Source organism: Ictalurus punctatus, chromosome 20, assembly GCF_001660625.3.
Source record: "Ictalurus punctatus breed USDA103 chromosome 20, Coco_2.0, whole genome shotgun sequence".
Taxonomy (NCBI): Eukaryota; Metazoa; Chordata; class Actinopteri; order Siluriformes; family Ictaluridae; genus Ictalurus; species Ictalurus punctatus.
The window spans coordinates 16,205,959-16,278,047 of record NC_030435.2 but is presented as its reverse complement, the minus strand read 5'-3'; the positions used below and the strand labels follow the sequence as shown (position 1 = coordinate 16,278,047).

General features: G+C 39.5%; 2 protein-coding genes across 7 annotated transcripts in view; one reads left to right on the top strand and one right to left on the bottom strand.

The window, feature by feature from the left end:
- LOC108280188 (calcium-binding mitochondrial carrier protein SCaMC-1) overlaps positions 1-15,747 on the bottom strand; it is a 15,769-nt gene extending 22 nt beyond the window's left edge. The window contains exons 1-10 of one of the 2 annotated variants that reach the window (XM_017495010.3): positions 15,310-15,738; positions 12,973-13,099; positions 12,505-12,592; positions 9,141-9,252; positions 8,104-8,262; positions 7,671-7,823; positions 4,508-4,615; positions 4,067-4,234; positions 1,439-1,589; positions 1-1,058 (exon numbers count right to left, since the gene is read on the bottom strand). The exon at positions 1-1,058 is cut by the window's left edge and continues 22 nt beyond it. In XM_017495010.3, the coding sequence (XP_017350499.1) occupies positions 877-1,058; positions 1,439-1,589; positions 4,067-4,234; positions 4,508-4,615; positions 7,671-7,823; positions 8,104-8,262; positions 9,141-9,252; positions 12,505-12,592; positions 12,973-13,099; positions 15,310-15,492 (1,431 nt within the window). In that variant the 5' untranslated portion in view covers positions 15,493-15,738 and the 3' untranslated portion in view covers positions 1-876. Of the gene's footprint in view, positions 1,059-1,438; positions 1,590-3,575; positions 3,879-4,066; positions 4,235-4,507; positions 4,616-7,670; positions 7,824-8,103; positions 8,263-9,140; positions 9,253-12,504; positions 12,593-12,972; positions 13,100-15,309 lie in introns of those variants that run through there. The other variant, XM_053673719.1, reaches the window with a different exon arrangement.
- An 11,754-nt stretch (positions 15,748-27,501) lies between these two features.
- Positions 27,502-62,752, top strand: kcnj9 (potassium inwardly rectifying channel subfamily J member 9). 5 transcript variants are annotated; one of them, XM_017496326.3, is made up of 10 exons: positions 27,502-27,855; positions 28,034-28,097; positions 28,496-28,660; positions 35,209-35,666; positions 36,196-36,412; positions 42,186-42,387; positions 54,069-54,261; positions 55,710-55,907; positions 56,721-56,851; positions 57,282-62,752. In XM_017496326.3, exons 4-10 carry the CDS (start codon positions 35,372-35,374, stop codon positions 57,561-57,563), a joined length of 1,518 nt encoding a protein of 505 aa, XP_017351815.1. In that variant the 5' UTR covers positions 27,502-27,855; positions 28,034-28,097; positions 28,496-28,660; positions 35,209-35,371; the 3' UTR covers positions 57,564-62,752. The 5 variants fall into 5 exon arrangements, with proteins under 5 accessions (XP_017351815.1, XP_017351820.1, XP_017351814.1 ...); XM_017496331.3 differs by having other exon boundaries at positions 28,034-28,169; positions 36,199-36,412; XM_017496325.3 differs by having other exon boundaries at positions 28,034-28,169.
- Positions 62,753-72,089: the final 9,337 nt, after the last annotated feature.

Here is a 72,089-nt window from a genome sequence, read left to right as displayed (position 1 = left end):
CAATAGTTGTTTTTTTTTTAAATATCCTGTATTTTATTGGTTCTGTTTACATTTATAAACAGCTTTATCCACAATTTATGCTGTTTTGAAACCACAGACTGCGATGCCATCTGGACAAATTCTGGTTAACTCAATCCCTCAGACTGTAAAAAGGCCAACAAGGCCCTTACGATGGCGATGGAAATTCCTCCCATTTGGAGTTTGGGAGGGCAAGTCAATAAGGGCACAGATTTTGGAACAGATTTTTCATTATTTATAATTTGGATTAACTACCCATTTTAGTACCTTTCTCAGTGGTGCACTGGCGTTATCTGGTGGGTTATGTGGTGGTATTTTGGGGTCTACATTGTATAAATGTGTAATAAAATATAAAAAATAATGTAATAGAAATAAAACCAATGTTCACAGACATCAGGCACTCACGTGCCTAGACACACAATAAAGAGGTCGTAGCATGTCATAAGGCCAATCTTATTCGCCATATTATTCAGTGCAGTGACCGGCCTTTCCTATTGCTACAAATTTAAATAAACAAACGACAAATACCCATATAACTAAATCATGGAGTTAAATCTACAGTAAATGAGTCCATCCCACTGCTTCATCCTTGTATGTAAGACACTACCGATGCACTACTGTGGCTTTGAAAAGTCTAATTCAGTGGTGTTTAGTCCAGACGATACATTCATGAAGGAAAGTACTGTAAAACGACAACATCAGCCTGGACTCAAGAAGCTTTTTAACACAGGAATGCTGAGCTGGGACCAGATTGTGGCTGCTCCACATGACTAATACATTTTTCCTGTGTCTAAGAAGATAAATGGATCCAGGAACAGCACTCCTATGCTGCGATTTGGGAACACGGCCCAGTGACATTCACTTTGAGATACCCAGCGATGATTTTGTGTACTCGTACACTACATAGCTGATGCTGACGGCTGGAATGACCTTCATGAAGTTGGGTAGGATCCCCCGATAGAGACCGAAAAATCCTTCCTTCGCCACAATGCTCTTAATCAGTGACCGCATAGAGGGCTGCTCCGAGTTTTCGAGTGACGCTGAAACCACAACACAGATTATGCAATTATTACCACATTATTTTATAATGCTGTATTGAATTGAATTGGATTTACTAAAAGCACTTTGCAAAAAAATGTGCTTGGTTCTCGTGGTTTCTATACACGAATGTGAACACAGTCCTACATGAGGCTTAATTATTTCTAACCCTTAAGCCATCAAGGACTTTTGTAACCAATGTGCCCCTTTGCTTACTGGCAAGTACCAGCTCTCTAAATGCCTCCTAAAATGCCAGCCATCTCTGTATTCTCTTCAGCTCTCCCTTACGCACAAACAGCATGGTGACACATCTGTCGTCCATCAAGCATTCAAGAGTGGCTCTCTGAGCTCTTTGGGGCTTTTAAATGCAAACAGTACCTACCTTGTGCCTGCATACGAGTGCGTACCAGGGCCAGAGGGTAGCTGGCCAGCTGCCCACATGTGCTGGAGACAGTACCACAGCCAAGCAGGATCAGAACACCGGGGTTGGCTGTGTCTCTGGCATAATGTGCAAGCCAGGCATTCTTTAGGCTCTAGAAGTGACAGAACGCAAGAACATTATAAATATATGTAAATTAAAAAAAGCTTAAAGCTACAGGATGCATGATTTTGGAATTTCCTAAGCCACATAATAAGTAGTAATGTAGTAATCAATAGTGTTATAGTGTTGTTTGTGACTCTGAGGATATAATTAAATGCTGCCATTTCAGTATTATAGAAGCATTATTAAAATAAAAACAAAATAGATCATAGTTAGTGAGTACCAGGTTAAAGAGTAAAACCTCTTCGTAATCTCACAGTGCACTGCTGTGCTAGCTTGTGTCTATCTGCAACAAAGATGGCTCCGTGTGTGACAAGACCGATGGACTCGTGCTGATGCATCTGCAAGACTGACTAGCCTACTAACTCTTGACAGCTAGATTAAATACCATGAATGTAATAATCTGAGGATTTGTGTAGAACATATTTCATATTTTAAACAAATGTGTAAATCGGCTATCACGGTCATTTGCCTGTAACTGACGTACTTCTCTACATTGACATCATTTGCAAATTAAAGTTAGATTTACCCTAGATTATAAGCAAGGTTTGTCACATATTGAATGGAGGCTACTAAAGACTAAGTATCATATCATAGCAGATTCAGTACTGTCATCCAATAATGATTCGATGGCTTATAAATTGAAACTGTATTATATCATATTATAGCAGCTTCAGTGGTACTGTCAAATATCGAATTGCCTTAAGAATCGAAAACGTATCATATCATGGGGAAACCTGAGGTTTGTACACCTATTAAATGCACTGCAGAGTTCAAACCTATAACTTCTGTTCGCTTGTGTGTCTTTTCTCTGTATTTTACTATACAATCTCTGTATTTTGTTCTCCAGTCTGTCAAAAATAGTAGTCATGTTTTCCATACCTCAAGCATGGGAATGAGGTTGTGTATGTCTGTTTCCCAGAATATTGTTTCGTATATCATATCATGAGTTTAAAATATGGTATGTTGGACATCATGAATTTAATTTGTACCATTGTACTGCTATAGAATTAAAAGAGGTGGCCTTAGTCAATGGGACATACATACTAATTGTCGTGTGTACAGTATCTGGAGCTTGCCTTCACTTCCCAGTAGTCATTGCGCACCACGAGAGCACGTCTTCTGGTTCATCAGCACTAATTATTAAGTTACGTTTTGCACCGCTCATGCTTGTCTTGCTTTTGTCATGCTTTGCTTTCGTTTCGTTGTCTTGTTTATGTTTTCCTCTATGCTTCATATTCATAGCTCATGTGTTTGGTATTTCTGGTGTTTATTTCTTTTTATTAAAGTTTATCTGCACTTGCTTCCATGTCCTCATACTTGACCTGACACTAAGTAGTGAACGTAATAGGATGTGTGTAACACACACCCACGACATTACACATCCATGCCAGCAGAGGTCCCTCTCCCCTAAGGACTTTTCTTCCACACTCACAACTTCCTGCAAGCTTCCAAGTCTAGCTCTTTGTGAATTCTTGCCAGCTACCTAGTTCTTGGACTTGTTTTTTTTTTTTTTTTTTTTACTTTTTTTTGCTTTACTGTGCCCTTGACCTTTGCCTGTGTATTTAGATTATTATTTGGATTACAGTTTTAACCTTGTTGCATTGAATGAAGGTTTGTCTTGGACTCTTGACTGTTTTTTGACTTTGGATTGCATTTTGGAATTGTTAATAAACCTCATGGATTTGGATCATCAGCATGCTCCCAAGTCCTGTCAATTACAATATGGCATTCTTGAAATTTATTTTCAAAAAGTTATGAAAACAAACAGTGCAAAGAATATATATATTTTTTACAATCTGAATCACATCTGGAGTGAAGCATTTGCAAAAAAAAGTCAATTAAAAGATACTTGTATTTTAATTGTTATTACTACAAACCTTTAATTTAGCGATTTTGTCAACATGAAATTAAATATGTTACAGGCTAGATTAGACCTTACAGGGTTCTGTGACACTGCTTTATCCATCCATCCATCCATCTTCTATACCGCTTATCCTTCCTTCAGGGTCACGGGGAACCTGGAGCCTATACCAGGGAGCATCGGGCACAAGGCGGGGTACACCCTGGACAGGGTGCCAATCCATCGCAGGGCACACAATCATACACATTCACACACCCATTCATACACTACGGACACTTTGGACATGCCAATCAGCCTACCATGCATGTCTTTGGACTGGGGGAGGAAACCAGAGTACCCGGAGGAAACCCCCACAGCATGTGGAGAACATGCAAACTCCACACACACAGGGCCACGGTGGGAATCGAACCCCTGACCCTGGAGGTGTGAGGCGACACTCTGCTTCAGTGCATATAATTGAAATGATAAACAAACAGCACAAGTACAGGACATAACATCCTGAAATCGATTATCAGAGTGTTCCAAGAATAAAATAACAATCCTACTGTATTCAAAGTTAATACACTCTAAAATGGCAATCAGTGTGTGGCTGTAACAGCTTGTACCTCATAAACAGCGAGGTCGATGCCAGCGTAAGGGATGATGCCCAGCATGTTGGGGACATAACCTTTATAGAAAGCCTTGATGCCCTCTCTTTTCAGAATTGACCTGGCACAGTCGATCATCCCGGAATACTGTCCGGTACTCCTCAGGGTCAATCTAGTCTTCACTACCTGGTGAAAAAGAAAATAGTATATATTTCTATATTTCTACATACTAATTTGTGATTACTGTGCAGAAATTATGCGAACAATAGTGAATATAGTTCAGGAAGGCCCGAGTCCAATGTGATCTTTTAGGAAACTACTAACTAAACTATGGTATAGTTATTGCTCAAGAAACTAAAAATAAATTAACTGACGAGGTCATCAACGTCATTACATCCTGAGATGTATGCCTCAAAGTGGAAAAAGTACAGAAGATCAATAAACATTTGAAATGCTCACCTCCATAGGGTAAATGGAAGTCTGTGCTGTGGCACCAGCTAAAGAACCAGCCATAAATCTCTGTGCCGTCTCTATTTTATCACCATCGGATGACAGATACTTCTTATACTGAAAGGAAAATTTATTGTCAATGAGCACGGATGGAGGGTACACAGAATAAACAAGTGGTTGCCGTAAAAGTTCAATTGCACAGTGAATAAAGATATTCCACGATCCTGGCTCATAGTCTTTCAGTCATGTAATCATGGAAAATACAAAACCTTCAATACAGCAATTTAACATAAACCGTGTCCACATATGGCAAAGATTTTCATATAAAAATACGGCTACTGTTATAATTATACAACATTTTACTTAACTGATAGAGTGTTAATCATAACTTACTCCACGTTCAGAATTCTTAGTTTGAAATTCATGCTGGACAGGATTTTAGTTGGTTTGAAAGGAATAAGACTTTGTGTTTTATATTTCTTCATTCTGCCACCTAGGAGCATGACGACCTTTTATGGCTTATTTAACGGGCTTGCTTATTTAAAATATGGTGCATAGCACAGTTCTACTTCCTTTTGTTCTGGACAGAGTGGTTCCTTCTGAACTGGTATTGCCGTTTGCTCATTTCCGTGCTGAATACCAATAGAAAAGGCTTTACCTTGTACCCATGACTCCAGTTGAGCCTATAAAAGGTCCCTACTACATCACATTCATCCTCTTTTGCGTTCGCATTTAGTCGAGGAAGTGGATTAAAGATGCTGAGTATAGCACTCTAAAAGTGTGAATTTTTGTTAGTCTTACCATGGGAGAAGGTTGTGCTAATGTTACGATTTTCACCATTATCGACTGTATTGCTGAACACAATGGGCTATTGTTTCAGTCAGCATGTAATAGCTTGGGCACTTCTTGTGAAGCTCTTTTGTATGTCAGGGCAAGATGGTGAGTTGTTTGTTCTGCCAGACCCAGAGGGAATTGGATTTGATCAATGCCTAATTTGTTTGGGATCTGAACATGTAGAATATGAAGTGCAACAAGCACTTACAGAGCCCTGCCCAAACTGCAGCATAATGCTGTTAGTGACGCAGGAAGCAAGCCTCCCAGGTTATGGGAATACTGCCTCACTTACTGCTGTGCACAGCAGTGAAGAGAACAGCAGATTAACTACAGAGCCTCTTGCATTCACTGAACTGACTCAAAAAAACCAAAAACCAAGTTGTTAGCAAATATCTAGCCATCCCACTACTATGCATATCAGATGTAATGTGAGTGGTGAACAAACATGATTATTTGCGACTATTGATATGAAAAGTTCACATTTCCACATTTCAGGTGCTGTGGGATACAGGAAATTTCTCCACTTCACACAGGCGAACGTTTAGCTATGTCACCCACTGTGTTCAAGTGTATGTGAGCCAGACAAAACTGTCTCAACAGCATGTGTTCAGCCAGACAAATGTCCTCGCATGTGGATGCACTAGTACTAAGAATCAGTCACCAAGTGTCACTTAAATCCTTCTCAATCTGCTCAGTGGCATGAAGCTAGACTCATCTCATATGCAAGTCTTCTTGACAGAGGGTAGAGGTGTCTCAGTTATTGATGTAGTCATGAAATTGAAGGGCCATATATCACCCATATGCAGACTTTCTTTGTCCAACTGTGATGCTATTACTGGCAAATCCAGTATTGAAACTGGGTATGTTGTGGATGAAAACTGAATGGAAAAACTTGAAGATGAGGGAAAGGTGTAAAAAAAAAAAACGAGTCTCAATGTCAGCATATTAACCTCCTCAAAATGAAATCTATGTTCCTTTCAGAAACCCCTAATTGGGTCACATATACTAGTACTACATGTTTTACATCAACCACCAAGGGAACAAGGAATTAATCCATATTGAGCAAGCCGGTGGTGATGGTGACAAGGGAAAACTCCCTAAGATGGTACATAGAAGCACTGTCCACATAATGGTGGAAACACAGATTGCTTGCCACTGGGAGTGCAGAAAGTAGTCAAAATTTCCCCGAGGTGCACAATATCTCTGATGTTCATGCAAAACTATGACCCCACAGTGGGAACTGGCCTTGGTGCAAATCAGTTTGTGCAGCTTGATCTGGCAAAAGATAATATACCCAAGGCAGCCTTGTGTCAAATGAGGGCTCAAGTCAAAGTTATAACAGTGTCCTGACTTGAAACCCATAGAAAACCTGTGGGATGAACTGAATAGGAGAGACCACCAGCATGGACCTCGAAATTTGAAATATCTGGAGAGATTCTGTATGGAGGAATGGATTCGGATCCCTTGCCATCTATTCTCCAACCTCATCAGGCATTATAGGAGAAGACTCAGAGCTGTTATCCTAGCAAAGGGAGGTTGGACAAAGTATTGACTAAAAGGGTGCCAATAATTGTTGCACACCTATATTTAACAAAGATTTTTTTTTGATAAACCTGTGTTTTGTTTGCAATTGCTTGATATCCATGAGAGCAGAGTGTTTTTGTGATTTTTTTGTCTGGGGAGATGCGCCATCAGGATGTGTTATGAACCTCACAAAGACTATGATTCCTGACTTTCACAGAAAGAAGAGTTGATGAGAATGGGCAGAGGCAAGTTGTGGGGACCATTTATAGTCTACCCACATAAAGTCACGAAGGTAAACCTTATGATCCTGAGATGACGATTTATTGCTATTGGTATTCAGCATGGAAACAAGTGAATGGGACAACACCACTAGTTTGGAAGAACCTGCCCTGGCAGCCTCCACTCAGTCATAGAACCAAAACTGTTATGATGTCTAGATGGCATATTCAGTCTATACAATACAGCACTGGTATGTTTTTACTTCATATACTGAATTAAAACATGAACACACACCTGATGCAAACATTGTTATTTGCAAATGGTAGTTAGCATAATTTTAAAAACATTGAAGTAATGGTATGAGCCACTGGCCACTGAAAGAAGAGAAAGTAAGGCCACTTAAACAAAGAAAGTTGAATTGGAAGACAATGTAATACAAAGTACCAATAGGCATTATTATATAAATTGATAAAATTCACAAAGTTTTTTTTTTTCCATTCCCAGATAATTAATCTCATGAAGAACTATGTAATTAGCTAAGGAGTTTAATTGGGTAGTGTAGTGCTTGGGAAATACAGGGTCAAAGACAGCCAACCTGTTCATAGGCCATGAATTTGATAGCGGTCTCAGGGGCCATTTTTAACACATTGAGGCCATTTCCCCTCCATAGAGATGCCACTCCTCCTTCATTAAGCATCCGTTTGAACCCTCCCACCAGACTGATCTGGTTTGACATGGATGCATGAACCTAAAACAAGAAACACCAAGACATGACTCATAGCAATATATTGGTATCTACCGTACTCTTCTAGAATGAACTCCTACAGTGTTATTTTTTTGACTACTCTGTACATTGTGAGTGGTAAAAGAATAAAAAAAAAGCAATATTAAAATGTTCAATCTTGCTAATTTTCTATACAGAAAGTACATGTTCAGGAAATACTGAAAATCCATTATCATTTAGTTTGATTTGATACATTAAAACTGCATAATGTAAACTACATATGAAAAAATTGAACTGTGCATACCTGCATAAAAACCTTTATTCTATCCAAAGGTGCAGTGCCTGTTCGAGAAACTGCCCCTGCTGTTGCCCCGGCAACTAGCTGTCTCCACCAAACACCGGAGATCTTCTCCTCATTGGTGAACTCATAGGAATTGACATGATTATCACCAATGTCCAGCTGCTAACTTGAAGAGGCATAGAGTATAATGCTAATAATATGATAACTGGCATTTGGGTTACCTTTTTAGGGAAAAGGGGAGGCGTTGGTGGAGACTATTTAAGGATTGGATGCCTGAACTTAAAAGACTAGTAAGATTTAGTGCATGGTAGTATTGTGAATCAAGTTTTTAAAACCTTTAGCTGTCATATACTCAATGCTCGAAATCCTGTGGGAGTAAAATGTGGCATATGGGACAACACAACAGAGTCATAGTTATACAATCATGGAAAATTAAAAGAAAGGAGGATCCCATGATATTGCTATTCGTGCTATTCTTTTACTACTTGCAGGATCTACTGTATGGTACGACAAAAATGGTCCATATTGTAAAACTATATACTATGAATATATCAGGAAAGGTCATTTGATTAGCACTTCTTTTCATGCTCCATTTGAAAATGTATGCTATAAATGAATTTATGGTGCCAAGTAACTAAATAATTCTGAAAAAAGGTGATAACTTAAAAAAAAAAAAAAAAAAAAAAAAAAAAAAAAAGACTTCTTATTAAAGATGTGGCACACAGCACCATAAAACCAAGCAAGAAATTGATATTGCCTAGAGAAATGGTCTATGTAAAATCTACCAGTATTGCTGAGTGGGCTATTTCTGCTGCTGATGCACCAGCTTCAGCTCATACTATTAACGTAACGATAACAATCTCTACACAAAGAAAAAAAAAACATTTTAAATGAAGATAAATCACTTGAAAGCAATTCAGTTACTTTTAACTTTCACTTACAACCGAACAACTTTCCTCTGGTCCCTATTAAAATTGTTTCAGTGTACTTTAACACTACAACAGCACAGAAAGTGAATTTGCACTAGAACAATATCTGACCGAGGAGTGTTTCCAGTATCTAATTATTTCTTCCAGGTCAGTTGTAGGCTTGAACATGAAGTGCTCCTTCCACTCGTTCCAGTCCACGGTCATGGTGCCGTCAATGTCAATGCTGCAGAACATATCCAAATCGTATAAGGATCATATTCTCAAATATTTACTATATAACAAACAAAGAAAGAGCCTGGATCCAGAACGTGATTCGCAACACACGTGATTCGTGAAGACTGCTTTGTGTAGTTTTAGTATTTTCACTGTTCTAAGACACCTAAATAATCAAAAGCTAGTGTAATAGTACACTGGAGATCTTTAGTGTATCAGATACTTGATTAATGAAGAGCTAGAAAGTTACACATATAGACCATTAACTGATTACTTGCATCCACCCATCTAATGGATGTTATATACAGATGCCATGTACTGTATTGTTTCACCTTTATTTAAATAATCAGTCTGTACAGGATTTCACAGAGTTTCTTTGTGATTGTTGCTGCCAAAAATGCTTGAGTTTGCAGAATTTTTTAAAATGTGCAATGCAAAGTGCAGAGTTTTTTGTGCTTTTTTTGCAGAAAACTTCTTGGATTAGTGAAATTGCAATTGCATGAAATTGTTTTGTCTTTCACAGTGATGCTTTTTGGTAAATGAGGCCTTTTAGTAGTACACATGTTCAGCGCACGTGAATCGAAGATTCAGCTTTGGCTGAACGCGCGTTGTGACGACGTCACATGACACGTCTTGGCCAAAATCTGTGGAAAATCTACTGTAATTTCTGCAATCGTAAAATCACAAAATCCTGGAGGGACTGAATAATAAGATTGTGTATTTTGGGTGTGTGTATAGGGCAACTATTTGATGGGCAAAATATCAGCGTTATGCATGGCCATTTTTAGATTTGCAGTGTTAAACATACTAATCAATTAAGATACCCATGCAATTATGGAGGTACAATATAACAACACAGCAGTAACTTGTAATTTACACACATAATTATAATGTAGTTATAATGGGTTGCGTGATATGATGATAATATTGATATTGTGATAAACTGCACCAGATTTACTTTGCAGAGTATTGTGGTTACAAAATTACTTTAATAAATTCATTGTTACTTACTGACTAATTGGATGTTAAATCAAATTTTGCACTGAATGGTTCTTTGTAACTTCTTTTTCCTGTTAAATATCATGTAACTCTTTGTTTTCTTAGCTTCATCTCAAATTCAGCATCACAGTTTTTGGCATTTTGTTAAACATGCCTAGAAAAAAAATGTAATCTAGAATCATTAAAAGTGTATTGTTTTGTAAACAAATACATGCGCTATGAATAACCCTACCAAAGAGTGCTTCCATTTCAAAGGGGAGGTCAAGTAAACTCTTTTAGATAACAAAGAATGCTCTAAACTATCCGAAGAACCCTTAAGGAAACCTTTTTATTACGAGGGAATGTTGCTTCAAGTAACATCATGCCATTTTTACCATCTTGCACCCCTATAGTTATGTGATGAAAGCACATCAATATGGCATAAAGTGTGCCTTCTATATAATATACAGTGAGGGAAAAAAGTATTTGATCCCCTGCTGATTTTGTATGTTTGCCCACTGACAAAGAAATGATCAGTCTATAATTTTAATGGTAGATTTATTTGAACAGTGAGAGACAGAATAACAACAAGAAAATCCAGAAAAACGCATGTAAAAAATGTTATAAATTGTTTTGCATTTTAATGAGGGAAATAAGTATTTGACCCCCTCTCAATCAGAAAGATTTCTGGCTCCCAGGTGTCTTTTATACAGGTAACGAGCTGAGATTAGGAGCACACTCTTAAAGGGAGTGCTCCTAATCTCAGCTCGTTACCTGTATAAAAGACACCTGTCCACAGAAGCAATCAATCAATCAGATTCCAAACTCTCCACCATGGCCAAGACCAAAGAGCTCTCCAAGGATGTCAGGGACAAGATTGTAGACCTACACAAGTCTGGAATGGGCTACAAGACCATTGCCAAGCAGCTTGGTGAGAAGGTGACAACAGTTGGTGCGATTATTCGCAAATGGAAGAAACACAAAAGAACTGTCAATCTCCCTCAGCCTAGGGCTCCATGCAAGATCTCACCTCGTGGAGTTGCAATGATCATGAGAACAGTGAGGAATCAGCCCAGAACTACACGGGAGGATCTTGTCAATGATCTCAAGGCAGCTGGGACCATAGTCACCAAGAAAACAATTGGTAACACACTACACCGTGAAGGACTGAAATCCTGCAGCGCCCGCAAGATCCCCTGCTCAAGAAAGCACATATACATGCCCATCTGAAGTTTGCCAATGAACTTCTGAATGATTCAGAGGACAACTGGGTGAAAGTGTTGTGGTCAGATGAGACCAAAATGGAGCTCTTTGGCATGAACTCAACTCGCCGTGTTTGGAGGAGGAGGAATGCTGCCTATGACCCCAAGAACACCATCCCCACCGTCAAACATGGAGGTGGAAACATTATGCTTTGGGGGTGTTTTTCTGCTAAGGGGACAGGACAATTTCACCGCATCAAAGGGACGATGGACGGGGCCATGTACCGTCAAATCTTGCGTGAGAACCTCCTTCCCTCAGCCAGTGCATTGAAAATGGGTTGTGGATGGGTATTCCAGCATGACAATGACCCAAAACAAACGGCCAAGGCAAGAAAGGAGTGGCTCAAGAAGAAGCATATTAAGGTCCTGGAGTGGCCTAGCCAGTCTCCAGACCTTAATCCCATAGAAAATCTGTGGAGGGAGCTGAAGGTTCGAGTTGCCAAACGTCAGCCTCGAAACCTTAATGACTTTGAGAAGATCTGCAAAGAGGAGGGGGACAAAATCCCTCCTGAGATGTGTGCAAACCTGGTGGCCAACTACAAGAAATGTCTGACCTCTGTGATTGCCAACAAGGGTTTTGCCACCAAGTACTAAGTCATTTTTTGCAGAGGGGTCAAATACTTATTTCCCCTCATTAAAATGCAAATCAATTGATAACATTTTTAACATGCGTTTTTCTGGATTTTCTTGTTGTTATTCTGTCTCTCACTGTTCAAATAAATCTACCATTAAAATTGTAGAATGATCATTTCTTTGTCAGTGAGCAAACGTACAAAATCAGCAGGGGATCAAATACTTTTTTCCCTCAATGTAGATATACAATGCACTTTACTATGATAAACATCATTTACTGGCAAAAATAGAAAGGCTTTGTTTATTATATGTTTAAAACACTATACAGCCAGGGTTTTCATTTTGTTCTCATTTTGCAGAGAAAAAACCGACCACTAAATGTGTTCCCAGAGAATACACGTAACATCTTCACGTATTTATTACAATACTAGAGAGCTTGAATATCTGACCTCTGTAGGATTTTCAGTGCTGCCTCTGTGGATATATCCATTCCCAGTTCAGCCAGAGACTGTTTGATTTCACAGGCATCCAGTCGACCTTACGGCAGATAAAGAGAATTACACCAGCTCCAAACCCTTCAGTAATGCACTCTAATTAAGAGTTGCAGGGCCTAATGCAATAAAACACTGTAGAGCAATAAACACATGGGCCTAATCCAACTATGACTTCATCTATCTGTTATATTATTGTTTGTAAACACAGATACTGTGTGGTTGCAGTCTGATGTCATTTGTACTGTACCAAGTTTCTGTGTATTTTATTACCAATTCATTGGTCAGTAAATAGGCAACAATGAGCATATATAATATAATTTGATTTGTGTCATTCCGATGACACCAAGGTGCTGCATTAACTCTCTATTATGACCATGCATTATTTAGCATTACTGTAAGCATGAGCAATGTCAAACCTATTACCATCATTATTCTTGTCCAAGCTCTTGAACGTGAGCCACAGTTTCTTCTCGTGCTCTTTGAGATATCTGGCAAACTCTGGGAAGTCAAGCACACCGTCCCTGTTCTTGTCACCGGTGGCCACTATTTTCTGTCAAGACATGCAGATGGTTAAAGCCACACACTGGGTGAAGGACAGTTGTCAAGCATGGGACATAAAATCATAACTGGCCTTATATGCCATTGGAAACACTTTAAAACAGCCATGATCGATTAAACATGGTTCTAAAATGCCTAGATATTGTTAGACACTAAACAGAATATCTTGTATAGCCTAGCAAACAGCAGGCTAAGAGCTGAAACAATATTTTTCCAACAGGCAGTGCAGGGAGCAAGGCCAGTACCAATAGGCCCTACTAGCCCTACTGCAAAGGCATTAGTGAGAGAAGCCACATAACGCCAAGGGTAACTCTGAAGAAAGATCCACATCTCAGATGGGAGAAGCTGTTCATAGGACAACCATAATCCAGACAGTCCACAAAGCTGGGCTTTATGGAAGAGTGCAAGCCATATGGGATCTTTTTTAGACATGTTGGAGACAAACATGGTTAATTTTATTTTTTTTTTTAAATTACAGAAGCTTTATTGCTCTGAATACACCAAAATGGAACTTTTTTTGGCCTTGGTGAAAAGCAATACCCAACGTATTGGGTAAAATTGGGTGTAAATCCAACATCACCCTGAAAACAACATTCCCACAGTGAAGCTTGATGGTGGTAGTAGTGGGTAGAGAGTTACTCTTGGCCTATTGGTTGCTTCTGAGTAATCCCCTCTTTACATAATTACTGAGTTTGATAGACAGTCTTCTCTAGGCAAAGTTTGGTTGTGTCATATGTTTTCCTTTTTTTAAAAAAAAAAAAAAATAATGGATTGAATTGTGTTCTGCTGTATGTTCACAAATTGGGATAATTATTTTATAACCAAACCATGATGGAAAGTTTTAGAACTTAGTTTCAGACTGTTTTGATAGATCCTTGGTCTTCATGATGCTGTTTGTTTATGTATGTTCTCCAACCTCCAGGACCAGGAGTATTTATAGTGACATCACGTGCACACAGGTGGACTCCATTCAGTTAATTAAGAGTTGAGGCTGACCTGCCCGTGACTAATTATTTGAATAATTTAGGGGTTTCACACCAACAGTGTGAATACTTATGCAATCACATTTTTTTAATTGCATTTTTTTTTACAGCCAATATTATGGGCTATGTGCTCTTTTGTGTAGATTCATGACATATAATCCCAATTCAGTCAATTGCAGTTGCAGGTTCTAAAGGCGTAAAATGTGGAAAAGTTCATGGGTTGTGAATACTTATGCAAGCCAATGTATGCTTGTGCTCTTAAATATGTTTACTGCATTGATTATTAACTTTGAGAATGTAAAACATTCACTTATCTGTGCATACATTACACAAAGTTACCACTGATCAATAAACAAAAATTCTCACTATTAATTATTACATTCAAGTGCACTAAGGTATGAAATTATGGTTTCTACACCCTACACAGTTTACTATATGTCAAGAATGCAGGCTTTTGGGATTAATCTATCATTAACAGGTATGGCTTGAATGAGGTTTTAAAAATGCACCCTGCATAAAATGAAGTAAAATCGATTTTATAATAATAATTAATATATAACATATTTTTAATATGAACAAAGGAAAACATAGTGTTTGTTTTATTAATAAATACTACTAAAAATATCTTTGCACACCAAAATATTTATCAAAACCTTGACTGACAGTTTTATGTCCTACTGGTGGGAGGGAGGAATCTCTGACCACGCCCACCCGCATACGCATCCACAACCGCATACTAAGCCAAAATGGTTTCTATATACAGTGGGCATTTTATGGAGATGGAAAGACTGGAATCCATTAAACCACCCATCAAACGGTAGCAGGCTCTGCGGACGATGGTAGACTCATGCGGTTTGCAGCAGATTTAAGAATAAAATTGAGAATATGATCATCTAGGTCACACGAAGCATAAAATCATGGTGTCTTCACGATTCCAAAGCTGCACAAACGTTCCCGACTTTTGATATATTAGTCGTTTTAAATGTGAATAGTACGCAGTTTTGTTTTTTTTTCTATTATAAAACACTGAATGATAGGCAGATACCGTGATATTATATATATTAGCTATGCACTTCAACGCATCTGCGTACATCCGAGGAGCACGTGAAGGCAGCATCACACTATATTCTAGCGGGAGGTTGGTTATCACAGCTAGGATTACAGCGGCTCAGGCGGTAATGCATTTTGGGTGTTATTTATTATTATTTTTTTTATCTACCTGAGCTTCTCCAGTACGTAAGGCTATCCCCATCGCTATGAGACCTGCCCGAAGCTCCGCCACGTCAACTTTCCCATCATTATTGGCGTCTAGTTTTTCAAACAGCTCCTCGTAGTTTTTGCTGCTGGCCGCATCCCAGCACCGGCAGTCCTTCATGACACATCCTCGCAGAAGCGCAAGCATCCCTGCTGTCTGCTCGACAGTTTCTGCAAAGCCTGGTCAGGTTTAACGAGGGTATGGACATGTATTTACAAAAGTAATGAGCACAGCGCCGTTTCTAAAATACAACGAGCAATAAAACGGTTAGCAATACAACCATTTGACGCCAGGGACGTAAATACGAAGGCAGAGTGGGACCACTATGCGTATGGGCGGGGCGACGAGTTAACCACGCCCACTTCATGCATACCAATATAGAGTAGTGATGGGAAGTTCGGTTCATTTTACTCACTCGGTTCTTTGAATCTCGTTCAGCAATATGAACGAATCTTTTTACGAGATTCATTTCGTTCATTTCAGCAGAATATAATTAAATTTTTACATGTTAAATTCCCCCACACATATAGTACTTACGCAAAAACTAAGCCATAGGCTAATGCAGCCAAGGCCAAATGAACAGAAATGATTAATTAATAGCTTAGCTGGGTCTTCAGGTTTTGCGGTCTGTTAGTTCATCTCACATCCCGATCCGAGTCACGTCACGTCAGTCACGTCTGTTCCCCGGAAGCAGAAATAATTTTTTGCGTTCGAGTCATTCGTTCATTCCGTGACCGCCCCATTGACTGCATGCAGTGTGGCTGTAACGTGATGAACGAACGACTCGTGCCCGAACACTCGAGAGATGAAATAATCATTTCTGTTTCGGGTACTGCATGGTGCATTGCCTATGGGGCGGTCACTGGAAGAACGAACAACTCGAACCCGAACCCTCAAGAGATGAACTAATTGTTTCTGTTTCCAGTATTGCATGGTGCACTGTCTATGGAGCGGTGCACGGTCAAAAATGAACGAACTCGTTCAAAAATGAGACAACTTGTTGTTTTTGTGTCATATTAAAGATTTGTTCAAAATTATCAAATCATTTATGAATAGCACATCACTAATATAGATGGAACCACGTTGCAGCGTTTATGGACAACACCGAATTTCATGGGAGGAAAAAATCTCTTTTTCTTATTTTGATAATTTCTGGCTAAATAATAAAGTAATGTCCTTAATCCTGGTTCCACTTGGTGGGGAGCGACTTATCTGGAGCCTAACATAGGGATTCTTTAGTGTTTAGTTCCCTACATAACGAGAGAAAGTGCGAATGATGAGCTCCAAAAATTACTTTTGGAGACAGTATAAATGTGAATGAGCTCCATACATAAGGGGACAAAGTGTGATTGATGAGCTCTAAAAAATTAGTTTTGGAGACAGTGTAAATGTTGCATGAGCAAGTGTGTGTGTGTGTGTCCTTATCTGTGCCTGTGTGTGTGTCCTTATCTGTGCCTGTGTGTGCGTGCCTGTGTGTGTGTGTGTGTGTGTGGAATGGAGAGAGAGAGATGCTGGTGTGTGTGTGTGTGTGTGTGTGTGTGTGTGTGTGTGTGCCTCTTTGTGTGACCTTGAGTCTGTGATAAAAAGAGAAAGAGAGAGAGACGCTGGTGTGAGCATGTGTGCATGCTCCTGTGTGTGTCTGTGTGCATCTTGATGAGTGCATGTGAGTGTGTGTGTATATGCGAATGAGGAATTAAAGTTTGAATGCGTTTTAGATAAAAGTGAAAATGATTTATGGAAAGCTGGAAAAGTGTTATTCCTGTGAGTAATACTAGAACAGATTGTTTGGTCATTCTCCTGGTTGTCGTCGTTGTGATCCAGAAAGGGAGACTAAGCCTTTGTTGAGAAATTAATGAAGCAGGCTTTCAGAGCGTTGAGAAGGGAGTCCATTGGACCTTTCACCTATATCCCATAAATTAAGTGATAATAAAGAGTTTTTCTTTTCATGCCTCGTAAGCACAGAGATAAAAAGAAACAAAACCTAGATCAACTAAAGAAGAGCAGTTAACATCTTTGTTTAATATTTTTCATACAAGGAGGTCTTAGCCCAGATTATAGAATACTTGGTCATTTGACCTCACATAGAGAATTTACACATCCTTTTGGTGTAGTGGTAATTAGAGCTAAAGTTCGTGCGGTAGTAAAATAATGAAGTAATAAGCCCAGTACATCAGTTTGTGTTGATGCTCCCAAAAGGGACATGCTCTTAGAGGAGCTTGACTTAATTTACTTTATATGAAATTATATGTCGTATATAAGGGAGGGGATCCATTTAAACCTATTTTTATCCTACCAATAGTAGGAGAAGTTCCGTATAGCATACCTTATATTGAACATTGGGCTGAAGGTCTGATAAGGGAAACATTAAAAAAACACACTGAGTGTGCAGCAGAGTGCATTAGCCGACTCAGAAGAGCAGATAACTGCACTCAAAAATAACTCACTGGGTGAACACAATTTAATTGAGGGCAGGATTTCCAGCCAATAAATATGTATTGCCCCAACTCATAAAAAACTGATACATGCAATGAAACATAATTGAGTTGGTAATTGGTTTAATACTTGTAGTAAATGGCGCTCCCCAAATTAAACTAACTTGAAATAAATCTCATAGATAGTACATTTTATATTAGACTAGTTAAATATACATATGTATTACTCCCAATTAGATTGTACAGGTACATCTAAAAAAATTAGAATATCGTGGAAAAGTTATAATATAAAAGTATATTCTGGGGTTAAAGTTAGGGTTAGATAATGATTATCATCATGATGATTACGGCTTACAGCTCATGGAAATCAAAAATACAGTATCTCAAAATATAAGAATAAAGAATTTATAATACAAAAATGTTGACCTGATATGAGTTCTAATGAGCTAATTAACTCAAAACACATGCAAAGGTTTCCTGAGCCTTTAATCTCTCAGTTTGGTTCAGTACACACAACCACAATCACGGGGAAGATGAAAGTAAATTTTGCATTTTATTTGGAAATCAAGGTCCCAGAGTCTGGAGGAAAAGTGGAGAGGCACAGAATCCAAGCTGCTTGAAGTCCAATGTGAAATTTCCACAGTCAGTGATGATTTGGGGTGCCATGTCATCTGCTGGTGTTGGTCCACTGTGTTTTCTAAAGTCAAGAGTCAATGCAGCGCCTACCGGGAGATTTTAGAGCTGACAAGCTTTATACTGACTTCCTTTTTCAGCAGGACTTGGCACCTGTCCACAGTGACAAAACTACTAGTAACTGGTTTGCTGAGCATGGTATTACTGTGCTTGATTGGCCAGCCAATTCGCCTGACCTGAACCCCATAGAGAATCTATGAGAGACACCAGACCCAATAATAAAGCTGAGCTGAAGGCCGCTATCAAAGCAACCTGGGCTTCCATAACACCTCAGCAGTGCCACAGGCTGATTGCCTCCATGCCACGCCGCATTGATGCAGTAATTAGTGCAAAAGGATTAAAGCCCCGACCAAGTACTAAGCGCATAAATTAACATACTTTTCAGATGGTCCACATTTCTGTATTATAAATTCTTTATTATAATATTTTGAGATACTGAATTTTTTATTTCCATGAGCTGTAAGCCGTAATCATCAAGATTAAAACAAAAAAAAAAGGCTTTAAATATTTCATTTTATGTGTACTGAATGTAGAATATATGAAAGTTCCACTTTTTGAATTAAATTACAGAAAAAAAAAACTTTTCCACAATATCCTAATTTTTTGAGAGGCCTCTGTATTTAAAGAAAGTGAACAAAATTTAAATGGGTCATATCTATGAAGGCCCTGAGTAATTTTTTTTGAGTGTGGTACAGGTGGCTAAGAGTAACACAATATATGTTAATAAGGGAAAAAGGGTGGAAAAGAGTGAGTCGTATGCACTTCTACCATTTAAACTAAACAGTATTGTTGTACACAGTAAAAAAACCCCCATAAATTCAATAGATTGTTTTGAATAAAAGTTAGTTAAATAAGTCTAGATCTCAACCTCATATACTCTATTTTTTAGTTCTGTATTATTGGAATTATCAATCGTTAGCACAGATGGGATTTGAACATATTAGGTTAGTGTACACCACAAATAGCCCTAGAGTTTCTAGGGTGATACTGAAATGGAAAAGTCATTAAATGGCACCAAAGGACAAAAAGTCCTTTTGGTGTCACAGCATATAGCCAGTTGATAACTGTGATTTCATTGACAAATGGTTTCAGGTCCCAAATTCAGTTCCACATGTAACCCTTTATGTGAACAATGGATGGGAGTCAAAAGACTAAGAACAAATGATGAAAAAAGCAGGAAAAGGTGAGTGGAAAGCCACAGAGCATACTTTAATTTTCCATTCAGCAGACAAATTGTACATTAAGATTATAGTAAAGCCGGCTGACATGTTTCCCATGGTGCATGAAGGGCAACCACATGACTGTATAGCAAACTCATTAGCTGTTACCAGACTTCGACCAGACTTAGAGTACACACCTATTGCAGATGCAGATGTTGACTACTTTGTAGATGGATCATGTTTTAGAGATCACTTAAGTAATCAAGCAGGGTACTTAGTAGTAAAAAGACAGAAGGAGGATTTTTTTTTTACTGTACTTTCACAGCATTTTAAACAACCATGTTCTGCTCAATTAGCTGAATTAAAAGTTCTCACCACAGTCTGTCAGTTAGCTAAGGATCAGACTGCAAACTTATATACTGTCTCTGCTTATGCCCATGAAGAGTGCCACCTGTTTGGGGCTGTCTGGAAACAAAGAGACTTTAGAAAAAGCAATGATCCAACATACTGAAAAAAAAAACTGTCCGGTTGATTTCTGCTATGATGCATCCTAGGCACCTAGCAATTACTAAATGTCAGGCACACAAAAAGGGCAATGAATTTGTCATTAAGGGTAATAATTCTGCAGATAAGAACTTATAAGATATTGTCCGTGTCCAGGATCAGGCAGTTCCCTATGAACAAACAGTGTGGCTACATAGAGGGGCCACTAGAGATGAAAATGGCATTTAGCATTCACATGAAGGACATATGTTTGCACCTACCACCCGTCTCAATATTCTTATCTCGGATGCGCATGGTTTTGACCATTGTGCAAGGGGGGTGGTGATAAGAAAAATAAAACAACGAGGATACTGGTCTCTGTATTTGCAAGTGTGACGTTTGTGCTCAACATGATGCCAAGACAGGGCATATAGGACACAAGCAGCAATAGGACACATACCATTACCAGAAGGACCATTCAGATTATGTGGACATGGGGAAAAGTGTGGGAGGAAAAAGATACGCTAATGATAATAGACTAATTCAGTAGATGGGTAGAAGCAGTACCAACAAAAGATCAGGCTACAGGAAGATTGATTAAATTTTTGACGAGAGAGGTAATTCCTAGATTTGGTATACCAACAGAAATCAGTTCTCATAATGCCTCAGCATTTGTTCATTAAACAGTAAAACAAGTACCACAACAACTAAGAATAAAACATACTAGGGGTTTTTTATCACCCTCAATTGCAAGGGATGCTGGAAAGGGTGAATAGTCTTTTTAAGTCTAAGCTTAATAAGATTTGTTCTGACACTAAACTTAACTGGGTTGATGCCTCACCTCTTGCACTAATGAGCTATCGCAGGCAGACTAAAAGAACTATGCATCTAACACTGCATGAAATGCTTACGGGTCGACCCATGCATGTGCCATATTGGAGTGGCCCCTACGAAGGACCGTCTCAAGAATAATTGCAAATGGAACTTAAGACTTATATGCAACAACTAACTGTTATAAATGAAGCTATCTATTTACAGGAGAAACACACGAGGAATCAGAAGCACCCTGACTAGTTTTTGCTGGAGATGAAACAAGATGTGCCAAAAGAGGACCTAAATGACATTTGGCTCGATTTGGCTGCTGAGTCATCAGAGGAAAAAGATACCAGCTCCTCAAGTGAGGATGAAGAAGAAGAGCAATGAGTCATGCCCTGGGTGTATATGCTAGCCTAACCTCTCCCCAAGGGTGATCCTCTACGATACGCAGAGTATCTTGGTTGAAGATTAACATCATTGTGAGAGAAAGAGACTTTATATTATTACTTTTAAGTTTTATTATATTCTGCTTTGACATAATCACTGTTGTATTTGATTTTGATTGATATGTTTTAAGTTAATCATTGGTGTACATAAGCACAGGCAAGCGCTGAACTAAATGCACACTCATGCTTATGACATGTTTTATTCTTCTGAGTGTAGGGATTAGGGAGACAGGATCTTTTACTCCTTCCTAGTCAAGCATGGAAGGAGATGTTTGGTCCTATACTCCATAGTAGAACAGTTTCAGGATTTGGTTGCTGGTAAAAGGTTAGAGTGATCAGGAATTGATCACTAGTTTGTGTAAAATGAAAGGACTGAGTGAAGGGACTGAAAGACCGCTGTCTTGAGGTGGGTGGGACTTAGTGAGTCCCAAAGGAGGGAAATATATAGAGAAATTTCTTTAATCAGACAATGATTTAAATATGTTTATTATGTAATCCATCAGGTCCAATCAAAAGTTAAAATAGTCAAAGTGATAAAAAAAAAATGTTTTAAGGCCTAATAATGACTTTTAAATGTATTTCAATCATGAAGAGATAGTGACTTAATGTTAAATCAGCATTTAAACATGATTATGCTGCAATAGTACATGGAATATTTTATTAATCAGAAAATAATAAGTGAATATTCATGTAGGTGAAATTAGGACAAATTGATGTAACTCCATCAATACTTGTACAAGTTAGAAAAACATAGGATATGCACACACTGATAAGGCCACCTGTATTAGAGAAGATGCACCAATGTTCAAAGACATGTGTGGGAGTTAGTTTGCAAAAAGACCTCCTTTATACTATTATCAAAACAGATGGATGAGCTGTAGAGAGTCTTTGTTTTGGAGGGGTTTAAAATAGTGTGTCGAGATGGGGTCAGGGAGTTACTTTGCAAACCAACTGGGCTCTTGTTACTATTGAAATAAAAGTCTAATTTCTTTTTGCCATTAAAAACCTCGAGCCTCAGAAGTCTTTATTTTTACTGAAGAAGATTCCATGACATCACCGGCTTGTCTAAGGAGCATGGCTTATTCATTCCCATGCTGTCAAAACACGCCTTTACTGCTCTACAAGGTACAAAAAAGCTGATCAACTACACATTGGTGAGAAATCACCAAAATCAGGTCTCATGAATGTACATAAATTTTAGGTGGTCGTGAGAGGTTTATCAGTACATTATAAATGAGAACCCTGAGAAAATTGTGGGTTTAAATCCCATTTACGCCATCCATCCATCCGTTTTCTGTTCATTATCCTACACAGGGTTCGCGGGGAAGCCTGGAGCCTATCCTGGGGAACTCAGGGCACAAGGTGGGGGACATCCTGGAGGGGGTGCCAACCTATTGCAGGGCACAACTGCACACACATTCACACACTACACACAATTTGGAAATGCCAATCAGCCTACAAGGTAGGTCTTTGGACTGGGGAGGAAACCCCCTAAGCAAAGGGAGAACATAAAACCTCTGGGCACACAGGACAGAGGCAGGATTCAAACCCTCAACCCTGCAAGGCAAACGTGCTAACCACTAAGCCACCATGCCCCCCACCCGTTTATACTAGTGTAATAAACAAAAATCCTACAACTGATGCATTTATCTTAAAATATAACTTGGTCTAGCAGCAGGTAGTGTTGCTGCCTCATGTCTTCAGGGTCCCCAGTTTGATCCTCAGCTCAGATTACTGTATAAGCATGTTCTCCCTGTATCCACATAGGTTTCCTCTGGGTTCTTTGGTTTCCTCCCACTTCCCAAATACATGGAGCCATAATTTAAATATTGTGCAGCTCAAGCGTTTCAGTTCACATTGCCCATGACTCATTTACTCCATTCACACTGGCTTGTACACCATTCGTTCAATGGATGTTAAACTGAGCGTTTAGTAAATTACACCAATTACCATGCTTTAGTAAGCTTTTAACCTTTGACTTCTCTTCAGCGCACCATCGCCTCTCATTTAAATCCATGCAGAGAGAAAACAAAGATGTGATAGACAGCACAGCCTGTGTTATAAAGAACAACCAAAGACTTTCGGCTGTTAAGTTTGTCAATGGCACAAACTCAGCGGGCTTTATATAAGGTCATGATCAGCTCAGAAATGTATGGACTCACTCATTTTGTGCTTTGTAAATGACATCTCCAACTTCAAATATACGTCCTCTATATATACAGACTACATATACATACATACATACATATATATATATATATATATATATATATATATATATATATATATATATATATATATATACAGTATCTCACAAAAGTGAGTACACCCCTAACATTTTTGTAAACATTTGATTATATCTTTTCATGTGACAACACTGAAGAAATGACACTTTGCTACAGTGTAAAGTAGTGAGTGTACAGCTTGTATAACAGTGTAAATTTTCTGTCCCCTCAAAATAACTCAACACACAGCCATTACTGTCTAAACCACTGGCAACAAAAGTGAGTAAACCCCTAAGTGAAAATGTCCAAATTGGGCCCAAAGTGTCAATATTCTGTGTGGCCACCATTATTTTCCAGCACTGCTTTAACCCTCTTGGGCATGGTGCTCACCAGAGCTTCACAGGTTGCCACTGGAGTCCTCTTCCACTCCTCCATGACGACATCACGGAGCTGGTGGATGTTAGAGACCTTGTGCTCCTCCACCTTCCGTTTGAGGGTGCCAAACAGATGCTCAATAGGGTTTAGGTCTGGAGAGATGCTTGGCCAGTCCATCACCTTCACCCTCAGCTTCTTTAGTAAGGCAGTGGTCGTCTTGCAGGTGTGTTTGGGGTCGTTAACATGCTGGGACTGTATATACAGTCCTCTATGAAAGTATTGAAATGACAAGGCCAATTCTATATTTTTTTCACTATACATTGAGGACATTTGGATTTGAGATCAAACGATGAATATGAGAGGACAGATCAGAATTTCAGCTTTCATTTCCTCATATTTACATCTTAGATGTGTTAAACAACTTACAACATGGCACCTTTTGACTGACAGGTGTTTCTTGCTGCCCAGGTGCACCATGTTAAATTGATTGTTTAAATAATTAATAGCTCTGAATGTCTACTCTTGGTCGAGCCCATGGTTTCACATGTGAAGACTGCATTTGTTGTTTAAAAAAAAGAGAAAGAAACCACTGGTGTACTAACAACCAGACATGGAACGAGTCTGCCAAGGAAAACAACAGCAGCTGATGACAGAAACATTGAGAGAGCTGTGAAGAAAAACCCAAAAACAACACTTAGTGACATCACCAACAAGGTGAAGGTATCACTATCCACCATTCAAAGAAGACTTCAAGTGCAGAAATCGAGAGAAATATAGAGGCCATACCACATGACGTAAACCACTGATCAGCAGTAAGAATCAGAAGGCCAGATTGGAATTCCCAAAGAAATACAAAGATGAGCCAGAAAGGTTCTGGAACCAATATTAACCTTTACCAAAGTGATGGAAAAGCCAAAGTGTGGAGAAAGAATGGATCTGCTCATGATCCAAAACATAGAAGCTCATCAGTCAAGCATGGGGGAGGTAGTGTCATGGCTTGGGCTTGCGTGGCTGCTTCTGGAATGGGCTAATCTTTATTGATGATGTAACTCGTGGTGGTAGCAGCAGAATGTATTCAGAAGTCTATAGAAACAATCTGTCTTTCACTTCACAGACAAATACATCCAATCTAATTGGGAGGAACACCATTATGCAGCAAGACAATGACCAAAAAAAGCGCTGCCAACACAACTTCACTGAGGGGAAAATTGTACGTTTTTAGACTGTTCAAGTCAATCACCAGACCTTAATCACCAGTTGAGCATGCATTTCACCTCCTGAAGAGGAAAGCACATTACTTTTGCCAGGAGAGGGCAAAATGTTATCCAGAAATAATAATCGCCTAATTTAAAATTAAAATAAAAAAGCAGAGTGGCAAAAACATGAAGGGAGATGGCCAAACAGAAGAGCTAAAGTAAATGAAGATTAAGTTTAAAAAGAAGCTTCAACACTTTTTTTTGTTGATTAGGTTGACTACCTTGTCACTGTTGTACTGACTATGATCCACCATGCAAATAATATATCTAGTTAGTGGTGGTCCTTTTCTGTTGATGGACACTGTATTAGTTTGTGTTTGTGTGTGTGTGTGTGTGTGTGTGTGTGTGTGTGTGTGTGTGTGTGTGTGTATATGGAGGGTTAGCTACTATACCAATATGATCTAGTTGGTAGGTTTGCCTCTCTTCTAGCCTAACCAGCTAGAACAAGCCTGTAAATTTCATTAGTCATTTAAAACCAGACGATCAAACCAGACCATTCCAACCAGCTAGAACCAGTCTGGCGAGCTAGAACCAGCTTTACCAACCAGGCTAGTCAACACAATCAGTTAGAACCAGGCTGTAATTGTCTAAATCTCATTTAAAAGCATAAAACCAAACCAGTTTGACAACTAGATTGACTCCAATCAGTTAGAACCAACCTGTAAGCATCCACAAAACAATTATCACTGAAAAAACCCCCAACCTAAAACCATCAAAACAGACCAAGTGGACTAGCTAGTACCAGCATGTAAGTGGCCAATACCCCTTGAAAACTATCAAACCAATCCAAATAGATTAGATAGAACCAGTATGTACATAAGCATAAAACCTCTCTAAACCAATCAAACCAAGCCAGCCTGTATTAGCAAGAACCAGCCTGACTATCTATAACCAGTCTGACCTCCCTGATGAAAAGAAAAACAAAAAACAATAGAAACCCCCATATAATTTGTAATGGATTTAATGGTTATAATGAGAATTGTATTGCTTTTAATGGAAACTGTAATGGTCCTTGTGGGTCTCTAGTGGTAATTTGTTTCCTTCTGTTGGTGACATGCTGTGTCTAGTGGATACCATTAAGGACCAATAATGGTAATAGTTTTAATGGTTAGCTGATATTTGTAATGGTATTTGTAGTGGAAACCAATAGAATTTCTGTAATGGCTTTTATCGGTTGTTTTTTCCGGCATACTTAACCAACTTGGCCAGCTGAGACTGGTTACCAGTTAAAACCACCTAACCGTCACAGGCTGCTTTAAGGTGTGAGTCTATCTAAAACGTAGGTAAGGTGTATAGAAGCTAGCCCTACTTGACTGAAATTTATTTGTTGCATTTTGCCACAATTGGTCATAAATACACAGCAAAAAATGACATCAGAATACTGTTACCTACTATCTGAATAAGCTGTTTCATCTTTGGGAGGACTTAAGTTGTTATTTGTCTTCATTTATAAAATATGATTTAAAATTTTAGTTGAAAGATATATTTCTGAATTTTTCTGGCAGTGACCATGCTATTGATCTTGTTGTTAATTTCTTTGTGAAGCATTGTAAATATTTTTTTATTCACAAAAACAAATTTCTCAAGATTTTGCCTAGACTTGATGTCTTTCTGGCTGAGCTTTCCCATATTGTAAAATCTCTTAAATTCATTGATAACAATAAAAATAAGACGTTTCTGAAGAATTATGATCACATTGAGGAGCAATCGTTTTCTTTTTCTTTTTACCCTCTTCCTTATTCTTTTATGTTATTGAATTTCAATGCAGTGCTGTTTTCTTTTCTTGCAATAAAAAACCCCATAACCAAGCGGAATAAATAAATAAATTAAATTAAATAAAAAATTAGAAGCTGTTTCAACCAGTAATCAATAATAATAGATGGTTACTCTGGTAGCTAAACCTGATAGAGTTTAATTTGTAAAACACTAGGTGCGTCCCAATTCGCCTACTTATGCACTATTCTATACCGTTTTGTAGTATAAAATTCCAAATAAGAAAAGTACACTTTGGACACTTCATGCACTCAGCTGTCGCAGCTTTAATTACGTGGCGAAGGGGGAGGGGCTACCAGACTCCGATGTTGAATGGAAAAAATAGCCTTATAAAATTCATACACGGTTGAGTACATAGTGTATAGGTACATAGTGTATAAGTGCGTCATTTAGGACACAACTACTGCCTCCCTCCTGCTTCGCTCCTGTTCTACTCCTCGCGCGTCGCCGCTGATCATCACCTGCGCAGATGCTCGCGCTGCTCAGTCGTGCTCGAGCCTTTCAGATGTTCGCCGGCGTGTACAGATCCGCCTCCATTTTAACAGCGTACCGGCGAAAACACACGGATTAAGAAAATTCGTCTGGCTTCCGAGATTAGATTCAATTCGCGACGTTTTCCCCCAATTCCCCTCGTTGGACAAGCAAGACGCTTTTGTTTCCTGGAGGACAAACCGGCAGCAACATCCGCGATATAACTGCTGTATACCCTCCCCAACAAAAAATGTCTACGCTTAGGCTCTTCAAATGACAAAATGTAATGAAAAATTCAAAACATAATTCAAATCCAAACGTCATTCGGGTACAGCGTAATATCCTGGCGAAGTTAGCGACTGCAGGAAGCCTGCGAGCAGGTAAGGATTAAGATGTGTCTTCTCTAAAGGAGGTCTGGGTTGTCATTGTTTCGTTTTTCTGACTAGATTCAGGAGAAAACAACCCTGTTGTGAGATAGGTACATGAGATATAGTCATGTTTGGAGGCTGAGCTGGCCTTTTGTTTGTGTTGTGTTGTGTTGATTGCGTGTGCTCACAGGTGACAGATTTCCTGCCTGCACCACTGCTCTTTCAGTTAAACCGACGAATTATTGCGTCATTACGTGCGTATCTGCATATTATTACGTCATTACGTTTTAAAAGCCAGTAATAAAGAATCGCTCAGTTACACATAGGTAATAATCTGATGTTTATCACCTGTTCTTGCTATGTGTGAAAGGATTCCATTTGTTTGCTTTAACAGAAAAATCTGAACAATGTGCATATTTATCTTTATAATTAACGAGTTTAAAAAAAATGATAACAATTTAACGTTAAGTGCAGCACTCATTCCCATATGTTTAATGATGACCAAGATTTATTTTGTGATGAAATTCTGAGTTGACTAGGTTAATTGAAACTTCTTACACCAGAATGTTGTTCTATTTGATTAATGGTTCTGCTTATAGTAACCTGCAGATAGTGGCAAATTAGCTCTCACATAATCTCTACAATCCTTTAGTCTGTCCAGCTCTCTCGCCTCCCCATCTGTATTCCCTGCTTCAAACAGAACGGGTTTCATTGCTTCAACTTTCATGCTGGCAGTGAGAACTGCTCCTTATCTCTTAAAGATTATGTGAAGTGGACTAGCAACGTGACTTCAGCACAGCAGACAACTGCTAAATTGGTAAGTGTTGTGTCGTTGCCAGTTTTTTGTACTGGTTGCACAGGAAGTATACGCTCATGCGCAGATTATTTCCTGATGACTGAATGCAGTTATGCTCAATAAAGAGTCCAAAACCAGGACTGAACTAAACTACAGCTGTAAGGTATTAATCAACAAGCAGTGTTAACATTGATTTGTGATTTGGTGCTGAGCAGAAAAAGAAGTGATCAAATGGGTGGAAAGCCGAGTCTAAGCCTAGAAAATTTTAACAAGGAGAAATTGCAGTTAGAGTATATGGCAGTCAGAGGAGTGAAGAAATGAAGAAAGCAGGTCATGAAGGACAAATAGATTGCTGGGAGAAAGACTATAAGTGAGGACAGCAATTTTGTTAGAAAGAGCAAGCTTCTCAGATTAAAGCAGAAATGACATTTGAGAATGTCGTGCAAAGACATTTGAGAGAGGCTGGGATGATCCGTTGCATGAAAACAAGCTTACAAAATTCAACACAAAAAAAAAGCAAGAAAAAAGATTTTGACTTTGCTGGAGCGTCGAAGGTGATGTTGAGTGACGCGTCCAGGTTTCTTCTCCAGAGAAGTGAAAGACGATTCTGTGTGAGGAAGATGCTTGGAGAAGTGTTTAAATCAGCTGTTGGGCCATGAAGTATTTCAGTGCACCAGGCCTGAAAAATAATGCTTTTAAAAAATGTTTTTAAAAATGGCCATAGTTCATCAAATCTAAACATAAATCAGTGTAACGTCTGCATCAGGCCAGAGACTTCACATTTATTGTTTATAATCATAAAATAATACTTACTCGTTAAGCATTAAAATGTAGCTGTTATCAGCATTCAGTGATGGTAGTTGCTTATCCCGACCAAAGGCTAAAAAATGGAATGTTAGTTGAATACTCCTAGTTTAAACATATGTGCACTTGGCATGTGTGCACTTAAATATAAATATATATAAATATATATATATAAAAAAAATTTCTTATACAAAAGTGGATACTTGAATGGTTATGTTTACATGGACTTACTGGTGGACTCTCTGATCCCAGCTGTCTGCCGTAATTCAATGCCTACAGTGATTGATCCAAGACAGTGCAAGGTGCCAAAGTGGGAATGGTTTGCGGAGGTGAACATTTAGTTCAAGTTCAAAGTTCATTTAGGTATTGAAATGGCCAGGTCAGTCCCCTGACTTAAATCTTACTGGGAATTTGTGGGCTTACATTATTCACAAGCAAATTCAAACACTATGGATAGTCTGTTGAGAGCAGTGCAGATTGCATGGGAAGCTTTTAGATCGCTTAAAACCCCCCCCAATGTATTAGTCATTGTGACAGAAATGTGTTGCACCATTCTTTTTGACTGCCAGTGTATATTAAACCGCTTTTTTATAAATTAAACATTATGATGCAAATAAATTTGAAAAATAGGCAAAATGCTTTCTCCTTCTTCTTACACACACTTCCATATTTTTTAGTTTTTTTCACAGATCTATGTGTTATACAATTACTCTGATGGCAATTATACACATACTCTATATGTGTGTGTGTGTGTGTGTGTGTGTGTGTGTGTGTGTGTATTACACACACTCTCTCAGCAAAAAAAAGAAATGCCCCTTTTTCAGGAGACTGTATTTTAAAGATAATTTTGTAAAATCCAAATAAGCTTTACAGATCTTTATCAGAAAGGGTTTAAATAATGTTTTTCCTGCTTGTTCAATGACCAATATACAATTATTGCACATGCACCTGTGGAACAGTCCTTAAGATACTAACAGTTTACAGGCGGTAGGCAATTAAGGTCACAGTTACTATAACTTAGGACACTAAAGAGACCTTTCTACTGACTCTGAAAAACAGCAGAAGAAAGATGCCTAGGGTTCCTGCTCACCTGTGTGAACATGCCATAGACCTGCTGCAGGGAGGCATGAGGACTGCAGATGTGGCCAGAGCAATAAACTGCAATGTCTGTAATGTAAGGCGCCTAAGACAGTGCTACAGGGAGACAGGAAGGATAGTCCTTGCAGTGGAAAATTACATGTAACCATGTGTCCCCCCAGACATAATCGAGAACTTGAAAATGCCTTGGTGGAAGAGTGGAGAAACATCTCACAGCAAGAACTGACAAATCTGGTGCAGTCCATGAGGATGAGATGCACTGTAGTACTTAAAGCAGCTGGTGGCCACCAGATACTGACTGTTCCTTTTGATCTCAACCCCCCCTTTGTTCAGGGACTCATTATTCCATTTCTGTTCATCAAATGTCTGTGAAACTTGTTCAGTTTATATCTCAGTTGTTGAATCTTTTTATGTTAATACAAATATTTACACATTTGCTGGAAATAAAAGCAGTTGAATGTGAGAAGACATTTCTTTTTTTTTGCTGAGTGTATGTGTATATATATGTGTATATATATGTGTATATGTGCGTGTGTGTGTGTGTGTATGTATATATATATATATATATATTATATATATATATATATATATTATATATATATATATATATATATTATGTATATAATATATATATATATATATATATTTTATATATATTATATATATATATATATATATATATATAATATATATATATATATATATATATTATGTATATAATATATATATATATATATATATTTTATATATATTATATATATATATATATATTTATATATGAGAGATAGATAGATAGATAGATATTATATTACACATTATACTTTTGGTTCCCATAAAGAGGTACAAACATGCTTCCACCGCACACATATAGCCCAAAGGCCATTTCTTTTATGTATGTGTGTGTGTGTAACATTGCAGTTTGTGCCGAAATGTCAGTGTGTATTTGCATCCTTGTGTGAATTTGACATTCTCGTCTCTCAGAGGGCCACATTTAGAGAGCACATGACCCTTTCTGCTCATAAACATGCACACACACGCGTACAGACACACACATACACTCACACAATTACCAGAATTGTCTAACCCTGATACTTTAATTGGAGCAGGTCTAATTTGGCCCATTTAAAAATATTCCACATTCAGAATCTCTCAGTGATGAGATTTGTGTGTGTGTGTGTGTGTGTGTGTGGGCACACACATGCATATGTTCATCAGTTGATGACCCAAAATTAGAAAAAGCCAGAGGGGAGTTTGCATTCTCATCCCAACGTCTGCAGCCTCTGCTTATTATTTTTCTCCAACCTGGCGTTTGAACACACCCCGTACGCTGATGATCTCTGTGTATACAAAGATCTATTTATCTGTACATAGACGAGACGACGTGAGATATATCAATTATGAGACACAATTACTCAAGCTAAACCATCTGAACTAAATATAGAGCCATGTTGGAGTTTTGATTTGGTTTCATATAGCCAACACATTCACACAGAGAGTCTGAGTAAGAGAGACTTGGGGCTAGGTTATGCTTGACCATGCTACAGGATAACCACACAGACGCTTGGTGCAAGACACACAGAATGTTTTGATACTATAGGGATTATTGTACTGTTTGAGGAATAATCAATATTAACATCATAGTGCCATCTCAGAGAAGATCTGGTGAGTGGGAGCATATGAAAGAAGTAGCAAGAGGCTGCTTCTGGATCTTCTTCCTTGTTGAATGAAGATCATGGTCTTAATTTGGCTTACAGAAAAGTGGATGAGAAGAGGCGTAGTGTGTGTGCACATGTACAGCGTTGCTTGAAAGTTTGTGAACCATTTAGAATTTTCTATATTTCTGCATAAAATGACCTAAAACATCATAAACTTTCACACACGTCCTAAAAGTAGTTAAATAGAGCCCAATAAAACAAATAAGACAGAAATTCTACACGGTCATTTATTTATTGAAGAAAATGATCCAGTATTACATATCTGTGTGTGGCAAAAGTATGTGAAACTTTGCTTTCACTATCTGGTGTGACGACCTTGTGCAGCAATAACTGCAGCTAAACATTTCCGGTAACTGTTCATCAGTCCTGCACATCAGCTTGAGCCCATTCCTCAGTACAGAACAGCTTCAACTCTTGGCTGTCGGTGGTTTTTCTCACATGAGCTGCTTGCTTCGGGTCTTTACACAACATTTCTGTTGGATTAAGGTCAGGAGTTTGACTTGGTCATTCCAGAACATTAACTTTATTCTTCTTTAACCATTGTTTGGTAGAATGACTTGTGTGCTTAGAGTTGTTCACAATTCATTGTTCCATCAATGATGGCAAGTCCTGGCCTGGATGAAGCAAAACAGGCCCAAACCATGATACGACTACTAGAATATTTCAAAGATGGTCTTCAAATTCATGTTCAAAAGTAATTATCATACATCTGTCATGAAGTTCCTACTCTGGTTAACCCAAAATTAAGATCATATGTGTATGTGGGATTTTCTTGACATTTTGTGTGTATCAACATAAAATCTCCCACTATAAATACAAATTAGTATTGCAACTGTTATTATTATTATTATTATTATTATTATTATTATTATTATTATTACACTTGTACACAAAACGTAGTACTTTGTGCTTGTTATAGTGCCCACTCAAGCAGAAACATTAACGTGGTGTGTGATGTGACACTACTGCAGGTGGTGCGGTTGTCATGGCCACCGACATAGCCCTACTATCTATATCCCAATGTTAATGATATTGTTTTGTCCCCTAACGCTTTTGAAAATATATTGATATATCTCCAAAACTCAATACATCTCCCAGTCCTATCAACAATAATATAATTCAAGAATTGTTCTTGACTGAAAGCAGCAGCAACAATAGTGTATAATGCCTGGATGGCTGTAGTAACTGGGCAAACATCTGGTAATGAAAGATAAAGGAAAAAATTGTTCACCAGCAATATCCAAGCCAACTGTGAATGATGCATTGGCCCCAGACAAAGCCTACATTTTTTTTTAACAATGTTTTGATCAAATTTGCCATATCAGTAGACCTTCAGAGCCTCGATTCAGCCTGGGCTCAGGACAGCTTCCAAGGTAGTTCACTTTTGACAGCAAGGTGGTAACCAGGACAAAGAGGCATTTCTACTTGTCTGTCAATCATGTTGCCTGTCCATTCACCAAGCCTCCTATCTTGAACTAGGATTCAGGCTGTCTTGCTTAGGCTATGTATGTGCATGTTAGGCTTTGGAAGGAACTGTGAAGGAAGTGGTAGTTGTGGCCATTTAAATAAAATATACAATTTCAACAATTTGAAAAAACAATGTGTCCAAACAGGAAATGCAGGTATACAGTTGTGCCCAAAAGTTTGCATACCCCTTGCAGAATCTGCTAAATCTTAATACTGTTAACAAAATAAGATTGAGCATAAAACTCCCATGTTGTTATTTATTTAGTCCTGTTCTGAATAAGCTATTTCACATAACAGATGTTTTTATATATTCCACAAGACAAGACAGTAGCTGAATTTATAAAAAATTACCCCGTTCAAAAGTTTACATACCCTTGATTCTTAATACTGTGTTGTTACCTTTATGATCCACGACTGTTTTTCTGGTTTGTGATAGTTGTTCATGAGTCCCTTGTTTGTCCTGAGCAATTAAATTGCCCAATGGTCTTCAGAAAAATCCTCCAGATCCTGCACATTCTTTACTTTTCCAGCATATTCTGCATATTTGACCCCTTTACAATAGTGGCTATATGATGTTGAGATCCATCTTTTCACACTGAGGACAACTGAGGGACATTCACTAATGATTTACACCGATCATCTTGTTCAAAACTTTACATCCCCCTGGCTCTTAATGTATCGTGTTACCCTCTTGAGCATCAGTGAATGTTTGCACCTTATGTAATAGTTCCTCAGTTGTCCTTAAGTGATTAGGTGTCCTTAACAGATTAGGTGTTGTTATTTAACAAAGAGAAATTTATTATCATTGATATGGTGAAGCTTTCTGTATTGTGTGTAATGGTCAATAAGAGCCCTTGGGACAGAGGACTTTGCATTTTCCATGTTCTCTGTAACATAACAAGCTTGATGGTTTTTCCTGTAACTTCAAGAGAGAAAAAAACAGAGATTGGTGAGGGAACTGTTTATAGGTGCTATAATGTAAGTGGATATAACAGGACCTAACTTGCCTCATAGATATTTCTCAACGTTAATTGTAACTATAATAGTTAAAAAGCACAACATGTCTTTTATTGACAAATAGAAAAATTTTAATTGTTAGAAAATCACTGTGGACCTCCTGTTGGACCATGTCATACCTCTATGTTGTGGATTATTTTCTATAACGGCATGCCTTGATGCGTTTTGTTCCTTACTTAAAGGCTGGATACTTCAAAAGAACACAAAGAAAAAACTTTGTGTTATCTTTTGGTAACTGATGGATATACAAAAGGTCTTGGTAGTGGATTCAGGGTTTTGGATCCTACTTTTCTATGGATGACTAGGTAACAAAGCCTATCAGGGCTTTTAGCTGTATTATGAATATCTGGTCTTTTCTAAATTTAAAGATGTGTGCAAACTTTGAACATGAGAGTTCAGTGCTTTGTGGAATCTCTATATCTTACTAATCAGAGCTCTCTTATGTTTCTGTCTTCTATTTCTGTGCAGGAAGCAAGTTGGCACAGATGAGCTACTGCAACTGAGAATAACACATCAAGATCGTTAACACATTGGGGCACACACATAGCCGTCCACCCACTGACACACACACACACACACACACACACACACACACACACACACACACACACACACACTTACTTTAACACAGATGGCACTAGAAAACTCCACATTCTCTTCTCGGCCAGAGTCCCTCTCTCTGCCAGTCACAGAGAAAGGGGAAGTGCCTGCTGAGGAGACCAAAGAAGATGCTCCTGCCACTGGAGTATTTAACGTATCAGAGGAACTCGGGCATGTGGTAACCACAGAGACATCATCGCCCCCACAAGTGTCCGGTAATAACAACCTGTCATTCCAGGACAAGATGGCTGCCCGGGAAGCACAAGCCAATCAGCCCCGAAAGAAGCTGCAAGGGGCAGGGCAGGAGTGGGGAAAGTTTGGCTGGGGTAAGAGATTTCACCATCTTTTAAAAATTTTGAAAACGGGTATTCGTACATGTTGAATATTGTTTTATATTTTCTCATCCGTTTATAAAAGTGTGCATGCAGTTGCACAGGCAAAAACAGACACAATGTTTTAGATGTTTTCTGTTGAACTGCTTGATGATAATGTGTATTAGCATGCATGCATGTGTAAGTGCATTTGCAAAGAAACATAGTCTTATAAAATATTGCATTATGCTTTTTTTCATCCACATTAGTGTATTTATCCACACAATCTTGGCTCATTGCTCATATAGTATATCTGTTATTCTGTCTATTCTTTTTATTGTAATTCCAATTTCCCTTACTCTCCTTCTGTCTGTCTGACTTTCATTCTCTGTCTCACTCATCTCCCTGTTCTGTCTCTCTCTTATCCTTTGTCAGTCCTTTCTCTATCTGTCTCACTCACTTGCTTTATTTCTTGTTGTACGTCCATCCATCCTCAATCATTTTTCTTTGTCCCTCTCTGACTTCCTCCCTATCCTCTCTCCAGCAGCACGCAATAAGCGTAGGAGGCAACGATACGTGGAGAAAAATGGCCGCTGTAATGTACAGCATGGTAACATGCGGGAAACATACCGCTACCTGACGGACATCTTTACCACTCTGGTGGATCTGAATTGGCGTTGCTCGCTCTTTGTTTTCGTCATGGCGTACGCAGTCACCTGGCTTTTCTTTGGTGCTATATGGTACCTTATTGCATACTGCAGGTATTTACACCACACACTCACACACTCACAGGGATGCATCTGTACCTATACTTGTATCAGATACCTGGCCAATACTTGCTCATTTACCTGTTCTCATAAAAAAAAGCTCTAAATCCAACTGCAAACTGTCTTCTGTGAATCAAAGAGGGGTTACTTGCATACAGCATCTAACTACAATAAAATTAACCTGATTGCAAGCACAAGGACAGGCACCCTGAGTGAGCAGAGCAGTATCAGAAAGTGTGGTCATTAAAAGTGAATATATGGTGCCGTGAATTGCGTGCATGCAAACGTATTTGCCAGCATGGAGCAGTGAAGTGAGCGTGCAAAGAAACTGTCAGGTGTGAGATCTTGCATATGCACATTGAAAACAGGTTGTGTTAGAGCACATCGCCATCGCATCTCTAATGGTTCACATAAGCTCATGTCAGTATCAATCCATATCAGGTATTAGCTGATACTGAATTCTCTTTCAAGCATCAGTTTCATTATCTCACTATGGGATACACTACTCTGCATAGTCCTCAGAAGCCCTTATTTCAATACATGTATTGGTTCGAGGAGGAGTCACTCTTCTCCAGCGTTTAAGGGCCAATGCACCATCACCCTGTCATTCAAATACCCGTCTCCCTTTACTCACTCACTACTTTACTCAAACAGCAGATTCACTCAGCGTCCAATGACCTCGAGTTAGTGAGCAAGCTAGCAGCAGCTAGCACTTGGCCGTGGTCGCTAGTCTCCAACTACCTAGTGAGTGAAAGTTTAGCAAAAACCTTTCTCTCTGTGGCTGATGCAGCTCCATCCCACACCAGGGATATGGAAAAGCCTCCCACTTTAGGGTGTCCATGTGGCCACACTCACACCAGATGAGCATCGTGTCTTGGGCTGTGACATGCCCTGGTGGCATTAACCTTAGCAACTTTTGTGAGCATTATACACACCTCTCCCTGAAGAGCCTCTGACACAGACTAGCGTGCCAAACTAGTTTGTTAGACCAAGACCCATTGCAGGGGGCCATGCCAGGTCCTTCAGCGATAGGTGAGGATGTTGCAGAGCTTACAATTGGTGCAAGCTATGGAGATCAGCTCAACGAAACTGACCCACTAGTGTACACCTGTGACCTGGCCTAATGCACTCGCAGAGACCACCAGTTCTTGTTATGAAGGGATTGGCTACCCAAAGCCAAACGTGCAGCAAGACAACTTCTGTCTATTTTTCCGCACTACAAAGAGGAAATCACCCGCTTCTGAAACAAACCTGTTTCTGCCATAAACTCCATCCACAGGGGTTCTGTGTTGGATTATGTGGACATGATGGAAAACTTACTTTCTCACCTCCCTCCAGCACAATGGCTCAATGGTGAGCATAGTAGCTCAACCCCTCTAGCCTTTCTCATAAGTGGAATGTCCAGCTGCTGGGTGTTTTGGTGGATCCTAAGGGCTTGTTCAGTACCCTCCATGCAACAGCACTGTGAGGAACAGAAAAGAGAGGGTGAAGCTCTGCAGGTATGCCTCTCCAGGAAAACACAGCTGCCCCATCTATGGCCAAAAATCAATTTTGGGGTGTTTCTATTGGGAACATTTTTGCAGCGTTGAATTAGGCCTCTCTGCACACTTTTGTAAGATTCTACAGACTGGATATTACTGCACCCATCATGGGTCACATTATGTTAAGTGCAAGGGTGACTGGAATGATGTGGCATGCAGACCAGTTTTTGAATCGCCCCTGGACAGAGGTGTGGACATCCCAGATTGTGACGGCTGATCTTCAGAATGAGTGTGTCTGGCAATACAGGAGTAAGCATGTCCTACGGTGAGATACTGAAATGAATGCTTGAAAGAGAACTTTAGGTTATGACTGTTACCTGGTTCTCTTATAGCAGTGAGGTATCTCATCAGAACACCCTCCTTGTGCAAAGCGAGAGAAGAGGTCTGCTGGTTTGATTGACGAGGTGATGTCATCCCCTAAAAAATACGAGGGAAGAGCTTCTCCTCCTTGACGCATACGTCATGGCTGCCAGCACAACAAGAGTTAGCTTATTGAAATAAGGGCTTGTGAGGACCATGCAGAAAGGTGTACCCTGCAGTGAGACCCCTCACTCATGAGAACCGGAGTTACGGCCATTACCTAAAGAGTTTTTGATATAAGTATAATTTTTTTAAATAGAAAGATTGTCCATTCTTATGGTGCTAACATACACTAAATACAAAAGCATTTATATTTTAAAGGATTATATTCCTCAGGAACTGTTCCAGTTATGAACCCAAATGTACACAAATACAGGCATATACACATACCCACCTGAGATTAACCTGCAGTCATCTGAGTGGGTGGGTACTAGAGAACATAAAAACAGCAAACTCCTACTTTCTCTCTTTCTCTTGCTCTTAACCTTTCTGACTAAATCTAGATTTCACCACTGCATTCCAGGATCAAAGTCTCTTACTAAATAAAGTAATTATTTTAGTATTTTATTGTTATTTAAATATAGATATCAGTTTCAAAATAATATCCAACAACCAGTGACATATCAGAGTGTGGGATTAAAATAATTACCCATACATTAATCATTATTTTGTCAGTATTACCAGTAAATTACCAGGAGAATCATTTAATTGCAGTTCTATTTGTCATATTAAATCCACTTTCCCCGCTCTTCTAGCAGTTAACTGTATATATACGTTCATAATTGGATATCCAAATAATAAAATAAGTAAGAAGGCATATCCCTAGTAAAAGTCCCACCCCACTGTCATGGTCACAATGAAGAGCTCCACTTAATGCATACACATACGTCTAATAAGATATTTATTGAAAGCCTCGTTAATTTCCCCTCAAGATTTATTTACGTTGGCTATACCCCTTTCACTGTGGCTTTTTCAATTATAAGCTTAAGCCACTTTGTAAACTGTAGTCTCTGTGGGCTTAAATAAAATTTGTGTGCTTGTTGCAATAAATCCTGTAAGAGTTAGTCCAGGCTCTCCTTAGACTTGTCTCTAAGGAGATGCAACTGTCCAAAAGGCAAGTATTATTGTACATTTCCAAATGGCGTGTAAAAACATACCTGTTTCTGTTTTACATTTCCAGCATTTATTATATAATGTTAAACCCAGTAATGGATGGCCATATCAGATCTGAGGGCTAAAATCTAATATCTGTCTATAGCTCGACAATGAAACTATTAGGATTTAACAGTGAGGTTGTATCAAAGGTCTCTGTCATGGCATAATGAGAATGATCTGGAACAAACCATTATACACCCACATAAAGACAGATAGGCAGCTGCAGTCATGATTTCGAATTTTGAGTAAGTGCTTCAAGTCTGCAATGCTCTACTGGCTTTCTTGCCATGTTTCCTCTGGACACCAAAAGGTTTACCCTGTTTACTACTTAACTTGCACTTCTGTTATCTGCCCTTTTGTCTATTTTGTACTTTGGACAATGTGTGCATAGTCTAGCTACTTTTAGTTTCTCCTCCAAAGGCATTTAAAAGGATCGTAGTTTATAATCCAACTTGTTCACTTTCAGTACACGCATGACTGTATTTCACATGCACCTTCTCAATCACTGTTGATGTGTTACAGATGTATATCAGATTTTAGCATTTACATGTCAACATGAACAACAACACTAAATATCCTCAGTCCTGTCTATCAAAAATGTTTATTAACCATGTGTTTAGGTTTAAATGGTATATACAGTACAAATGAGATGCATTTGTTCATATCAATTTCAATTTAACAGAAATTGCCTCATAAATGAACAATTCTAACAAGCGCTGTGTATTTGTTGTCTTGAGATTTGTTGTCGAGCTACAAAGTTAGGCCCATAGGAAGCCGCAGACACGTGTGCAGGTGTTTGTTTTTATTGCATTCATGTGTGAGAAGCTTGACTCACATGTATAGGTTGTACCAAACATAGTAAGCAGACAAATGGCTAACCTTCTAGTGTTTGGAAACTGGACCTGGTAAAGTTAAATCCAAAACTGCTCACATCTAACCGATTTAAACATCTGTTTCAAATTAGATGTTGCTTACAAGTCTATCAGTTTTAATTGCAGAGGGGGCTTCATCCAGTGACATGAGCACCTGTTTGGCTTTGGCTGCAAACTCTCCCCTAGCATTAACAGTAAAGGGATCCTTGGCAAATGGCATCACCTCTGCGGGTATATGGAAGTTATCAAACCTTGCAGCAAGGTTCTCTATCAGTTTGTGAATGAATGAATGAATTACTAAGGTAGTCTGCACTGATGTCAAATTGTTGATTAAGTTGTGCAGTGTGGGGAAATGCAGCATTTTCGAGGGAGATAGATTGGTAGAAACAAATTTCAGTTTTCTTTAAAATCCATTCAGTTGATCCACAAAGGCGTGGACAGTTTTGTTCTTTCCTTGTAATTGCAGATTAAGCCCGATAAAGTGTTGGAAAATGTCATTCAGAAAACACACCTCTTCCATGTACTCCTCATCTTGCATTCGGGATAGAAAAGTAACGGCCTTCTTGTGATTGCAGTCACGAAGAAAAGCAATGATCTTCTCTCTGAGTTCACAAACCCTTTTCAGTGCATTCCCCATACTAAGCCATCTAACGTTGTTATGAAAGTGCAAGTCACTGTGCTCAGCTGACATATCTGATAAAAGTTTACGAAAGAAGTGATGCTGTAGACTTGATGTAGATCTGATGAAACTCATCATCGACATAATACGGTCCTTCTTGCTTTTTAACTCACTGCTAAGTTTTGCACAATGAAGGCTTTGATGAAGCAAGCAGTGCAATGGTTTCATCTGAGGTGGCAGTGCAGCCAGGCAAGCAGAAAGGTCAGTGCATCTGTGATGAGCATATGTCCCTCCAGTGTAATTAGACCCAGCACGTCCTCTGCCATCGGTAGACTCATCCACAGCTAGTGTCATTATGTCCACCTTTTTAAAAAAAAAATTGTCCAAAAGAGTGTTGAATAGATCATTTGCTAGAGCTTCTACTCTTCTCATAGCTGTAGTGTCAGACTACAATATTTTCCGAATAGATGACATTATATTTTGTTTTACCTACACTATTCATCTTCCACCACATCATCTAGAACAGCTACCATGCATTCTTTCACAGTCTCTGAATCTGTAACAAAATTTTTTTTCCCTGAAAATCCAGGCAATCTGGAGGGAGATTCTCTCTTGCTCAGAACATGAGTGGAGCATGATGGCCCATATCTGTTCATAGCTAATGGTTAGGCTTTGAACCTTGCGTCAGCGGGCCTCTGAGCCATCAGGAAAATTAGCGTGGAAGCAGGCACGCTGAGTGAGGAAGTGTCTTCTAAGGTTGTACTTTTTTTTGCCACTGCAATTGACTTGGTACAGAGTAGACAAATCACCTTTGTTCCAATATGTGTAAAATGTATTTTTCAGTCCACTTGCTTTTGAACTGGCAGTTCTCAGTGTCAATTTTTCGCTTTTTTAAGCGAGAAAAAAATATAGACATGGCATTTTGTTGTTAAAAACACAGCGAGAGTGATAGCGTGAGAGCATGTAGAGCTGCTGTCCTATTGGAGGAAATTGAATGTGGCACTTTTTTCACTGGAAACATTTTTCTTTGGGCAAATGCATTCTGATTTTTAACATTTGATCTGGAGCAAAAAAAGTCGGGCCGCTGTTTGAATAGCTCTGATCTACAATCTGGGCCATAAAGAAATCAGCCCCAGCTATGCTCCTTCAATAGTAAATGCTGTGCAAAATATCTTCAATCTTCTATCTCTCCCTCTGTTTTTCTGTCTTTCTGTTTTTAGGGGAGATCTGGACCATTTGGAGGACGAGACGTGGACTCCATGCGTAAATAATGTTAATGGTTTTATCTCCGCTTTCCTTTTCTCCATCGAGACGGAGACCACCATTGGATATGGCCATCGTGTCATCACTGACCAGTGTCCTGTGGGCACCATGCTTCTGCTTTTGCAAGCCATACTGGGTTCAATGGTCAATGCATTTATGGTAGGAACACAATGACATGCTTTTTAAACTTGGTCACATATTGATTGCACAAGCATGCTATTTCTGACATATCTGTAGAAACTAAGACATAATACATTTAACAGTGGCTAGCAGATGTGACATCTTATCAAAAATCAGCATGTATTACTAATGTCACTTATCTCCCATCACTATAAATCAACTAGGCATGCACTAAGGGCTGTATTTGAGTTAAATTAAGTCCATTGTCATGTTATCAGGGATGGAGACGGATGCAAGTTCAGTTAAAGCTTTTATTAAAGGCAGGCTGACAAATCCAAATTGTGAGGCAATATCAATTCCAAAAACAGGCGTGGGTCAGATGATCTACAAACGAGTATAAACGGGGCTTAGGGGACATAGAGGACAATGAACAAGGCTTAGTATGGCTCTGGCAGCAAAAAACAAAAACGCACAATACTTCACGTGGAACAAAGGCACAAGGGGGTTTAAATCTACAACGAAATCAAAGGTAAAACATAAACAGCTGTAAATAATGATGACACGTGAGGGGCACAACCAATAGCAATACAGGGGCGGAGACATGACATAAAACATAACAAAATGCGTGTCAAAAAGTAAACAGAGTTAGTGACAACCTGGAAGCATGCACTATCGCGCTTTGGGCAGTTCATGCACGCTGAATGTTCCGGTACTGAACAGGATTGATAGGCCATCTCATTGGCCTCAGGCAGGAACATGGCATCGGAGGCCGTGCTGTCAGCTTCTGGCAGGAACATGGCTTGGAAGGCCGTGCTGTCTGCCTCTGGCAGGAACATGGTTTGGGCGGCTGTACCGTCTGCCTGTGGCAGGAACATGGCTTGGGAGGCCGTCTCGTCGGCTTCTGGTAGGAACATGGTTTGGGCAGTTACCCTGTTGGCCTCAGACATGAATATGACTTGGTAGGCTGTGCCGTCAACTTGGAACTGCACCTGGGAGGTCGCCTCATTGACCTATATCAGGATCATGGCTGGATAGACCACTTCATCGGTCTCGCACTGGAGCTCAGGATATGAGGTCGCCACGTTGACCTGTGGCTGGACCTCTTCAGGGGAGACCACCTTGTGGGTCTCACGCTGGAGCTCTGGAGATGAGGTTGCTATGTTGACCCCTGGCTGGAGCAACGCATGGGAGACCACCTCATGGATCTGAGGCTAGAGCTCTGGAGAAGTGGATACCACCTTGTCGGCCTGGGGCTGGAGCTGAGCTGTCGAGGCCGCCCTATAGGCCTGTTTATGTTAGGTGGTGAATGGCGGGACAAAAAAAAGGATTTTCCAGGTCGGGTTTGCATTCTGGACTCCTGAACATGAGTTAAGTGATGGCAAGGTTTTCTTGGAGTGGTGTCTCCTCTGCTTTTCTGCTGCATCCATGTTGTAGGCGGAGTATTCTGTCATGTTATCAGGGTTTGAGACGGATGCGAGTGCAGTTAAAGCTTTTATTAAAGGCAGGCAGACAAATCCAAATCATGAGGCAATATTTCACAAACAGGCCTGGTTCAGGTGGTCTACAAATGGGCATAAACAGGGCATAGACAAGAAACTCAGAAACAAGGACACTGAACAAGCCTTGGTATGGCTCTGGTGGGAAAACACAGAAACACACAATACTTCATGCACAACAAAGACACACAGGGGTTTAAATATGCAACAAAATAAAAGGTAAAACATAAACAGTTGGGAATAATGATGAAGTGAGGGAGACAAGCAATAAGGACAGAGACATGACAAAAAACATAACAAAATATGTGTCAAAAAGTAAACCAAGTCAGTGACAACCCGGAAGCACGGAACTGATTACAAGCTCACCTGTGCCTCATTACAGAGATTATCTAAACCCTGTTTGTTTGCTCACTCGTTGTGATGTCTCATTTGCCTCGTTCATGTCTCCGAACGCTGTTATTTTCAATGTTGTTTTCTCTGTGGTTAACCTGCTGTATGTCTTGCTGGGCTTCGCGGTTTACTGCGTATTTCTCGCCCTGATTCTGCCGATACCTCTGCTCATGCCTGACTACTCTGTACTCACCATTTGCTAATAAAACCGCATATGGATACCAATCAACCTGAGTCAGCACAGATGGTTTTGCCAACTGCCAGTTTAGCTGCTATCAGGCACCTCTCTAATGAGCTGTCCGCTCAAGCAACTGTGCTGCCGTCTCATCACCCACAACTAAGCTGACTCAATACGCTAACGGAAGAGCTCGTGAGATCCATGTGGTCTCCTTCAGCCCGCACCAGAACCCGCACCCATCGCAGCGCCGGCGAGTCAGGTACTTGTTGTATTGCCTCAAAGTACTGTGACTGCCAATCCTCATCAAGCTTTTACTGAAAAATTTGACTGTACCCCAACCAAATGCAAGGAGTTTCTCATGCAGTGCTCCCATGTTCATAGCACAATAACTCATGCTGTATCCCACTGAGGAAAGCAAGGTTGCCTTCGTGTGATCACTGCTGACAGGGAAGGCACTGGACTTGGCCATGGCTGTCTGGGGCAACCTGAGACCAAACCATACCACATTCTGTGATTTTCATTCAACAGTCCTGAGAGGTATTCGAGCACTCGGAGGGGGGAAGGAGTGCTGGGGAACAGCTGCTTGCGCTCCAACAAGGACGTCACACAGCAGCAGAATTTGCTCTGTCTTTCTGGACCCTCACTGTGCAAACTGTGTAGGTGGAGGACACCCTAAAACTTCTGTTCCACCAGGGATTAAACGCTTAACATGCAATCCAAGTTGGCCTGCTGCTACAAAGGCAGGACCCTGGATTAGTTCATAGAGCTGGCGATTCAAATTCACCAGTGCCCAGCCCTCTCAACTATTTGCATCAACCCAGTGATGACACCGAACCCATGCAAGCTGGATGAACCCAGCTCTCTGTGGAAAAGAGCAAGCCCTGCATCAGGAACCAACTATGTCTGTACTGTGGCCGAGGAGGGCACTTGAGAGCTGACTGCCCGACCTGACCTCCTTCACTGCACGACCACAGGGTGAGTGTATTGAGTTCCTCCCTGTTAATCACAACATGTATTGTAGTGCCAGTAAAATTAGCAGTTCTGTCTAAATCCATCACAACTAAGGCCTTGGTAGGCTCAGGGGCAGCGGGCAGCTTTATTGATGAAAACCTAGCCTGTCAGCATAAGATACCAGTAATCCCTTGTGACTCTCCCTAGCACTAGATGGATGCCCTCTGGGGACTGACCACTTAGAATACTTCACCGCTGATCTCATTCTACAAGTTGGAGCACTACACTTTGAAATAACACACCTCTTTGTTATCCGCTCACCCCATCACCTAGTCATCCTTGGCTTACCCTGGCTGCAGAACCACAACCCGTAGATCTCATGACGGACGGGATAGATCACTCGATGGGATGCCACCAGCTCGTCCAAATTGCTTAAACCTATCCTCCCTATGATCATGAGAGCCATGAGTATATCAGAGGTGTCACATGCAGAACCACCTGTACCCCCCGAGTATGTGGACCTGATCGATGCCTTCAGTAAAACCAAGGCCTCACAATTACCCCCGCATTGACCATGTGACTGTGCCATTGAATTATTACCTGGCAAAACACCACCTACAGAGATTATCTTTCTGCTGTCAGATCCTGAGGCTAAAGCAATGTGCCCCTACATTGAAGAAGCGCTAGCCAAGGGCTTCATCCAGCTGTTCACCTCTCCAGCTGCAGTGGGATTCTTCTTTGTGGAGAAGAAGGGGGGCCTTCATCCTTGTATTGACTATTGTGGCCTAAATGACATCAAAGTCAAATTCAGATACCCTCTGCCCTTAATGTCAGCACCCTTGGAACAGCTGAGTTCTTGAATACTTGCACTCAGTCAAGAGACTAAACACCAGACTAGCCAGATGGGCATTATTCTTCACTCGATTCAACTTCTCAATCACTTACCACCCAGGCTCTAAGAACACCAAACTGATGCGTTGTCGCGTCAATGTGACCCCACACCCCATAATCCTTCGCCAGAACCCATCATCTTATCTTCTCTGAACCTAGCTCCTATCCAGAAGGACATCAAGTCCGAAATCACCCAGGCCCACACACGACCCGCTGCCTCCAGAATGCTTTCCTAATCAAACGTTTGTTCCACCAAGCTTAAGAGAAAGAGTAAGTGCACTCCTCCACAAGTTTGGGCCACCCAGGTCTCACCGCCATAGTATGACTTATAAGAAACCAGTTCTGGTGGGAAATCTTAGTCAGACACCACAACCTGTGCCACAGCCAAAATCCCCAGGCAACCACCCGTGGGACTACTACAACCATTACCCATACCACAACGGCCTTGGTCCCACATCGCCATTGACTTCATCACTGACCTACCAGTTTCTCAAGGTAACACCACCATACTAACTGTCATTGACCAATTCTCTAAGGCATGCCTGCTAATGCCATTATCAAACCTCCCATCAGCTCTTGAAACCGCAGAACAACTCTTCCGTTACGTGTTTTGCTACTATAACCTACCAGAAGACATCCTCTCAGACCCGGAGCCCCAATTCACATCAAAGGTCTGGACAACCTTCTTTTGATTTCTCAATGTTAATATAAACCTCACTTCAGGTTATCATCCCCAATCCAATGGCCAGACAGAACGACTAAACCAAGAACTCACCAAATTCCTTCGTATTTACTGCCAACAGAACCAATCGGACTGGAGCCGCTTTCTCCCCTAGGCAGAGTATGCGCAAACTCTATCCTCATACTTTCCACACAGCTAACACCCTTTCAGTGTGTTCTAGGGTACCAACCTAATCTGTTTCCTTGGTCCAGGGAACTGTCCAAAGTACCTGCTGTGGACAACTGGTTTCGATGCAGTGAGGCAGTTTGGACCCAAGCGCACGTTCACCTGCAACGGCCCGTCAACAGGGGTAAAGCCCAAGCTGACTGCCATTGTCATCCCAGGCCAAACTGCGCTCCAGGGCAGTGGTTGGCCTTCGTCTTTGCTTACCCTGCAAGAAACTTGGTCCCAGGTTTGTGGGTCCCTTTCAAATCCTAAGACGAATAAATCCTATCATGTCACCCCAAATTACCCGCTAATTATCATATCTTTCCCACTTTTCATGTCTCACTGCTGAAATATGCTAGTGGTCTGAGGGAGGAGGTGGAAGGTGATGACTCAGGTCTCCCATCCGTGCTTGTGGATGGCAACGAGGCATATCAAGTGCGAGATCTGCTAGACTTGACTGCATGGATGCCAGATCCAATACCTGGTAGACTGGGAGGGGTACGGCACGGAGGAAAGTTCCTGGGTCAACGAAGATGACATCCTTGACCCCACCCTCATCGGCGAGTTCCACAGGACCCCCCCCCCCTCCCCGTGTCAGATGCTGCTCGCAGAGGGGGGTGCTCTGTCACAAACTCCAGGGAGTCTCACTTACCCCAGTTCTATCATGGCACTACACTACCCAAGAACTACCAGGACTATATTAACCAAGAGGCCGCAACCAAGAGCTGATTACAAGCTCTCCTGTGCCTCATTACAGAGACTATCCAAACTCTGTTTGTTTGCTCCCTCGTCGCAAAGTCTCGTTTGCCTCGTTCATGTCTCAGAACGCTATTATTTTCTACGTTGTTTTCTCCGTGGTTAACCTGCTGTTTGTGGTTTACTGCTTACTGCCTGCCCTGAATCTGCCGATACCTCTACTCATACCTGACTACTCTGTACCCGCTGTTTTGCTAATAAAACTGCATATGGATCCCAATCAGTCGTCGTCACAGATGCATGTAAATCAGAAGTATCAGAAGTAGAAGTACCCAAGCATTGTTCTTCACATTTGTTGTGATTCTTCTTCGTTGCCGTTCTTCACACAAGAAGACCTGCTTTACTGTGCTGTACTGACCCTTGTAGGCCAGGAAGGGTAGTGCAAATTTTTGTAATGTGCATGCGTTGATCGCCTGTGTACCGTACATGTCAAATGGAGTATACTTTGAAAGGTTATGTGTACGACTGTACACATACGCAAGCATATGCATAAAAAAAAACTAAGTATACCAGAGGCTTAAGTCCACCAGCTTATATAGCTGAGAAGATCAGCTCACCTAGGCGTTACACATTTTGACTCATTAAATTCTACCAAACCCCACAAAGGACCAGCGAGACTGAAAACCAGAAAACAGAAGGCTGTCACATCACACACATGCATAAGTCATTTTTCTGAGTGCCCCATTCGGGATATGCAGGTTAGCTGCTTGTGAGATTGCAAATCGTTACTTCTGAGGTTACCAGATTTTTCTTGTGTATTAGTGTTTTTCAGTAGCCACTAACCACTAACTAACCACTAACTTTAAACATGCACTTGCCTTTAAGCTTGACAAAAAATTAGGGGATAGAAAATATGGATTAAAGAAACAAATAACATTTTTTGTCTTTGCTATCAAATGTAATTCTGAGCCTAAAAGCTACAGAAAATGTAATGTATTGAGACCATTATATTGCTGCTTGAATTGTCCTGGCTGTAATTATCACAATAATCCCTGAAAATTATGTTTAATTTAACAATATGGCTTCTAGACTTTCCACAAGATCATAATTTTCACACCATTAAGGCCATATACTGTGACAAGCCTAATGGCTTCCACCCTCATTATTCAGCAGTTTATAAAATAGCACTTGATCCAGCACATCCTATTATTTCACATGTACATTCTATCTATCCATCCATCCATCCATCCATCCACAGTATCTCACAAAAATTAGTACACCCCTCACATTTTTGTAAATATTTGATTATATCTTTTCATGTGACGACACTGAAGAAATGACACTTTGCTACAATGTAAAGTAGTGAGTGTACAGCTTGTATAACAGTGTAAATTTGCTGTCCCCTCAAAATAACTCAACACACAGCCATTAATGTCTAAACCGCTGGCAACAGAAGTGAGTACACCCCTAAGTGAAATTGTCCAAATTGGGCCCAAAGTGTCAATATTTTGTGTGGCCACCATTATTTTCCAGCACTTCCTTAAACCTCTTGGGCATGGAGTTCACCAGAGTTTCACAGCTTGCCACTGGAGTCCTCTTCCACTCCTCCATGACGACATCATGGAGCTGGTGGATGTTAGAGACCTTGTGCTCCTCCACCTTCCATTTGAGGATGCCCCACAGATGATCAATAGGGTTTAGGTCTGGAGACATGCTTGGCCAGTCCATCCCCTTCACCCTCAGCTTCTTTAGCAAGGCAGTGGTTGTCTTGGAGGTGTGTTTGGGGTCGTTATCATGCTGGAATACTGCCTGGGGATCATGCTGTGCTTCAGTATGTCACAGTACATGTTGCCATTCATGGTTCCCTCAATGAACTGTAGATCCCCAGTGCCGGCAGCACTCATGCAGCCCCAGAGTATGACACTCCCACCACCATGCTTGACTGTAGGCAAGACACACTTGTGTTTGTACTCCTCACCTGGTTGCCGCCACACACGCTTGACACCATCTGAACCAAATAAGTTTATTTTGTCTCATCATACCACAGGACATGGTTCCAGTAATCCATGTCCTTAGTTTGCTTGTCTTCAGCAAACTGTTTGTGGGCTTTCTTGTGCATCATCTTTAGAAGAGGCTTCCTTCTGGGACGACAGCCATGCAGACCAATTTGATGCAGTGTGTGGCATATGGTCTGAGCACTGACAGGCTGACCCCCCACCCCTTCAACCTCTTCAGCAATGCTGGCAGCACTCATACAGTGAGGGGAAAAATGTATTTGATCCCCTGCTGATTTTGTATGTTTGCCCACTGACAAAGAAATGATCATTATATAATTTTAATGGTAGATTTATTTGAACAGTGAGAGACAGAATTACAACAAAAAAATCCAGAAAAAAGCATGTCAAAAATGTTATAAATTGATTTGCATTTTAATGAGGGAAATATGTATTTGACCCCTCTGCAAAACATGACTTAGTACTTGGTGGCAAAACCCTTGTTGGCAATCACAGAGGTCAGACGTTTCTTGTAGTTGGCCACCAGGTTTGCACACATCTCAGGTGGCATTTTGTCCCACTCCTCTTTGCAGATCTTCTCCAAGTCATTAAGGTTTCGAGGCTGACGTTTGGCAACTCGAACCTTCAGCTCCCTCCACAGATTTTGTATGGGATTAAGGTCTGGAGACTGGCTGGGCCACTCCAGGACCTTAATGTGCTTCTTCTTGAGCCACTCCTTTGTTGCCTTGGCCATGTGTTTTGGGTCATTGTTATGCTGGAATACCCATCCACGACCCATTTTCAATGCCCTGGCTGAGGGAAGGAGGTTCTCACCCAAGATTTGACGGTACATGGCCCCGTCCATCGTCCCTTTGATTTGGTGAAGTTGTCCTGTCCCCTTAGCAGAGAAACACCCCCAAAGCATAATGTTTCCACCTCCATGTTTGATGGTGGGGATGGTGTTCTTGGGGTCATAGACAGCATTCCTCCTCCTCCAAACACGGCGAGTTGAGTTGATGCCAAAAAGCTCCATTTTGGTCTCATCTGACCACAACACTTTCACCCAGTTGTCCTCTGAATCATTCAGAATCATTGTGTTTCTTCCATTTGCGAATAATCACAACAACCGTTGTCAACTTCTCACTAAGCTGCTTGGCAATGGTCTTGTAGCCCATTCCAGACTTGTGTAGGTCTACAATCTTGTCCCTGACATCCTTGGAGAGCTCTTTGGTCTTGGCCATGGTGGAGAGTTTGGAATCTGATTGATTGATTGCTTCTGTGGACAGGTGTCTTATACAAGCAACAAGCTGAGATTAGGAGCACTCCCTTTAAGAGTGTGCTCCTAATCTCAGCTTGTTACCTGTATAAAAGACACCTGGGAGCCAGAGATCTTTCTGATTGAGAGGGGGTCAAATACTTATTTCCCTCATTAAAATGCAAATCAATTTATAACATTTTTGACATGCGGTTTTCTGGATTTTCTTGTTGTTATTCTGTCTCTCACTGTTCAAATAAATCTACCATTTAAAATTATAGACTGATCATTTCTTTGTCAGTGGGCAAATGTACAAAATCAGCAGGGGATCAAATACTTTTTTCCCTCACTGTACGTTTATTTCCCAAACACAACCTCTGGATATGATGCTGAGCACATGTATTCAACTTTTTTGGTCGATCATGGTGAGGCCTGTTCTGAGTGGAACCTGTCCTGTTAAACCGCTATATGGTCTTGGCCACCGTACTGCAGCTCAGTGTCAGGATCTTGGCAGTCTTCTTCTAGCCTAGGCCATCTTTATAGAGCAACAATTCTTTTTTTTCAGATCCTCAGAGAGTTATTTGCCATGAAGTGCCATGTTGAACTTCCAGTGACCAGTATGAGGGAGTGTGAGAGCGATGACACCTGCTCCCCATTCACACCTGAGACCTTGTAACGCTAACAAGTCACATGACACCGGGGAGGCAAAATGGCTAATTGGCCCAATTTGGACATTTTCACTTAGGGGTGTACTCACTTTTGTTGCCAGCAGTTTAGACATTAATGGCTGTGTGTTGAGTTATTTTGAGGGGACAGCAAATTTACACTGTTATACAAGCTGTACACTCACTACTTTAAATTGTAGCATAGTGTCATTTCTTCAGTGTTGTCACATGAAAAGATTTGATCAAATATTTACAAAAATGTGAGGGGTGTACTCACTTTTGTGAGATACTCTATCTGTCTGTCTGTCTATCTGTCTGTCTGTCTGTCTGTCTGTCTGTCTACCTATTCATCCATCTACCTACCTACCTACCTATCTACATTATATTAGTGTTTTTTAAATCATAATGTGTGCACAAGCTGTCTCTGTATGTACCTGTATGTGTTTTGTCAGATTAAAGAATTTGCTAAAAAAGTTTCAACGGTTTGAGGTAATGTAATTAAATTTTTCACAGTTAAGATGCATCCTTTCAGTAACTTGTCACAGGGAGAATAAACATATACTACTTGAGTAATCTTTGTTATTTTTTAAATAAACCATTTTGTCATGTAACTTAATGAGACCAGAGAGTAGAAAATTGTATTAGTCTCTTGTCCAATAAGTTGCTTTTAGTTAAATAATATACATAAAATGTTAACATGTATGGATAAGCCAAAACAGGATTTGGTACAAAAGCCAAGATCACGTCACTTAATTTGATATACCCTTGATATAGGTACAATATGCAAATTATTAAAAGATACATAGCCATATTACCTGGAGTAGAACTGTTGGCTAGTGATATTAGTCAGTAACAGTCCAAATCTTGTCTCCTGAAAACCTACCTATATGTGAACATTACTTATAAACTACAGTACATTAAAAACACTGAACATGTTTTTAATCATTTACAAATAGTACTCAGGAGTTCTATTAATTTTGACCATTAGCTTTTGACCTCATGGGCCCTGTACTCTTTTTCGTTGCTCTACCTATCTTTCTCTCATGATTTTCTCCAAATTTGAGGTACTTTGCAAATGCTAAATCTTTCGAATGCACTTAGGTTTTGTGAAAATGGATTCATTGCACTCAGTACTTGTTCCTCTGCAGCTCCTCCAAAGTAAGTGTGTGTGTGTGTGTGTGTGTCTGTGTGTGTGTGTGTGTGTGTGTGTGTGTGTGTGTGTGTGTAATTTCCGACAGAGCCAAATGAGTCATGCTTTTTAAAGAGTGGATGTTACTCACTCTTCCTCTCTTCCAATCTGTTTTCATCTCACCTGATTTCACTGTCCTTATCTCTTTGTGTTTCATTCCCTCTGTCCTGAGAAGTTAATTTACTGTCTTTCTTCATCACTCAAATTACTTCTCTAAAACTGATTGTATATTTGCACTGTAACAAGATGGTGTTGGTAATGAGTACTTGAGTTTTGTGTGTTCATTTGTCTTGCTCTGAGTGTCCTAATTTGATGTCCCATCCTCAGGCTGTGTTTCACCCAAATATTTTGGGGACACACATTTATGTTCACACACACTCGCACACCCACACACACATTTGTCTTACTTTTCTTGTGAGGACCTTGCATTGACATAATTATTACCTAAATCTAACCTTAACCTCAGTAGCCAAAAGGAAACATTTAGGCTCTTTTAATTTTAATTTTTTTTTAAATAAAAGCTGCAGTTTTTATAAAAACAATTCCAGAGTGATGATTTGTTTGTATCTATTTAAACCATTATTTTAATACATATTTAAAAAAAGAAAAAGAAATACTATTATTTATTTAAGTAATATTAAGATTATATAACAGAAATTGTTTCTCCTGTTGTTTGAGTGGAAGATTTTAATTATCGCTTGTAAATTCTTTATTTTGTATGATAATATTTGCTCATTTTTATGAAGGGTGCCAATAATTCTGAAAAGCCTTGTACCTCTGTAATTTCCTGTATTAAAGAGGATGATTGGTAATTTTTCGGATACTATGGTGTGCCCTAATCTGAAATACAGTACCAAGATCATTACGATTAATCCAGGACTTGCACTACTTAATTAGTGTGAAATTGTAAGACAGCTTTTGCACTGACATGTAAAAGAAAACTACTTTTATAAAGGAATACATTGATATAAATATCAAAACGTTGATATTTTTCCTGTTTTATATCTGATTTTGCCAGAATTAATTTTCCTGTTTTGGGAATGAATCTCACTGGGGAAATCTGTTTTTGACACAGTTCCATTCAGTTGTTACCCTATAATCTAATTCTAATTTCCAACTTTCTCAGGTTGGCTGTATGTTTGTGAAGATCTCTCAGCCAAACAAGCGGGCAGAGACACTGGTGTTCTCCCGGAACGCGGTCATCTCTCTGCGGGACGATAAGCTGTGCCTGATGTTCCGAGTTGGCGATCTGAGATCCTCACACATCGTGGGAGCCAACATGAGAGCAAAGCTCATCAAATCCAAACAGACTCAAGAGGGTGAGACTCCAGCTGCGGCTTCTCAATTCAAATCTACAATATATGTAAATCAAAGCACTCAACATCAGCAAAGTTAGGGATTAATACAGCGGTGCCATCTGGTGGTGGACAAGTGAAAAATCCTGTGTCAAGAGTAATCAAGAGCTGCAGTGGTTAAATTTGCACTTTGAAAAAGAGCACCACTGCTGTGATTCACATTTGAAATACTGCAAAAATGTTAGAGGGATTTAATGTCAGAAACTCAAATGGTAATGTTATTAATGGAATACTAATTCTACTAATAAGAACTGTTGCTGTTCTGTTATGAGTTAAATTGAACTAAGTTCATCTTTCCTATTCATAAATACACTATTTAAAACTCCAGTATGTAAAACAAAAAAAAAAAAACCTTTAAAAGTAAGTTAGAGTTAGAGTCTAAATTGTAAAGTTGGAGTTTATATTTTCTGATCTTCGGCCTGATTGTCACAGATAACAATCATCCATCGTAAAAGAATTCTTCAGTCAGGAGTTGAGATTTGCAGTCATAGAGCAGATAATATGACGTGCTCAACGTCAGGTGGAGGACTTTTGCCACTGTGACCAAAGACAGTCACCAACAAAGTTTTGGTAGTGACAGGAATTTTTGATCTTTGAAAATCTCAATGCTTGACCACTTGTATAAATGGCACCAATTGAAGATGCCATAGAATTATGGAATTATCTCACAGTACACCTAAACAATATGCTAGTGGCAATGCTGAAACATAAATGAAACATGCTATTACACAAAGGAAAGAATCTCATTACTTCAAGCTAACTTTGAAAAATGTGTCTGTTTATGCTTCCCCATTTTCTGTGTGAACCCAGATCACACAGATTGATGATGTAAGCAGAACATAGTCATTTTGTTTAATCATATATCTATCTTTACAGAATCTTTGTTGTATAATCTGACATGGAGAACATATGTTATTGCACAGAATGTTAGTCTAGTAATAAACTGAAAATGCACCGTCTAAAATGGTTTTGTTGCTTATCATCTGATATTGGCTTTATTAGTTGCATTTTGCATACTTATATAGTTTTTCATAGCTGAAGAAGAAGATGGTAGTGGATTAAAATTTGTAATCAAAGCAAGAAAAACAGGAATGAATCAGTCTACAAGAATGTCTAATTTTGTTGCAATTTCTCTGTAGTATTAAGAAGACAATTAAAAAAAATAAAACAGAAAATTAAATCTCTGAGGTTAAGCTCTATAAATGTAGTGTTGACATGTAATATGTATTTGCTCTCAATTTAGTAATATGGTGTTTGGTTAACATTAGATATACTATGGTTTATTGTCATTTTTAAATTCTATTTATTGATCTGTTGAATTTTTTTTAAAATTAATTTTATATCACTTAAGAATACCAAATATCCTAATCAAGTGTTATATTTTCATCTCTTGTCCTTTATTCTCTGTCTAGGTGAATTTATTCCTCTGGATCAGACAGATATCAGTGTGGGCTTTGAAACCGGGGATGACCGCTTGTTCCTGGTGTCTCCATTGGTCATCTCTCATGAGATCGACTCACGCTCGCCATTCTGGGACATGTCCCAAGCACAGCTGGAGAAAGAAGACTTTGAGATTGTTGTTATTCTGGAGGGCATGGTAGAAGCTACAGGTGAGACAGGCGCAATCACATCAGAACCATTTGACTGTAATAGTCAAGCAGTACATATGGACTTCCCACTTCAATTCAGATCACAGGTTTTCAATAGGGTTTAAATACAGGAACCGATGCTCATTGCAAAACACAGATTTTGGAGTTTCTTTAACAATTGGGAACTATATTTGACTAAGCATCTTGTTCTAAGCTCTATTTATGGCCAAATATGAACCTCATGGCACAGGCAAACAGGTTTGGGACTGATACAAGTCTTCCCAAGAGCCCTTGGTCCACCAGCCACAAAACAGCCCTAAAGTGTCAGTGATCCATCACAACATTTTACAGTGGGTATCAGGTCCTTTTCCTTGTATGCATTTCCTTTTCCACCAAACATGCTGATGGTGCATGACTAAAAAGTTTAATTTTGATCTATTGATTTGATCACAACACACAATGCCAGTTGTAGAATTAATAACTCTTGGTGAAGTGAATTTTGTGAAATGCTCTCAGTAGGAGCTTTTTTTTCTTGTATGGTATAAAAGAGCTGCAGAGAGAACTGCTCCAGACATGTACAAAGTTTTTGTTATGGCCCTAAATGTACCTATACATGAAAAAAAAATTAATTACCTGATTTATGCAAGTCACCAATCATCTGTTTCTTGTGTGTTGAAAGTTATTTGTTTATTCCCATGGTAATGGAACACAAAGGAATTTTACATGTTACAAGACAATCTGCTTGAATTAAACTGGTTGTTTTACCTTTTTTTTTTTTTTTTAATGAATAGTATACTTAACTATCTGACACTTATCTCTGTATGTGATTGACAGGTATGACATGTCAAGCACGGAGCTCCTATTTGGTCGAGGAGGTGCTGTGGGGTCACAGATTCAGCCCAATGATGTCTCTGGCTGAAGGATTCTTTGATGTGGACTACGGAGCATTTCATCATACTTTTGAGGTGCAAAAAGAACACATTAGAAGAACTACTGTACACCTACTTCTTACATAGGGCATATTTTGGCCATGAGTAAATGGCTTTTAGACTATGTGGTACACAGTATTTACTGTAGTTAGACATTCAGGAAAGGTTAAATGGCTGGTCTCTTTTAAGATGCACAGCAGGGATGGGCATTTTGTAGTGCATAGGTACATCATACTGAAAAAACACAACCACAAACAGTAAAACAAACATATAGGTAACAAGTAAAACAACATTAATTTTCAAATAGAAATAACATTGCACAATTAGCCAATTACATCTTAGCTGCTGTTTTGGTGAGTAATGTGACAGTGTGGCAACAATCATGGCAAAAATCAAAATTAAGTAAAGAATTTACTCATTTGGATGGTCTGTGTTCATGAAGCCTCATCCCATCTTTCGCCCATAGGTGGACACTCCTTCTTGTTCAGCTCGAGAGCTTGCGTTAGCTGCTGCTCGTCTAGAAGCACACCTCTATTGGTCGATCTCCAGCCGGCTAGATGAAGAGAAGTGGGAGGGGCCTAACCTGACCAAGCAGTCAAAAAACCCTGTTGATTCTGAATCTGTCAGTGGAAAAGATGGAGGTGGACCAACATTCATTGTGGGTGGAGTTACAGATTCCCAGGAACAGCCAATTGTAGGGGAACAGAATGGCAGTGTGACTACAGACCAATCAGAAACTGAGGCCTAAGAGAAAGAAAGTAAGAATCCAAGTATTTTTAGGGTTAGAAAGTTAATATTATATTAGATTTGATTGTGAAACAATCCATGCCTCTTTCTTCAAATATTAATCATTTAGCCGCTAATGTATAGCATAGAATACCTTTCCCCAACGGGGAAATCTTAGTCACTTAGTTTATCAGTTTTAAAAGCAGACATCTGAAACTATGCTGCTTTAAAACTGGCATGGTGTTTTCACGGCTGATATTAGGTTTCCTGAGACCATTCATTACCCAGAATTCACAAAAATTACACAGGGTATGTTCGCTTTTACTATACATTTCACTAAAATGTATCCATTGTGAGGCATGGCTGGCTGGAAAGATTGTTTGTATATTGAAGATACGCTAGCTATACTACACTTGATGGAAGTGCCATGTAACTACTTGCTTCATTATAATACCTGGGGTTCTCTTCGTCAACATTTTAACAGGATTTTTTGTGCCAGGAATTTATTGGTATTTCTATCTGTTTTTCAGTCTCTCAAATACAGGAAATGGATCTAATGGGCATGTGAAATGCCCCCTTTGTTTAAAATCATAAATCGTACAGTATTTGTGTCTTTTATTTTAAAGTCACAGTCGGCCTTACAAACATATCTTGCACAGAGTTGGCATTTTTTTTTAATGTAACAGGGGTTTGTTACTTAACTATTCTGTAAAACACTTCTTAAATACTGTACATATGTTCCAGGGATGATATATCTTAAACATTTCAGAGGAAGTGCAAAACTAGTGTCAAAGATTCAAGTCTTAAAAGAATAGTCTAATCAAAAAATGGTAGCAGAGCTCTACGGAAAGCTAGTAGGCATCAATTGGCACTATGCCACACGCATAATGTTAATTAATGGCTACTGGCTTTCATTTATACTAAGCCATGTCAGCATTTTTGCTCCTACTATTCATTTCATGGCTGCGCTCTTGTCTTCAGAACTGCCAATAAATTTATGATGAATTACGTTGGTGAGTGCAGGCTACTCTGATGGAACATATTCCACTAATATTCTAGTCCATTCTATTCTTGGAAGCTGCCCAGAACCAAAGCATGTCTAATGCACAGTTTAATTATTCCTGTAATGTCCTATGGGAGGGAAACCTGCTGGTGCCTTTTCTGATGTTTCTGGACCTTAGAAGGAATTGGATCTCTGTGCAATAATATTATATAGCCATAAAATATACCAATCGTGATGCATCAGCATCAACACGGTCACAGAACACAGGGTTGGGGATGTATGGGTGGATTTATGAAGAAAAATAAATGACAATGCAGTCATTAGATGAATAAAGGAATTCTATATACATTTATTAATTCTATAATAAATAAATGAATTCTATTACTCAGTAACATATAGATGGAAGGAATTGAATGCAAAGACCACTTACAGTCAAATAAACTGGTATATAACTAGATTGTCATAGTCAGGCTGGCTTTTTTTTTTTAGTTTCACATCATATTTCAGGTTAAGCACATGTAGTAAGCAGTTCATACCAAAATTGTGTCATTGTTAGACCTCCAAATTATCTACATACTTAAATAGTACTCAGACAGCAGTGACTGCAGTTGACAGGTGGAGTTTGTCAAAGACCAGGATCTTGAAGGTGACATCATCTTAATTGGGGGGAAAACTTTAACTAGCAATTTGATTATTTTGATGAAAATGTGAAATGCTACTTAAGAAATAGCAAAGTGAGAGCACAAAAAAAGAAATAGAAATATTCTTGACAATCAGCCTCAATATATTCACTGTATAATAGGCTAGTGTTAGATGTTTATTTGAAATGTTGTCTTCTTGTATATCATCATGTTTGTTTAAACTGTATTTTTATTTTTTGTTGATATTGTGCTACGTTGTATTATAGTTATTACCTATCTCCTGACATTTTCCTGATTAAAGGCAAGTGATTATTTCAAAGGTGATGCTCTAGAAAAACTGGCAACCTCAGAGATGCACAGTTAATTTCAGTTATAATATTCAATCTGAATTCACTGCCCAGAAGCTGAACATAAACACTTGTTGTGCAAATATTTCATGCATAAATATCAACATATCTTTTGATTTAAGTTGCAACGAAAATCTGAATATGGCCCAAAATTTGGACCAATAATAAATTCTGGTGGATCTTTGCTATCTTTTACACCTATACTCATATCAGGTAGGGTGCTAATATGGGCACATCATATTTCAGTTTCACAACATGACATCCCAGTGTACAATTGATCAATTTCTAAATTGAATCCTTTGTCAGGAAATATCATACTTCCAGACTATCAAGCACCAGGAAAAAACTTTTCTCTGAGAATGAAATTGTGCTAGATTAAAGTAAGATATAATAGTCCTGAAATACTTAGCAAAGACTTAGAGCCTGATTATTAAAATCAAGTCTTGGAGGACCATAGCTTGGCACTGGATCTAGTCTAAGTTCTACTGAGAAATGAATGTCTGGTAGAATTACGGTTGACAAAGTAGGTCAAGAAAAATGGAAAGAACATCATGGAAATTGGTAGAAAAGAGACAAACAATAGTCATGGGACACAAATAGCATCTAGCCGTATGTTACACATACCATAGCAAATCTTATGATTATGTAATTACACAATCATTTGTTATAGTTATAAAGCAGTTCACTGCTTGTAGCCATTTCACAGTGCATTATGGGAAAACGCACAGTCTCTGAGATACTGTGACCATATCGTATAGACAATAGACTGTCACTCTCTGTATATACATATTATATTTATTTATATATACATTGACTTGTATTAACATGCAACAGTAATACCAATTAAGGAGTCTTGTGATTGTATGTGTTCTAGCAATTGGGATGTTTGGTAATGTAGTAAGAACACTAACTAGACAGGGCCACTGTTTAGTGGTTTCCCTGCTCCAATGCACCTGATTTCAGTTAATTAAAAACTGAAAAGATGAGACTCAGAGCATGGAAAATGCTAAGTGGTTCAGAGCTAAAGTTATTTGGGTTTAAGAGTCCTGAAATAGAGAGATTTAGAGTAAGTACAATAGGTAGAGAAGGCACATTTAATATTTAGCACATTCATTTTTCTAGCACAAGGTAAATTAGGTGTTTTCTACATTTTACTTTGGTTAAAGATGTTCCTGAAACTACTTTGGTAATTCTTGATTATGGATTTAAAGATGCAAATGCGTAATCTCAGCATCTGCTTTATTATGGCAGATCCAACAGTTGTATCCAGTGTCCATACTGGGTGTCAAATCTCATGCAGGCAAAATCTTACAAGGATAATCTATATTCAAAACTGAGGGAAACAGAGTCCAACGAAACAGAGCTCAGATGACAAAGCTTGGACTTAATGACAATAATGCATAATGAGATTTTGCAATATTACAAAGAAACAAGAGGATAGACAGTACATAGACAAACTAATCAAAGAGTAACACAGAACAGATGAACACAATCAGGTTACAGACCATTGATAGGGTGGGGGTTGGAACAGGACCAAAACAGAAACTAAAAACTTATCACTATGGAAACCGCAATATGAATGGGATATTTGTGACAATTGTACAGTATGGACACACTTTTAAACATTACACACTCCACCTTTAATTGCACACTTCAGAACAATACCTTAAATACTAGCACAAAATGATAGCTAGAACAGAAATCTGTGGAAGTGTAGTGTGGCTTTGGAAATTCTTGATTTGATCTTTGAATGAACACTCGAGATAAGATAGGAGTCTAGATTTGTGATTTAATTTAGGTGATGATTAACATTAAATGTTACATTGATTAGGACATATACTAAGTAAATGGAAAATGATGTAATTACAAAGATGTTTTAGGAGATGTGGTATAATAGAAATAGTAACTGACCGAAGGCAATCTAAGTGTCTTGCTACATAACCAGTGTTTTCAGAGTGATCCTGGTCCCCCTTCAGGTAATGAAGGGCTTCATGAATATGATTTTGTGAGTCTATGTGCAATCTATGTTAAATTCCATGGCAGTGTTTTATTTAAGCAATATCGCACAAGCGTGTGCACAAGAGTGTGATATTGCCTTTAAACAACAGTTCTTTAAACAAGAAATTAATATTGATTAACTGCCATTTCAGACACAATATGGCCAAATGTTCTGTTTATTTTTGTTCCGCTAACACATACAGATCTCGAGATCCCATTAAAGGTGCTTTCAGTGAAATTGGCATCCCTTCTTCCTTTTCATCTTCATCTGATGAGCATTAATTTTTTTAAGTTAGAAGTTATATTCCTGAAAAGTATTGCTTTACATGCCACTGATAATGTCACTAACTCCACTTTTCGAACAGGGAAGTGGAATTTTATTTGGTGAACACACACAAGCAGAGTGATACTAAAAATAAAATGTCCCAGTGCAGTAATACTATATATAAGCACTTGTGGAATGCCACTCAACCAATCAAATTAGTGGACCAGAACTAACTGTTGTATAATTAAAAATGACCTCAAAGTATGAGAGGTTGGCCTAAGAGTGATCGTGTACACTGAATAATCAGCACTGTAAAACAGTGCTCAATTAATTAGAACAGCACCAATTAAAAAGTTATGTTCAGCCCCCAGACGATATTTTTAATCTTTGATCCCTTTCAGGACATATTAAGTTTGAGTAACTAAAATTGACTTTGTAACTACATAATAACATTATATCAGAAAGTTCAGTGGTATTCTTACATTTTAGAAAATTCTCTACACTCTGCAGCAGCATTGGGTAATCTTCCTTTGTGTTACTTTTGTTGTCTATAGGCAACATTTTGGGTGACCTGTTTGAAAACTCTGAGCTTTTGTGTTCAATGAACTGTATTAGTTGCAATACATACCATTTTTAATACAGTCTTTCTATATAGCTTTTTATGTCACGTGCCAATTTGAATTAGGAGATTTTGCCAACTTCTTTACATCCTGTAGACAGACACAGTGATTGATTTTCTCTTTCTTTCTCTCTCTGAAATGTTGCTGTGTAATGTCTTGTAAGCAGTTGGTAGCACACGCAAATATTTCTTGCACAAGTATGAAAAGCACAAACCCTGTGTTCCTGGAACTTTTTCCCCTTCTTGCTTTTGCTGCGCTACATTTTTTAAAATCTATGTTTTTAATCTGTATGATTACCTGTATTAGAAATGACAAAAATAATAAAAAACTATATTGAACGCTATCATGTGAAATGCTTTATATGTACAAACAAATACAGACATATTGTGGCATTGATCTTTGGTCTTTTAGTATATGTAGTATTCTTTTCTATCCTATTCAATATATAAGTGATTTTTTTTCTTCTCCACATTCTGCTTATAATAGATCATTGTTAATTTGTGGGACCTGTGACCTCACATGATCAAAATCAGAATGTGTGTGTGTGTGTGTGTGTGTGTGTGTGTGTGTGTAAATTCATATTCAACATGGCATCCTGCCACGTCAAAGCCAAGGGAGACCTGGAATACTTCATATGCACCAGTGTGTCCTGCTCTGATCCTGTAGGGGGATTATGGGTAAATGTTAAAGTATTGACTGCTCAGTGACCTTCTAACTACCCTGTTTACCCCCCTCCTATCTTCAATTACATCATCCTTCTTTCTTTGGAGGCCACGTGTTTGTTTATTTATTTATTTATCCAACTTCGTGGCAGTTTACTTAGTTAAAATATTGTTGAAGTCATGACAATGTCTTGCTCCACATCCTGGTAGCTCACCCCAGTATCCATAAATAGTGCTGATACTGTTCTTTATTGAGGATGGCAATTGCTCAAAGTGCTGATTCTGCTTTTTACTAAGGATGAAAAACATTCAGTTTTGTGATACTGTTCTCTATTGAGGATAAGAATCACTCAAGGCTCTTGATACTTTTTCCATTAAGGATAAAATGACTCCAAATTGTTATATTGTTCTCTATATGATATTATAGTCTATTGTTATGAGAATCTCACAAACAACACAGACCATATAAGCTGCAATGACGCAGCATTGAATCCGTTATATCTGGTGATGGTAGCTAGTGAGCTTCATGCTGCTGCTTTCCAAATATCTGAATGTGACATTCTTCTTAGGATGTTTTCACAAGTATTTGAATCGACTCGATACTTTTGGTTTATTTGCTATTTCATCTGCATTGGTTTCACTACAATAAAGTTCAACAATAATCATATTATATACAGTATTATTATATAATTAAACAAATCAACAGAAAAAAATGTGTGTATATATGGCTGAAAACATAGTTGTCTGTCATTCCTTGATCAGAAATATGGCAATGGAAAATGTAAACAAACCACTGCTAAGTCCAAATCACAAAAATCACCAAGAACAAGCTGTTTGTTTTCTCTATATATTAGTTGATCCAAATAATATCTCATGGCTCAGTTTAATATGTACTAAAAATGCTTCCTGCAGCATTTGTGGTTCACTTCCTGCAGTTGATTCAAATCGCTTTCTCATTGCAATCAAACAGTGCTAGAGTTTACTTGGAACTGCACTGAGACCACCTCACTTAGAGGGCCTTTGACTGGTTGTTTAGTGTCTGCAACCAAGTTTGATTGTTACGTTTCAGTTAGTCAAAGGGACTAAACACTGTGTATGAAAAAGCACCCTTACTAGATTGAGTTTAAGGGATAAACGTACATGTTTGTCCAGTGTTCAACTATTCATGTGTAATGACCTCCTTTGCCCAGTGGACTAACCTGTCTTGGATAGCAGAACTCCTTTTTGGTGCTCTCCATACCACATAAGCAGCTTGTCAAAAAAACACGTTTTGACTAGTTTTGGCACTTTTAGTGGCAAACCATTCACCAGAACCTCATGCAGAGACAATGCTGCTACATACTGTATATCTGGGATCATTGAATGGCACCCTGCCAAACTGAAAGATATCTCTGGCAAGAACCCATCCTCCAACATATTGTACAGTCACATTAAACATATGTAGGATCTGTAAAAATAATAGGGAATACTGTATATGGCACTCTTAATAAAGCACTTTAGGCTTGTGTGGGTGTGTGTCCGCAGGTGACAAAGAAAACAGCCAAAAAATCTGCTATTGTTAGTTATTATGCAGCCAACATTCTGGATGTGAATAAAATAATCCAGGTGAAAAAAACCCTGTTCACTTGAATGAAGAGAATTCAGTATGTGTGAAAGGGATTTCATCTGGTAGCAGCTCAGTTTACATCCACCTCCTCCAATAATCTGTGGCAAGTTCATTAAGATGGAGTGACCAAAACCTATTTTTGCCTTGTAATTTACTTCAGCATAGAGTTACCAGTTGATTATCATCAGCCCTGGTGTGACGTATTACTGGAAGGAAAGCAGTGGTTCAGTGAACAGCTAACCTTAGCCATCTAGTTAGTTTGCAGTATGCGAGTAATGAGATTCTTTTGACCTTGAAGCTTCTTGCGATATCAAAATAGTAATAATAAGCAGTTTCTCCAGGTTGAGACTTTCAGAATAATGTGACCCCAACCCCTTGCTGGTTTTTGATTGGTCTACACTTCGAAGGTTAGTGGATTCATGGGATTAAAATGAATGTGAAGCGAAGCTGGAGGTGGATGCAAAATTAACTGCTACCATAAGCAAATCCCTTTTATTGCATACTGCTTACTGTTCCATTCAAGTGAATTGGCTTTTAGTCCAGGTGGATTTTTTCATGTCCAGTATTTCCGTTGCTCTAGATGGAAAAAGATAAGAGCCGTTAAAACTATTTTCTACTAGAAGTGACTGTTAAGAAGTAATTTTCATTTTGGATGGTTGAGTGTTTTTACTCACTCCTACCCTCTTAGTTAGAACTGTTAAAAAACGTTCATTTTTAAGTGACACCAGAGTGCACAATGCTACTGCAGGGCTACAGGCTGAAATATAGCATATGTGCTGTTTATGTACATTAGGGGAATACACTATATGATATAGCAGGAATGTCATATTATATAATGTTTCTAGCTACATGTGCACAAACAGATGTATTTTTACTGCATTTCATTCATTTCTGTGGATAAATATGACATGGTGTGCTCTATACGCAGTGCAATATGCAGCAATAGATAGATGGCTGGGTGGATAGATAAAATTATGAAAGTTTATGGGTATATGTGTGAGAGTTTTATGTTAAAGTGTGTGAGGTTTTTAGTTTGTGGGGCTTTAAGGGGGCTGTATGGATGACATCTGGATCATACAGTAATTTCTCTGAGAGAATTTGGCCTCATGCCAAATCTAATTGATAACCCTTGAAATACATCTTTAGGGTAGAACAAAAAAAAAAAAAGAGATGCTACTTGCTGACACTGCAAAAACAACATTGTTTATGACGTGCAGTATTTTAGCATAGTGAACAAACTTTCCACTTGTTTGCATAAAATCTGCATAAATGGGGCACTTATAAGAGTGTCTGACTACTTGCAAACATGTCATAATTACAGGGTGTGCGCTACATTGGCTTGTAAATCTGGGTTAGCTTTAGCAGGTCTGGTCTGATGGGTAGTGAGTATGGAGACTATGAGTTTAGTCTTAATCAGTTTGAGCTGTCAAAGTACACCATGTACTAGCGGCAGCTGGCGAAAAGTGTCTCTACCAAGCTCCAGTGATGGTAGAGAAAACTTGCCTTCTCATATGCGTTAACAAACCCAGTATCCAGTGATCTACCTCACTCCATTGCTGAGTCTCTCATTACTTGGAATGCTGCTTGTAGGTTTTCTGTACCCATTGCTCCTGCACTTACAGGCATCTCTTTAATGGCCAGGAACCACTGTCCCACTGTGTTTGAAATCCAAAGCCACATTTGCCATAGCATCCCTTAATGACCTTAATACTAAGGTCACAATTTGGCTCAAACATAGTAAAGATACTCACTCTTTCCCTTCTGGGGCTGAGAAGCTGAGCCTTCTGACCTATTTCTTTTCCTGCTGCAACAGTGCAGCAAAGGAACTTACCTTTGTATTGTAGAGGGCTGAGCAGCTGTGTCTGCTGTTTGATTCACAAACACATCAGAGGAAGGTAATAAATAGTCATTAGTCTTCACATTGCCTGCAAGCTTTACACATCACTATCAGCATTATACTGCAGTTAGAGCAAAGTTCTCTGAGTGCTTATCCAATATGTGCTGGTTCCAAACAATTTGGGTTTTGATCATTGTCCATCATTCAACTCTACTGGGGTCTAGAAGAATAAGCAGCTTGCTACCCTGTCCTGGAATGAAACAGGGTGCAAAAGTGTAACAGCAAATTGATGGCAAATCATAAGTATTTCTATGTGCACAGTGACCATCATGCTCCACATTGACACCAACAATAACCCACCTGTTTGTTCTAATGGCACAGTCAACCATGGCAACATTAGTAATTAGGAAAATTAAATTCTAGAATTACCATCACCCAATGATGGTGCAGATTTAATAATTATAATTATTAGCAACAACAACAGCAAAATGGTCCCTGGTTTAAATCCTGGTTTGCTTGAGTTTGTGAGGCGTTTTCTCTTTAAAAAGGACCTTGCCACATCATCCTTTGTTCAGTTTCCCATTGCCATCTTTCCATGGAATAAGACTCTAAATAATTCATTCATGTTCAATAGCTGCTTTATCCTGATCAGTTGTGGTTGTGTTGCTGGAGCCTGTTACAGAAACAGTATGTATGAGCCACCTCCCAAAAATGCTGCTTGGTGGATTGCCTAATCTAAATTGCCCCTAAGTGTGAATGAGTGTGCGAATAAGTGTGTGCATAGTACCCTGCAACGGTTTCTCTGTAACATGACACACTCTTTTTGGGTTTATTAACTTCAATAGAAAGGGGAAAAAAAGTGGCTGATGAGGGAATAACTGTTTATAGTTGCTATACTATATAAGGTAAAGGTTGCTCAACAGTTAAGGATCAGAACCGTTACTGATCAGAAGGTCAAGCTGCCACTGTTGGGCCCTTGAGCAAGGCCCTAAACCCTTTCTGCTCCAGGGATGCCGTATATTGGCTGACCCTGCGCTCTGACCCCAACTTCCTAACAAGCTGGGATATGTGACGAAAAGTAAATGTGACAAATAAAGGCTTCTTCTATATTTGTCCTGGAGATGTTATTATCATATCTATCTCTTCTGTCCTTTGAACATGTTTATTATGCGTCAACCTTTCATTATTTTTTCCCTTCTGTAAATGTTACATCCTGAATGACATGGCATCAAGTTCAATATAAGGCAAGGTATGACAGAAGACAACTGTGTTGTAACAGAAAATGTGCTGTGTACGGTGTAGGATATAAATGAATACAATATTTATGGTCTTCTATTTTATATTTAAATTGCGATGTTGCTTTTTTAATGACAGCCAGGTTATTTTTAAGTGCCTAGATAGATTACGTCTTTTGTTATTGTGTGTGCAAGATGGATAAACTGTATGGCTCCTGGATACTATAGTTTCACTGATACAGCACTGATATAGTAATACTGTAGTAAGCCACTAGAGGACAGTGTTTTCTGGCTTAGTCACTGCTTGCCTGTTTTACCTAGTAACAGATACAGGTCATAGGGCTCTGCAGGTCCACTCATCAGCAGAGTATCTCTCAACTTAAAGGAACAAGATCTCATGCATTTCACAAAATCTTGGTGAAATGTACAGAAAGATGGCACTGTGTAGAAGAAAGGATGTATGGCGTGTTACATTTACTTATGTGTTACATTTACAGTGTTAGATGGCAAAGACAAATGAAGCTGAATAGTGTTCTGTGAGCTCAGGAAAAAGGCTTGTATTTTCCAAGCCTTGTCATTCTCTGTGTTTGTTCAATAAGCGTGATCAAGTGAAGTGCACTCAGTGGACACAGATACTACATAGATGCATGCATCCATGCATTGCACCATTGAACAGATTAGTATTTCGGAATGTAATTTCATTTTCGGTAACATGTGTAGCTAGGTGTATAAGAAGAGCTAATTATTAATCTACCTATCTATCTATCTATCTATCTATCTATCTATCTCTCTCTGTCTGTCTGTCTGTCTGTCTGTCTGTCTGTCTGTCTGTCTGTCTCTCTCTCTCTCTCTCTCTCTCTCTCTCTCTCTCTCTCTCTCTCTCTCTCTCTCTCTCTCTCTCTCTCTCGTGTATCTCTAAAGAATGGCACAGCAGATAAGACTCGTGCAATTGTGATCTGGGAGTACCATGAATTCTGGGTCACTATGGTGAGGTGTGTGTTTGTTTGCACGTATCTTGCATGTACCTGTGTGTATGTATGGGATGTTTCTTTTAATGGTAGAATTATTTGAATGAACTGTGATTGTTTTTGACTGATATGAGAGTTGGGATTGGGTGGATGTGTAATTGCATGTCTTTTCTGATCACAATCTTTTCTTCAAATAAGGCTTGCACACTCAAAACACTCTAAATTGAGGGGCGTGGCCATCCTCAGAATAAACCTTGCCACCCCAGTTCTGGCCTCAAATCATATCTCTAAGCGGTTCATGACTTCATCATATCTTGCTCATTTTTATTGTAAATCATTATTGTAGTATTGTGGTTCTTTAGACAAATCCCATTGGAAATTAGGAATCATATATCAGCAATACATTAATGCCACACAGCCTTTCATTTCCCACCAAGGAACAAATATTCTGCAGATGCAACTTTGTCCTATACAGAATTAAGTAGCTGTCAATGTCTAAAGTTTATGATTGTGAATCAAGCAGCTGGAACAGAATCTCAGCACTCTGATATGGTGTTTGTGTGATACCACCAATTTTCTACACGTGCAGCAGTGTTTAGTCTAATCAATAACACTAAACATTCCACTAATATAAGCCTACATTCTACTCATATTGCCCCATACATTCTATGGAAAAATGCATGTACATTTAGATGCATCAGTGTGCAGTGATTTTAGCTGCGTAGGCAACACCTATATAGTATAAATTATGTAACAGTATGCTCTGACTTTCCTCCCTGTATTTTTTTCAGTTACACCCTAGCAGGAATCATTAGCAGCGAATCACCCACAGTAGATTCAGTGGTGTCAGCGATTCTGATTAGCCCAGTCCCATGCTAGCCATGCTTACTTCAACTGTACTAATTATCACTAAAGGACAAACTTTTGACTTGGCATAACGTGCATGAGAGGAATGTGAGAAGCCTGAGTGATAGCCGATGCCAAAGTGAGTATAATCAACTTTTTTTTTTTTCACGCACTTTGGAAGAAACCATTTTGCAATTCCTCGTTTCTCGCTATATCTCTCCCTCTCTCTCACGGTGTGTGTGTATGTGTGTGTGTGTGTTTTCTACTGTGAGGAGCGCAGTAAGGAGAGCCCCGCTCGTCGGGCGCGCCGCTCCCCGGCCAGTTTGTAAGAAATGTGGACTCAGATCCGTCTCAGAAGATGGGCGAAGGAACAACCGCACCAGGTAGGCGTTTTCAAAATGAATAAATAAATAAAGAAATGATAACATAATGCTACCATGCCGCTGTTTCAGAAAGCTCAAACGAACTACACCGATTCCGCACCCGGCCTGCTGCTGTGTGTGCTCTTTTTTTTTTTTTTTTGCCTAGGGAGCGGTAGTGCATTTTCAGCTCTTTTCGATAAACACGCACACGCACGCACGCACGCCGCGCTCACGTACCTCCGGCAGCAGCGAGAGGCGCATCTGCAAAAAAAAAAAAAAAAAAAAAAAAAAAGGTCCGAACGGCGCCTTTAACTCGCGGCCACCGGTGAGGAAAAGAGGGAGGAAAGATTCGGTTCGGTGCCGTGCATGTGCCGTGCGTTCGAGACGCGCGCTTAGGCCGAGCGCGTGTTTGTGTTCGCCTGGAACGGGGGCAATATGCCCGAATGCAGCGGGAAATCGGGACTGACCGGCGGAGAGATCGACCGACCGTTTGCCGGATTTTGCGCGAGCATGCGGATTTGCTTGCACCTGCAGCGTGGTGTATAGCGCTATTTGGTACGTGCGACTCCCCCCTCCTCCCTTTATAGTTCGTCAGGAGCGGCCTATTTTATGTAGACCACAGCATACTGCGGTACGACTGGCAGCTCAGCGCGCTCCTTCGTGCTACTGTAGGTCACATGCGCACCTTTGCAGCGCGCTATTGCCGGAAAAAGGCGCCGCGTGTTTTCGTGGCTCTGCGGATCGACTTTTGGGCAAGGAAGGAGCGGAAGGTGTGATTTGGCGGATTTTAAGGCGATACCGGGTGGGAGGCAATACCAGCGAAGCATGTGCTTCATGCTCTTTAATAACAGAGCTCCACACTCCATAGGGGGAGCGGCGAATCCGTTTTGGGTGTTTCTCGCGCCGCAAAGTTGCTCGCTGATGCTGCCATGGCGACACGCGGCAGCCCATTTTTTTGCGCGCGGCTGTCCGTCGGTCGGGAGTGACGCCGTTTTCTCACCTGCCTGAGTTTTTTCAAGCTACCTGTCCAGGGCTGCTGAGAGGAGGTTGTGTATTCGGCCGGCGTGCATGTGTGTGTGTGTGCATGTGTGTACATGTCTGCGTGTTTCAAAATGACTGCCTGGGTAGCTGTTGCCATGTTGCCAAGTGGGCACAGGGTGTACAATTTTGCATAATAAACCTGTCTAGTCTGTTAGAGAAAACCAAAGGTGAATATGGCTTTGCATGTAGTTAAAGTTTTACATAATCATATGACATGTTTTGTCCCACTGCCACACCTTTAAAGTTACCATGATGCACGGTTAATTGGATATTACATAGCCTTGATTAAAAGTTTTTACAGGGGGACAAAAAAATTAAGTATACAAATATGTACGGAATGTTCCACATAGGGACAGATGACTGGCTGGTTATATAATAATATGATAATATGCATTTGACAGTATGTGCAACCAAGTCATTCAGAGAAGTAGTTGTTTCTTCAGTAGCCCCCTGGGCTGCATTCACTCAGGAGAAATCGCAACATTTTATTTCAGTGGCGATGCTGTTGCACTCTCATACTCCATCAAAATGAGGCAGCAGCACCCCTTTTTTCTACCTAGCAACACCAATGTGATATCATTGACAGCAGCTGTCATGGTCATATCACACTTGGACTATGGCTTTCTCTCCCCTCTGACTGTTAGCATTAAAAAGGTAACGCCACAGAGAGGTTGGGGGTCCAGCCGCATGCTGTAGCACCTCATCTAGTGCTCAGTGGAAATGTTCAAGCATCACTGTACAAGGTGTCAGCATTTGTATTTGGGCAGTGTCATGGCAGTTTGGGCATTTAATTGTCTTTTTTATTTAAATGCATACTGTGTATACCATAATTGTCCTACACACCCTCAGGACAATTTAATGTGCTTCTGCAAGAAAACAGTGCATATATTTCTTTTAATTTATTTTGCTTACATTGTCTCAGAGACTTTGGCCTAGTTGTTGATAAGATAGTTGCAATATAAATGGCAAGATAACATTTATATTATTAACATCACTTTTTACTATATTATATAGACAGAAAACACAAATCTGGTGCATTTTTATTAAAGGTGAATAGGCATGCTTGTGAAACTTTTTTAGACAATGTTTTTTTTTTATATGGGTCTAGTTTTAGCTG

Excerpts from the sequence above, each read along its gene's own strand:
- kcnj9 (XM_017496329.3), top strand. The coding sequence starts at position 35,372 with ATGGCACTAGAAAACTCCACATTCTCTTCTCGGCCAGAGTCCCTCTCT. Across the intron at positions 36,413-42,185 it reads TACCTTATTGCATACTGCAG|GGGAGATCTGGACCATTTGG; the intron begins GTATTTACACCA and ends TTCTGTTTTTAG. Across the intron at positions 42,388-54,068 it reads CAATGGTCAATGCATTTATG|GTTGGCTGTATGTTTGTGAA; the intron begins GTAGGAACACAA and ends CAACTTTCTCAG.